The following is a 72,089-nucleotide window of genomic DNA, read 5'->3' on the forward strand; positions in this document are numbered from 1 at the left end:
ACATGCTGGTGTCCTATTCCCACTTCTGTTTAACTTCTATATATCAAAGCTACCTTCACCAACAGAAGGAGTCACTATCGTTTCCTACGCCGATGACTGCACAATAATGGCCACAGGTCCGGCCCACAGATCGATGAGCTTTGCAACAGAATAAACAGCTACCTCCCTGATATCTCCAGTTTTTTCGCCTCGCGAAACCTGGCATTATCGACTAAATCCTCCGCAACCTTATTTACAACATGGACGTCCCAAATGTCGACCATTTTGAACATCCACGTCCCCTATATGGTCGCCAAGCCTAAAAACTACTCACTGGAAGAAGCTAAAGGCCTGCCAAAATACTGCTCTCAGAACCCAACGGGCTGTCTTCTTATGTTCCCAGAACACCATCTACATAATGAGGCGAGAATACTCCCCATCAGGGAGAGAAATGAGATGCTAACCAAACAGTTCCTGTTAAATACCCAGAAACCTGGGCATCCCAACAGACATCTGATTGATGAACCAACACCGCCTAGGGGCTTAGAGCTATTTCCGTAAGCATCTTGAGGAAATACGGCACCTGAGGACTCAGCCGTATGAAGCAAAGAACACAAGCAGGTCCTCAGTGAACTCCACAAACAGGAGTCGGACCTTTATGCCAGGAATTGCCCGGTGAATCCAGTACTCAAAGAACAGTACCCAAAACTTGCGGAAGAGGAACGCATACTCCCCAGGGAAACGCGAGTCACTCTAGCTCAACTTTGATCTGGACACTGTAACAAAGTAAACTCTTACCTAACCAGAATCAACCACGACATACAAAATGTATGCCCGCTTGCAATGTGTCCCCACATGACCAACGCCTCTAACACCCCTTTCATTATGGTCCACCCCCGTTGAAACAGCAAGTTTCCTTGGACTCCCGTTAGAGGATATTGATGACAATTTGTGATCGGTCGCATCTATTAGGTGGGGCGAAGCACTGCTACAACAACAACAACAGGACAACATCGTACTGTGAAGAGGGGGATTCAAGGGGTTGTGTAGCGCAATATATAGCTTCTCCAACCCAATTGTCAACCTCACCTTCGAGCGGCGAATCCCGTTTCACTAACAGACGAGGCTCTGGCGACCCCAAGCTCCTCATGGAACTTGGGTGTGGGGAGGGAGGGATGGCCTGAAGGTTTAATGTGGCCATATAAATCGTTCCCGAGATGGTCGGGCCAGCACCTTAATGGTGCTGTGTTACCGGAGCGTATCGGATATGTATCCGACAAAGGACCGTCACATCGATAACACTCCCCTAAGCCTTCGGGGAGTAACCTAATCGCTACAACAACAACAAGAGGTGGAAATGCAAATATCCCGACTTAAAATCAATGAGGCACAGAAGAAAATTTGACCACTAAACTTTTCAAACAAGGAGGCGAAACGATGGATCATTTTTACGAAACTTTTAAATATTAAGAAGCATTTGCCATTGAGAAATGTAGTAGAACCTGGTGCCGCTTACCTTATTACACTTCACTTCAAACGCTTCTGAGGTTTTATACGGGCGATTTGTCATTGTCTGCTATAATATTATTTATTACAATATGGTTCAGAGGAGGCAACTATGAGTGAATCAAAAGATCAAGAATACCAGAAAAAAAGTTTTCCGGAACATTATTGGTATTTACGTTATGCCAGCTGAATGTATCAAAGAAAATTAAAAAGTATACCGCTTTCCTATAGCCACCACCCTTTGATAGCGGATGAAGGAAAGGAGATGCCCTTACTTAGCTGGGAACTTTAAGAGGATAATGATTTTATATTCATTGGTGTTTCCAAATGCTTTCAGTTACCACTCAAAAGAAAAATCTGATGAAATAATAAAAAGTGTGACCCGAAAAGTCACCCACATTTACCTGCGTAAGTTCCTATACACAGACGAACTTGTAGTTTTTCAACTACTTTCGCAATTCCTTTGAGGAATGGAATGGGAAATTCGAAAGTACTTTTTCAATTCCTTGTAATGTAATTGGAAAATTTTCAATTACATTTGCAATTCCTTTCGAAAATACTGGGGCAGAAATTACATTTGAGAAAAGAATTTTTTTTTTTTCAATTACAAACAAAAAATTTTTTGTACTCGAGTCTCAAAAAAACGAAATTACTTTTGGTATTTTTTTTTTTTTGAGGAATTGAACGGTAATCTATTCCTTTGCTGTGGGGAAAAGGAATTGATTACTTTTTCCAATTACTGAGGAATGTAATGGGTAATGTAATGGAATTGAATTTACCCAGCTCTGAATACGAGGAATGGGAGAAGGGAAAAAACTCGCACGGAATTTTTGTTTAGAATTGGGCTGAATATGAAAAATTTAAACATTATTTTTTGTCTCTAGTTAAAATTTTAAGAGGTTTGAGCGAATATATATTTTAAATTGGATAGCTTGGTTTATTAATCACATTTATAATTATTGTACATACATTTGACTATCGGCCCAAAAGTAGATATAATAGAGACCCTTTATTTTAGGCTTCGTGTAAATATGGAGTTTTTGGTTCCATTACCTTATTTTATATATTTTATAGACTTGTATACCTACATTGACTCCTTATACACCTCTATATTAGTATTATATCTAATAAATTTTGTTCGGTCACGCTCTACTGTCTATTGAGTGCACTTTCGACAAAATCTGGGAATAAATTCGAAACTTAAGGTGGTAAATACGAAATTTTGAATTTTAAATGCGACGACATTGATGTTATAGCGATAACCACACTTCTCGAAGGATTTTGGGAGATTTATCGATGTTGATGGTTCTTTGCCGGATATAGATCCGGTAAGTTCCAGTAACAAGCACCATTAAGGTACAAGCCCATCATCTTGGGGACGATTTAAAATGACTACATTGAACCTTCTAGGCCATTCCGCCCCAGCCCCTAGTTCCATGAGGAACTTGGGGTCGCCATTGCCTCGGATGCTAAAGAAACGTGGTTCGCCACTGGTAGGTGAGGTTGACAATTGGGTTGGAGAAGCTATAAATTGCGCTGGCAACCCATTCAAAGCTTCCGCAACTCACCTACGCGAGGCCAATCCTGTTATAAATATGAATATTTAGCAGGCAACAACAACAACAGCAACAACAAAAGCAGAGTAATAAAGATATTTGACAAAAGAAATTAACGATCTCAAATAGATGTATTGTTGTTGTTGTAGCGATAAGGACACTCCCCGAAGGCCTTGGGGAGTGTTATCGATGTTGATGATCCTTTGCCGGATGCAGATCCGGTACGTTCCGGTACCAGGCCCGACCGTCTCGGGAACGATTTGTTATGGCCACATGCGACCTTCTAGGCCATCCCACCCCCTAGATCCATGAGGAGTTCGGGGTCGCAGAGCCTCGGATGTTAATGAAACAGGACTCGCCACGGATAGGTGAGGTTGACAATTGGGTTTGGAGAAGCACGGTAATTCTTTACTTTAGCTCACAACTGCTAAAACTCGTCCAAAAATATTGCGAGAGGTGTCAAAGACGCATTATGAACACAGGACCACGAATCCGAAAGCGGAAATTAAATAATTAGTTTCTGTCAAAAGATATTTCCAAAACCGAAAAATGGCCCTGGGGAGTTCCGAAACCGGGGGTGGGGTGGGATCCAAAGTAATTTTGCGGAGAACACTTTTCCTGGGTCCAACACCGGTTTGGAGACCAAAACTATATCTGCGCAAAACACTTTTACCCAGCTTTTCTTGTGGGTTCAACAAAATCATCAAAGTAACAACAACCACATGAAAATTTCGTATTTTGTGATCCTGGGCCCAAAGCACGTCTTTTGACACCCCTCCCAATAATTTTGCACGAGTTTTAGCAGTTGTGAGCTAAAGTAAAGAATTACCCTAAGATTTAATCAAGTTATATATTTGAAACCCTGGAAAAACTGAAAATTTTACACGAGTACGACACTCTTATGATTTGCCCAAGTGAATCTGATTCTCAGGCTCGAAATAGTATTTTTTTTTTCTTTAATATACTTTTGCATTATTTTTTTTTACCATGTACTGTTAATTTTACTTACCAACAAAGGGTTGTAACTCATAGTCAACGCCACAAGATTTACCCGTATCGCCAGGCGCGGGTTGTAGTGACACAGAAGCTGGACAATAAGGAGGAACTTCAAAATAAAATGGATACGCATTGGGTCCTAATTTTTTAACAAGCCGCTCTTGTAATCTCGTTAATGGCCGTTCAGTTTGTTGTGGCGGATATATTTGCGCCAAATACAAGTCTTTACGAAATGTCAGACCAAGCACGTCCAAATCCTCACGCCCATATCTGAAAGCGGCAAGTACTTGTCCAAACACCTTGCGATCTTTTACAAATTCGGGATCGATGAAAACTACCCCGTCGATAGGATCAACATGTGAAATGTGGTGGACGAAATCACGATGGGACTTTTTGGGTTTAAAGTTCTTTTAAACTTAATTCCTATTTTGGCATATAAATGCTAATCATGCGTTGATTATGTGTATATACTCGAATCCTTAGAAATATTGCAATTACCACCTTAACCTTCGTAATATTAAATATTTTTGGTTAATCTCTACACCAACCATAAATGATTTCGATTATTTAAATATGTTATATGTAAATGCACTTGGGCAACATTTTGTTTTTACTTATTATTTATCCTTTTCATACAAATTTAACATTTTCTGAACTTTTAAAGAACTAGAAACAACGACGACCAACCCAAAATATTCAGCAAAAAATTTAAACGAAGGAAATGTCCCACGGAATGTGCCCAGCAAAAATCTACCCGTAAATTTACCGTTAAAATGACTAATTTTTATGACGTATTTCAGGGAACATAGCATGTACTAACAATTGTGGAACAATGTGGAATATTTTATTGTTGGTCGCCATTTTCAGTCACTAGATTTTTGCTGGGTTAGGGATACGACTACAGCGATACGACAAACGGCACCAATGACTCTGCTTTTAGTGATTGCTTTTGTGAGGCTGGAGAGCTTACAGAATGGCAAATTGTCTCAAAAGTGGTTTTCGCCCAGTGCGCGGACTTTTAAAAAGAGGATGTTGGTAGACGAAAAATTAAAATAGTAGTAGAAGTCGGTAGATTTTTTTTTTTTTCAAGAAAACAATAGCTACAGTTTATATTTGTACAAAACAATTCATAATTTATTGTAAAACAAATAAAGAATATTTCACGGAAATAACACTTTTAAAAAAACATGTAACCAAAACAAAAAAATACATGTAAAATTGCCTCTATAATATTTGCTTTTTTCTTGTATTTCCAGCTTGAAATACTGACGGAAATTTACCGAAACGTCTAATTACAACAACAATTTTCCCCTTGTCCCAAAAATACTGCTACAAAGTAACCGACTTCGGCATATCGTTTACTTCAAATTTTTTTTATTTTCGTTAAAAATTATTCACAAAAAACTGATGAAAGTAGTGCAGGAAAATATGTGTGCTCATTTACTACATTTATTTCATAAACAAATTTATTTTGTTTGAATTTTTGCACACATTTTTCAAAATTCGTTAGTTTGGTTACCCTGCAAAAATCGTGTGACCAAAAACGCACACAGCCACACTAATTTTTGACAGGGGTGACGATTTGGCATGAAAAATTCTCCAAATGAAATAGCATGCTGACAAATTTAGCTTTGCCACAATGTATCGTGCACGTCTCCAACAAATGGAATCAACAACACAATACGCTTCGTTGCCTGGAAATCGAGCACAAATGGAAAAAAGTAACCAACTCCAAGAAACCACCAACGGACATGCCTGTAGAAAAGTGGTTAACGAAATCTTACAGCGTAAAGAACAACGTAAAGCTCAGCGACAAGAAACAGCAAAAAGAAATATTGCAGCGGCTCAAGAACGTATGCGTATTATTTCTTTATTGGCCGACAATGGTAAAGGTATCGATACATTTGGCGTAAACGACAATGATTGGGATGTGTATAAATCAATAAATAAGGACAACGAAAGCGGCAGTAAAAGTGATAATCATAAGGTACTTGAATGTGAAAACATTTTACGTCAATATGATCCATCTTTTAAGCTGGAAAGCTCGACTCAAGGCTGAGATATGGCCGAAAACTATCAAGTGAGTACATCAAAGATTTATTTTTTTGTAATTTGCTTTGAAGTGCTCCTTACTTTATGCTCAGTAAAGGGTATCACCAAAAACACGTTCAAAATGTGGCAACCGGGTGAGAATACTTAAAACTATTATTATTAATACAAAATAATTATTTGCAGCATCTACTGGACCAGGTGGGGAAATGACACCACATCCAGTTATACCAAGGTATATACCACAACAGCAACAACAACAGCAACTGGGTTATGCAATGCCACAATACCAGCAGCAACAACCTCCCCAGCCTGGCTATCTGCCAATGCCACAACATCCGGGCTATCCTCTACAGCAACCAGGTGCACCACGTGGTTACATGGGTCAAATGATGCCACCAACACAACCAGGACAGGCGCCGATGCCCAGTCAACCACCCAAGCCGGGTTAACCCCCAATACCCGGACACGTCCGGACGTCCTGTCTATCCACCACAACCTCAACAGCCAGGTTATCAACACAACCTGGACAGGCGCCGATGCCCAATCAACCACCCAAGCCGGGTTAACCCCCAATACCCGGACACGTCCGGACGTCCTGGTTATAATGTATGCTAATACAACTAATATATTTAAAAATTTGCTGATGATTATTTTGATGTTATTTTCTTTAGCAACCACCTGCACCTGTTACTGGTAAATATCAACAGCCGCAACAGTATGATCAAGCCCAAGGCCGTTTAGATCCCGATCAGATGCCAAATCCGAACAGGGTTTATTACCACCATTGGTGACCACAAAATATGTGGTAGATCAGGGTAACTCCTCGCCACGTTACGTTAGGTATCGCTATTCGAAATTAATGTTTTGTTTGGCAATTACATTGATCTTTCTTCTTTGCAGGTCCTCTTTGTATTGCATACCTGCAACAGCTGATTTATTAAAAACAACAGCTTTGTCCATTACACTTACCGTCTAACGAATGGCACGAACGGTTGAGGGTGAATATGAGCCACCCATTATAAATTTTGGTGAATTGGGGCCAATTAGATGTAATCGTTGCCAGGCTCATATGCAATTTGTAGATGCTGGCCGTCATTACCAATGTCTTATGTGTAAAGTAAAAACAGATGGTAAAAAAATCTTTCACTTTTACTTGTTTTCACTGATCTACATTTTTTCTCAACAGTGCCAACTGTACATTTGCAACATTTGGGCTACACCAGACGGCGTGTCGATAAATATGAATGTCCTGAACGTTTATTGAGTAAATATGAGTTTTTGCGTAAAAAATGTGTGGGTACCGATAGCTCTCAAGGTAAAGGGCGAATTAATCGTGACTTTTAACCATAAAGCCATAACCAGATAAAACAGCTGATCGAACCTACCTTATGGAAATCAATGTAATCGATTAATGGTGCCATACCATAACGCTAACTCGATTACATTGATTTCCATAAGGTAGGTGTGATCAGCTCTTTTATCTGGTTGTGGCATTATGATTATAAGTCACCATTAATTCGCCCTTAAACCTCAACTCATATTCAACATCAATGCCTCGCAATCAATTGTGGACGCTGTACGCACTACGTTGGGTCTACGCAGTATGGACAAGCATATTGTTGATTCCAGTGGTAAGGCCACAATTTAAAATGATGGTGCAGCCATTATGAAACTATTGGATATTGTGCATCCAGCCGTAAAACTCTAATCGACATCGCCAAATCTCAAGATGCTGAGGTCAGTTTTTTGTTATAATAGAATGTGTAGAATACAAATGTTTCTCTTATCAGGTCGGCGATGGCACCACTTCAGTAGTACTTGAAGCTGGTGAAACCTTAAAACAAGTTAAACCATATGTTGAGTAAGGCGTGCATGCACGTATCATCATTAAAGCTATACGTAAAGCATTATAATTATGCGTGACCAAAATATGACATGGCTGTACATGTCGAAGCGCCAATAAAAGGAACAACAACGTGCTTTATTGGAAAACTTGCTGCCACAGCAATGTCCTCCAAACTTATTCAACAACAAAACGATTTATTTTCTAAAATTGTTGTGGACGCTGTACTTTCCTTTGATGGACCCAACGTCATACAAAAGATGTAAAATCGCATTATTAAATATAGTTTTGGAATTCAAGGCTGAGCGTGATAATTCTGAAAAGTACGTGTTGATAATGTTCAAGAGTATCAGAAAATTGTTGATGCTGAATGGCGTATTCTGTACAATGAACTAGCTAAGTAAGGCGTCAATGTTGTGTTATCTAAACTACCAATTGGTGATGTTGGTACACACTATTTTGCAGATTGTGATATGTTCTGTGCTGTTCGTGTACCAGAAGAAAATTTGAAACGTACAATGAAAGCTTGTGGTGGTGCTGTTATGACTACAGCTAATGATATGAATTCAAGTGTTTTGGGTCAATGTGATTACTTTGAAGATCGTCAAGTTGGTGGTGAACGTTTCAACGTTTTCCAAGGTTTTATATTAATTCAAGTGTTTTGGGTCAATGTGATTACTTTGAAGATCGTCAAGTTGGTGGTGAACGTTTCAACGTTTTCCAAGGTTTTATATTTATATTGACATTGATTTTATTTTCATAGTTTATAATTATTTAAAGGTTGCGTTAATGCTAGAACATGTACATTAATTTTACGTGGCGGTGCCGAACAATTTTTGGAAGAAACTGAGCTCCGTTGCATGATTCTATAATGATTGTGCGGCGTACAATTAAACATGATTCTGTTGTTGCTGGTAAGTCAAAATACAAATTGAAAAAAATGTCTAATCTTAGGGCCTCATTCTCTATTACAAAACGAACTTTCGTTGCGGATCAGAGACGAATCGCTAGTGTATTTGCACTATGTTAAACGATGGCAATTTATCACTTGACAATTACTTTTGCCTTCCTGTTAGTTAGAAACGTAAAGACCGAACAAAAATGATAGAGAATACCATTGCTAGACGAAATCGTTTGAGGCGAATCGTTCTGAGCTATCGTTCGCAATACAGAATGAAGCCTTTAATTTGTTAAGTAATATAGTGAAAAGATTGTGTCCAACTCCCGAAGAAAAAAACTATAAAATTTGTGTCAGTGAAATGATAATTATTGCTTTTGGTTGTTAGTTTTGAGGCATCGTCTTCGAGTGCCTTCTGATCGTATATGCCGGTTCTTTTGCATCCTTTTACATGCATAAAGTGCCGTTGAAGCCTTCCTCACCCTCTCCTCCACGTTGAGTTTCCATGACAGCTTACTGTCTAGGATTATTCCTAATTATTTTGTGCACGGTTTCTCCCGTAGGGTCGCCCCTTCTAACTTAGGTAGTTTGCACCTCTTTGTAAACAAGACCATATGCAACGTCATCTGCGTAAACCGTAAGTTTTGCTGGTCCCTCGTAGAATCCCCTGAGCAGTTGGTTAATGACCAGCGTCGACAGCAGAGGTGATAGCACCCCTCCCTGCGGAGTGCCTCTGTCCACTAATTTCGTGGCCGCGTACAATCCCCATTGCGATGTAATCTTACTGCAGTTTAACATGCAGTCGATCCATCTGGGTAAGGCTGGATGTACTTTAACGTATTTAAGACCATCCATAATCGCCCATTTAGAAACACTCTTGAAAGCCCCGGCAATGTTTAAGAAGACTTCTAGAGCATATTCCTTATATTCCAGGGCTTTTTCTATGCTTATTACCATCATATGCAATGCCGTGTCTACTGACTTGCCTTTGGTGTACGCCTGTTGTGTTATGGAGAGCAAAGAATTTGAGCAGAAATGATGTTAAGCTATTGGGTCTATAATCTTTGGGATACACGTGACCGATCTTCCCCGCCTTTGGTAGGAAAGCTACACGAGCAATTATGCAAGAGTGCGGTACATAATTCAGCCTTATGCACCCGTCGAATCACTCATCTTCTCAGGAAAAGCCGGCGTGCACCTCCGATAAAGTTGGAGTCTTAGCGTTATCTCCCTTTGGCTTATCTCCTACTTCCGTAGTTGGAATTGGAACTTCCCTCTGACTCGCAACCTTCGAGGTAGTTGCTACCTCGCTATTGGGGCCCATCTGTCTTACAGGTTTGGGCCTACTTGTCTTGTCTATGTGACTGCTTTGCCTCGCGGCTTGTCGCCTTCCGCCGAACGTTGCCTCTTCATTCTACGGTTCGACGCTTCTTCCTCGTACCGTTTGCAGAACCGATGGTTTCTAGCAGCATACCTTTTGAACTGCCTTCGACCTACTTCTACCGCCTCATGGGCCCATGACAAGCGCTCGCTCTCCTTTTCTGTTGGGTCGACCACTGCTCCCAGGAGTTGGACCATTCTTAGTGCTGCACGGTACTGCGAGAGAGCTCTTTTACTTCCCCTGCTCCGTACCCTTCTCCACTCTTCTACTCATTTGTGTGCTTTTCCAGCACGGAGTTCTCTCGCTCGCCGAGTCCGACGCATCGCTTAATGCGTATTCGTCGTCCTTGGCTTGCGACTCAGTCCTCTTATCATCCTCCTTATTACAATTTGGTAAAGAGTCGTTCAACTTGGTCGTACGACCAGTATTATATACGGGGAAAGAACCGTCAGCCACAGCAGCGCCTCTTACTGTGGTAAGACCATCAATACTTCCCGAGGTGGTCTGGTATCGGGAAGGCTCCGTTCGAATACAGCCGAATTTATCCCCTGGCTGCAAATTGTATAATAGGCACGGTCCGCATAACACCCTGGATTAGGGGGTTGGCAGTTCTTGGTCACCGGCATCCCGCCGCCCTCCTAAGAGGCAAAACGGTGTAGATGCCAGTCCTAAATAGCTCCGCCTCATAATCAGGCGCTATGAAGATCGGCTAAGCCCTCACACCAACGACGAGGTGCCTACCCTAGTGAGGGAGAGATTGGGGAGATAGCTGTTTATTTTATTACAAAGCTCATCGATGTAGGAAGCAATTGCATAGGTGTAGAAGCAATAGTGACTCCTTCTGGTGGTAAAGGTAGCTATTAATATGTAGAAGTTAAACAGAAATTTGATGAATATGAGTTTTTTTAAGTTATTGCAAAAAAAGCGTTGAGGATTTTTAATATCTTACGAGGTACCTTTATACTTGTTTCTAAGAATGAAGAATGAGACCTGTTCAAACTTCGCTATACTTTAACATACAATAATTTACCCTATTTTAAAACAACTATCATTTTTTGATTTTATTAAATTTTATAAAATGTTTCTTCCTCTACAGTTCCATTTCCGTATTGGATAGTAAATATGGCTTTCGCATTTTCTCCATCAATAACTGTGACAAGGTGGAAGAAATCTATGCGCGTAAATCGCAACATATTATCTTGGTCGAGCGTTTCTTCAATAGCTCTCTAGTGGTGATGGTGACAGCAGAGAAACCCAACTGTTTACAAATGTTACACTTCAAAAAGAATCAAAATATCTGCGTCTACGGCTCAAATACCCACAGTATATGAATGAATCGAACGCACCCAATTGTCTGCCTAACGGATAGTATACATATCCATCAACGAACTGGGTCTGAATACTGAAACAGTACACATACTCAAAATCGATGAGAAGGCTGTGATGATGGTATAGGGTGAGTTGTTGAGTAACATACGAAAACCACTTTAACCCATCTATATATTTGCATTACAGCTAAAGCTTTACAAACAGCAAAAGTTGCTGGCGCCAAGCAATTGGAAAAGGCAGTGAAGCATTCATCACACTGTGCGGATGGTGCAAAGTTAGAAACTGCTGGTGTAACTGCTGCCACCGACACAACGGTCATCTCTACTTCGCCGGGTAACGGCTCGTCCGACTATCTATCGAACACAGTATAATCATATCTTTTGCCAACATAGGTTAACGATGTGCTTACGCAGGACTGTGCCTTCGCTACTATATGATGAATGTCAATTCCCACGAATGGCTATTGCAGCGCGCGATTGACCAACAAGACGACGACGCAGTATGGATAAAGAACGTTTGACTGCCGCAGCGAGAGCGTAAACAATTTTTGTTTGAACATGAAAAAGGATTATGTATTTTTTTACTGGTTTAGTGTAGGCTGTTTTGGCGACGTTTGAAGTGTGAAATTTATTAAAATTTTAATTTGATAGTAACTTTAAAATAAATAACGATTAAGTTTTGTAAGCATTTAATTATTATGAATATAATATAATGTAATATAGTAATATTTTTCTATGTACAGTGCAGGCCACTTAGACGACGCTGCAACAATATAGCTCAAAGCAATTAATATATTTTTTATGTTATTATTAAAGTACTTATTTCTTTTTTATATCAACCAATTAAGCGAGTTTATGTTATTATTAAAGTACTTACTTCTTTTTTATATGAACTGTATTAATTTAAGTTGCAATTTCATGTACATATATAATAAGGGATGTCGTGATACGATTGCTGTCGGAATTAGATTTGAACCCAATCAATACTCCTGCTAAGGGTTGTAGAATTATTGCTTGAATGATTAGATTTAGAACAATAATAAGTCTGATTCAATTACTAGTCGTACATTTTTAAGTTCATCAATTACGACAGCAATCGGATTCCACGACACCTTTGAATATTCTTGATCTGAAAAAAGAGTAAACCTAATCTGAATTTCCACTGAGCTTTAAGTTGTAGATTATTCAAATAATTGGAGTTTTTTGTAAAGCTTAAAATTATTTTCTGCTCGCTTAGAAAAGATTTCAATTGGAAAACAAAAACCAATTAAGCGAGTTTATTATTAAAGTACTTACTTCTTTTTTACATGAACTGTATTAATTTAAGTTGCAATTTCATGTACATATATAATAATATTGAAAATAATAAATATTGAAAATAAAATTTTTTTGGTTGATATCAAAGAGGATAAATATAATAAGAGCCGTCACTCGTTATTTTTTAGGCATTTACTCGATGTAAACTGTGAGGTAGTCGCTACTTTTATTTTATGAGGGACATTTTTGAATTGCTTTCCATTTATCCATGCGGTGTTGTCACTTTATGCAAACGTCTTTTTTGGAAATAGAATTAAATAATTAATTAAATAAAGTCGGAAAAATAAACACAAATACCCCATTAAAATATATAGAAAACATTTATAAACATCTCGCCCAAAAAAAAAGTAGCGACTACCTCATAGTTTACATCGAGTAAATGCCTAAAAAATAACGAGTGATGGCTCTTATTATACCCTGCAAAAATCGTGTGACCAAAAACGCACACAACCACACGAATTTTTGACAGAGGTGACGATTTGGAATGAAAAATTGTGCAAATGAAATAGCATGCTGACAAATTTTGCTTTCCCACAATGTATCGTGCTCTCTCGCACCTAGTATTTTCATAGGGATAGCAAAATACGTCATTTTTGCGTGCAAAAAAATCCGCCATTTCTAATTCAGCCGAGACAGCAAGACAAATCGATTTTTTGGTTAATTTTTTCAACCTGTATTTACTACATTTTGCAGAAATTAATATACGCATTCTTTAATATTTTTTGGTCTACTAAAGTGTGTTTTGCAAAAAAAACTCATATCAATGTGTGCATCTTTATAAAGAAAAAGTGAAATATGTAATTGCATAGTATAAATAATCGTGAGCAATTCTAATGCAGAATAGTAAATTTTGATTTCCACATACATACAAGAAAAAAATTCTTGTTACAGTGCTTATATGGATCTACTTACAAAATACATACCATTAAGATTTATTATCCAAAATTGAAAAAAATTATTAGAAAATTCGGTGTAAAAAACGGCGGTAATAGTCTAGTTGAGGGGTCGACTGCTAATACGCTACCAAAAATATCGAGAGAGGTGTCAAACGACGCGTCTTGACATCAGTATTAATAATCCGAAGGCGGAAAATAAAAATATTAACTCGTTCAGAAGATATTAACGAAAAACCGAAAAAAGACGCGCGGGTACCTCCGAAACAGGGGGTGGGATCCATAGTATTTTTGGGCAGAACACCTTTCTTATAAAAATAACCCTGGGCTACGCCATGCCAAGTCCGGGTGTGTGCCAGGTTGTATGTCAGATTGTTGTATATGTAATTTTAGCTCCACTAATACACAATGGTAGTACCAAGGTGGCCAGAACCATGTGTAGCAGCTTGTAATTTGGTATTAATTATTATAATTGTTCGTATTTTCAATTAGGGTTGGTTTTTATTTGGCACCACGCCATGTTATATTCAATTTGATTTAATGTTTTACTCCAAGTACGATAAATTTTAAGTTTTTCAACTATTTTTAATAATTTTTTGTCATTTCCATTCCCTCACTATCCGCCATTTTGTTCTCAACCGCATGAATAGCGTCCTTTTTCTTTTCCGCCATCGGATTATTGTTCTCGAGATTAATACGCGTCTTTTGACACCTCTCTCGATATTTTTGGTAGCGTATTAGCAGTCGACCCCTCAACTAGACTATTACCTAAAATAGCCTCTCTTGTTGAGATACCCATCCATGGTCTCTATTAATTATTGTGACGGAGGTGTGTTTGCAGCAGCAAAGTGAACCCAAACAGTGTAGGTAGTGGTGGTTGTTGTTCGTGGTCCGCATCAACTGGACCAGGTGGGGCAATGACGCCACATCCAGTTATACCAAGGTATATACCACAACAGCAACCAGGTAATCCAATGCCACGATAGCAGCAGCAACAACCTCCCCAGGCTGGCTATCATCGTTGATTTATAAAAAAACAGTGTCATGCATCTTTAATACTTAAATATATTCGTCTGTTGAAACAGTTTCCACGATTCACTGTTCAACGAAAGCAGCAGCTCAGCGTATGCCACCACAATGAACAGCTGATAACAAAAACGTGGATGCACAGCAGTTTAAGGCCAAAATGGAAGTGGGGAAATAGCTGAAAATAAGGTAAATATATGTTTCGCGTTATCAACAAAATCGCCCTAAATGTTATGAATTAACAGATCGCTACGAACGACAAAGCACCCGAACGTGTGATCAAAGAAAGCACTACAGAAATTATTGCCGGCGGGGCCGTATTCTACAATTCAGTACAAGAATTTAATCGTGATTTAAGTATTTCAGTACTTAGTGTATACTCAAAGCGGTTGATAAGAGAGCGGGAAGCGGCGGCGCATAAAAATGCACAAAATACAAACGAAAGCAATGCTAATGACAAGAAACCATACACGGCTGGTGTAAAATATGACGATGGACTGCGAATATTGGAAGCGCTTGCTGCAGCAGGTTTACGTAGCATACGTTATGCAAAAGAAGTAGCAGGCGTGCGTGAAATTGTTGCAAATGATCTATCTAAGGTGGCAGTAGATTCCATTAGCGTAAATATGCGACACAATGGAGTGGAACATTTAATTGTGCCAAGCGAAGGGTATGCAATGTAGGTTTGATATACGAATCAATAGCTAGTGATTTAACTGTAATAATAATAAAATTCGCAATAGGACTCTCATGTACCTTTGAACTTCATATGAGAAGCGTTTCGATGTTATAGACCTAGATCCTTATGGTTGTCCGAATCGCTTTCTGGATGGCGCTATGCAATCACTGACGAGTGGGGGTTTATTACTTGTAACTGCGACTGATATGGCTGTGCTGGCTGGCAATACGCCTGAAACCTGCTATGCCAAATGTAGTTCTGTGCCTTTGCGTATGAAATTCTGCCATGAGATGAGATTGCGTATACTATTGCATTGCATTGAAACGCACGCTAATCGTTATGGAAAATATATTGAGCCACTTTTGAGCATTTCTGCCGATGTTGTGCATAGTAGTCAAGCGAAGTGTAAATATAGCATGAGGTTGGTATACAGCATTTTGGCCTTTTACCACAATCCAATTACGTACCATATCTTTATATTATGAACACAGCAAACAATCAATGATATTTCAATGCACTGGTTGTGATACCTATACGCTACAGCCTATGGGTATTGTTAAAAGCAAGATCTCAGATAAAGGCAATGCGGAAGTAAAATGCGGTATATATGCGGTAATATATACCTATAATTAAAAATTAATACAAACAATATTTAACAATAACTTTGCTAGAAGCACGCGCAGCTCCTCGTGTAGCGAATATGGATCAACACGAAAGTAACGTTGCTGTTAGCGGAAATGCAATGAACAAAATATTTGAAATGGAGGATGATGTAAATAAATCTAACAATGCAAACACTATAAAGAGGATTCCTTATAATTTTTCAACGAAGGCATCTTGTGACGAAACTATATTCGAATGCCAACAGCAACGTACGTCTGATGAAAGTTGTATGGCTTTGGAAAAAATGTGTGATAAAACAACATCCGATCCTGACAGCACACTATTTAAGTACATACATAGCGAGAACAAGGATATGGTTATAGAAGATGCTAAAAAGCGCAGCGCCGATGGAAACTATTTTAAAACCCCTTGTAAACAAGGTAAGTGAATATACAACATATTGAAAGTTGATAAGATTGTGTGGTTTAAATTTAATAATATAATTTTAGAACTACAAGAAATAGATGAAGAAGCACAATCATTGCAACGTCTATTGCATGACTTATGCGTACAGGAGCAGCATCAATTGGATAATGAAACTCCTTTAAAAAGTATTGATGTAACACTCCTAGAAGATATTGAAGCGCCATCTAAAATGTGGGACTCCACAATAGTGGGCGATACCACTTTACAAACTTCACCTTTGAAAATGGTGAGACTTCTCAGACCATCTACTATACTAGAGGAAAATTGCGAAGATCAGTCTAATAGTTCTTTGGGTGGTGATGATGTATCATCACACATAAGCTTTCAAAGCGCTCAAAAAGGCAGTGAAACTTCAGCGACAACAAGCTGTTATGAAACAGCACATGACCCCACAGGCGCAAGTGCACCCAGGAAAGTTTCACATTATACCCAAAGCGAGTCCTCCGAAGAATCGCATGAACTGTAAAAAAGTATAACATTGATAAACCTAGATAACACACTAGAGCCGCCAGCAAATGAGCATGCAACTGTCACTGAACTTATCACCAATGATAATAAAAATATGCATGGCAGTGAAAAACTCTTTTCCATCGCGTCCTTTGATGATTATTTAGGAGTAATTGAGTTGTCGGATGATGAGTCAGACGAAACGGGCGGAAATTTAAACAAAAGTGTCTTTATTAAAGAGGAGAAAGAACAACAACAGAAGGAAATTGCAATAGAGCCAATAGCACGAAATGCGGAAAGCATGTTCAGTAATTACCATAACAAAAATCGTAGTTTGTTCAATGAGAGTACCGAAAAATCATTGCACGTCAATGATACCATGGAAGAAGTTGAGTACATGCTGAAATGCAGTATATGCAAGCCGCTGAACCTACAACAAAACTGGGTAATCTGTCGCCAACCGTAAATGAAACCCAAATGGTGGTGAAACCATTACAGGAACGTATTCGCCGAAAAAGCAAAAAGCAACTGTGGCTCGCCAGCTAAAAAGTTTATCAATGGAAAACCTACAGCTGTTGTAACAGGCACTAAAGGTATGCAGGCAAGAGTTTTTATTTTTATAATCATTTGTTGGAATAATCCTAAAGACCTTATGAAGTCATACCATATCTCATTAAAGATGTTGATGTTGTAGCGATAAAGACACTCGAAGGTGTTAGGGAGTGTTAACGATGTAGATGGTCCTTTTTCGGATATAGATGCGTACACTCCGGTAACAAGCACTATTATCCCCAGTGCATTAGGGGGCTTAGAATATAGACGCGGCAGGTCTGCCGGTTGGAGGAGGCGACTAAAATACCAAATTCAAGGGGTTGCCAGCACAATATATAGATACTACAACCCAATTGTCAACTTCCCCTAAGCATGGTGCATCCTGCTTCTTTAACAACTGGAGCTCTGGCGGCCTCATAGCTTTTGGGGTGAGAGGGCGGAATGGTCTTGAAGGTTTCATGCTGCTATAACATGTTTGCTTGTTCTTTTAGCTCATCTTGATTGGATTGCCATTTGGAAGCGATAGTTTTGAGCACAGTAGAGAATGAGGGCATACCCCAACTGCAAGTAATTAAAATAAAATCAACTTTAGCACTGGTTGTTGTTGTTGTTGTTGTTGTTGTTGTAACAGTGCTTCGCCACATCCAATAGGTCTGACTAATCACAAATTGTCATCAATATCCTCTAACGGGAGTCCAAGGAAACTTGCTGTTTCAACAGGGGTGGACCATAAGGAAAGGGGTGTTAGAGGCGTTGGTTCCACATTACAATTAAAGAGATGGTGGATAGTGACTCCTGGTGGTAAAGGTAGCTATTGATATGTAGAAGTTAAGCAGAAGTTTGAATATGAGTTTTTTTTTAAGTTATTGCAAAAAAAACGTTGAGGATTTTTAATATCTTATCAGGTACCTTCGTACATGTTTCTAAGAATGAAGATTAAAACCTATTCAAACTTCGCTTTACTTTAACATACAATAATTTACCCCATTTTGACACAACTATCATTTTTTGATTTTATTAAATTTTATAAAATGTTTCTTCCTCTACAGTTCAATTTACTTATTAGATGATAAAGATGGCTTCGCATTATCTCCATCAGTAACTGCGACAAGATGGCCACAGCGTGACTCGGATCGTCTCTTCAATAGCTCTCTAGTGGTGATGGTGACAGCAGAGAAACCCAACTGTTTATAAATGTTACACTTCAAAAAAAACAAAATATTTGCCATTGCGCCTACGGCTCAAATACCTACAGTATATGAATGAATCGAACGCACCTAATTGTCTGCCTAGCGGATAGTATACATAATTAAATCGAAAATATTGCACCAAACGAACTAGGTCTGAATACTGAAACAGTACACATATTCAAAATCGATGAGAACGCTGTGATGATGGTAAAGGGTGAGTTGTTGAATACCATACGAAAACCACTTTAACCCATCTATATATTTGCATTACAGCTAAAACTTTCCAAACAGCAAAAATTGCTGGCGCCAAGCAATTGTAAAAGGCAGTGAAGCATTCATCACACTGTACATATGGTGCAAAGTTAGAAACTGCTGTTGTAACTGCTGCCACCGACACAACGGTCATCTCTACATCGCCGAGTAGCGGCTCGTCCGACTATCTATCGAAGACAGTATAATCATATCTTTTGCCAACAGAGGTTAGCGATGTGCTTGCACAGGAAAAGATTTCAATTGAACCCAATTAAGAGAGTTTATTTATTATTAAAGTACTTATTTCCTTTATATCAACAGTATTAATTTAAGTTGCAATTTAATGTACATATATAATAAGGGATGTGATACGATTGCTGTCGGAATTAGATTTGAAACCAATCAATACTCCTGCTATGGGTTGCAGAATTATTGCGTGAATGATTAGATTTAGAACAATAATAAGTCTAACTCAATTACTAGTCATACATTTTTAAGTTCATCAATTACGACAGCAATCGGATTCCACGACACCTTTGAATATTCTTGATCTGAAAAAAGAGTAAACCTAATCTGAATTTCTACTAAGCTTTAAGTTGTAGATTATTCAAATAATTGGAGTTTTTTTTAAAGCTTAAAATTATTTTCTGTTCGCTTGGAAAAGATATCAATTGGAAAACAAAAACCAATTAAGAGAGTTTATTTATTATTAAAATACTTACTTTTCTTTATATCAACTGTATTAATTTAAGTTACAATTTCATGTACATATATAATAAGGTATGTCGTGATACGATTGCTGTTTGAATTAGATTGGAAACGAATCAATACTCCTGTTAAGGGTTGCAGAATTATTGCTTGAATGATTAGATTTAGAACAATAAAAGTCTGACTCAATTACTAGTCCTACATTTTTAAATTCATATTTTACTTTACTTTATTACTTTCAAATTCAATTACGACAGCAAACGGATTTCACGACACCTTTGAATATTCTTCACCTGAAAAAAAGAGTAAATTTAATCTGAATTTCTAATTAGCTTTAAGTTGTAGATTCAAATTGATTCAAATAATTGGAGTTTTTTCTAAAGCTTAAAATTATTTTCTGTTCGCTTGGAAAAGATTTCAATTGGAAAACGAAAACCAATTAAGCGAGTTTATTTGTTATTAAAATACTTACTTTTCTTTATATGAACTGTATTAATTTAAGTTACAATTTCATGTTCATATATAATAAGGTATGTCGTGATACGATTGCTGTCGGAATTAGACTTGAAACCAATCAATACTCCTGCTAAGGGTTGCAGAATTATTGCTTGAATGATTAGATTTAGAACAATAATAAGTCTGACTCAATTAATAGCCGTACATTTTTAAGTTCTTCAATTACGACAGCAATCGGATTCCACGAATATTCTTGATCTGAATTTCTACTAAGCTTTAAGTTGTAGATTATTCAAGTAATTGGAGTTTTTTGTAAAGCTTAATATTATTTTTTTGCTCGCTTAGAAGAGATTTCAACTGGAAAACAAAAACCAATTAAGAGAGTTTATTTATTATTAAAATACTTACTTTTCTTTATATCAAGTGTATTAATTTAAGTTACAATTTCATGTACATATATAATAAGGTATGTCGTGATACGATTGCTGTTGGAATTAGATTTGAAACCAATCAATACTCCTGCTAAGGGTTGCAGAATTATTGCTTGAATGATTAGAATTAGAACAATAATAAGTCTGACTCAATTACTAGTCCTACATTTTTAAATTCATATTTTACTTTACTTTATTACTTTCAAATTCAATTACGACAGCAATCGGATTTCACGACACCTTTGAATATTCTTGATCTGAAAAAAAGAGTAAATCTAATCTGAATTTATAATTAGCTTTAAGTTGTAGATTTAAATTGATTCAAATAATAGGAGTTTTTTCTAAAGCTTAATATTATTTTTTTGCTCGCTTAGAAGAGATTTCAATTGGAAAATAAAAACCAATTAAGCGAGTTTATTTATTATTAAAGTTCTTCTCTTTTATATGAACTGTATTAATATAAGTCCCAATTTCGTGTACATATATAATAATATTGAAAATAATAAATATTGAAAATTAAATTTTTTTGGTTCATATTTTATTCATATGGCTGCTCCAAGTAAAGTAAATCTGCAGGTAAAATTCACGTTATATGGCGGTTATATAAATGGTAAAATCGCAGTAAAATTGATTGTCAAATGACTCGAAAATGTAGAGTGAAATGACGGAGAATTGACCGCGATTTGACGAGCATTGTGACGTGTGTGAGCAGCACAATACTATGCTCACATCCTATAGGTGGGAGCGGAATGCACGATCACATTAGGAACGAAACGGAAAATTTGGTCACATAATCCGCCCATGCAAATGTGACTATGAATATAACCGCTGGGAAAAGTCACAATGACCGTAAAATGACTAGTCACATGACGTGGAGCGTTTTTGCGGGGAATTTATCCTCTTTGTTGGTATTTTATCCCGGTGGCTGCTCCAAAGAGGATAAATATAATAAAAGCCGTCACTCGTTATTTTTTAGGCATTTACTCGATGTAAACTATGAGGTAGTCGCTACTTTTTTTTTTGCGAGATGTTTATAAATGTCGTCTATACATTTTAATGGGATATTTGTGTTTATTTTTCCGGCTGTATTTAATTAATTATTTAATTCTCTTTCCAAAAAAGACGTTTCCATAAAGTGACAACACCGCATGGATAAATGGAAAGAAATTAAAAAATGTCCCTCATAAAACAAAAGTAGCGATTACCTCACAGTTTACATCGAGTAAATGCCTAAAAAATAACGAGTGACGGCTCTTATTATATTTATTCTCTTTGACCAAAGAGGATAAATATAATAAGAGCCGTCACTCGTTATTTTTTAGGCATTTAATCGATGTAAACTATGAGGTAGTCGCTACTTTTTTTTGGCGAGATATTTATAAATGTCTTCTATACAATTTAATGGGGTATTTGTGTTTATTTTTCCGGCTGTATTTAATTAATTATTTAATTCTCTTTCCAAAAAAGACGTTTGCATAAAGTGACAACACCGCATGGATAAATGGAAAGCAATTCAAAAATGTCCCTCATAAAACAAAAGTAGCGACTACCTCACAGTTTACATCGAGTAAATGCCTAAAAAATAACGAATGGCGGCTCTTATTATATTTATTTTCTTTGGTAGAAGTGGTAGAAAATGAAAATGGGTCAAAAAGTTGGTAGATCTATCCAGCAAAAATGTACCCGTAAATTGACCAGTAAAATGACTAATCAGCCCTATTCTGCATTTCGACTTGGATTGGAATTTTTTCGATTTGGCAATTTTGGTATTCTGTGTTCCAATCTCTTTCGATTCAACTTCGAATCGTTCGATGTTTTGTATTCTGCATTTCGATCGTAGTTCCGTTTTTCTAAGTTGCAAATTAGTTGGCGGAAAAATATTTTCTTTTTATTTTTTTTATTAATTTATAACAGAATTTTAACAAAAATGTAAGTAAAACTTGTTAAGAAACGTAGAAGGCTTGATGATGATTGTTTTTTTTATATGTTTCCAGGTCAAAAACAACATGTCGATGTCGAAGTCCTTGGACGTATTTGCCCCGCAAAAGTATCTAACACATACTTGAAAGCATCCTTGTTAAGTCGAGAGTTTTTTTTTGAACCTAAATAAGAAAATAAGTCTTTAAACTTTACCACTTTTAAGTTCAGTTTCATACAATTCGTCACTCATCTCAAATGGATTACACAAATGTCGCAATATTTGCCTTTCCATTATCGTCTGGCTATTTTCGTATGCGTTGCTTTCCAACTCCACAAATATGCCGCGGCTATTGATTCCATTATAATAGACAGCTATAATTTGTGTCTGTTCTTTGGGTCCAGTTATATGCCAAAGCAAGCTGCCGGCGTAGAGGAAGGTGAAGCGAAAACGTAAACAATCCTTGCGGAATGAATAAATAAACCTTTATAAAGTATTTTAGGCCAGTGCAATGAAATTAGCATCCTTAAAAATCAGAAAATGTCAACTATATTCGTGCAGGAATCCGTTTTAACAAAACTTGGTGGCCACGGCAGGGAATTGGCCAAAAGAACGACAAAAACACACTTCACTCAAAAAAATATAACACTGCGGCAATATATTCTATTGCTTTTTTTTTTTGTACAAAATGGCGTGGATAATAAAATATAAACGTTTTTCAGTGTTTTTTACAAATTTGCTTTAATTTATTTTGTTCCAATGTTCACACATTCCGTACCAACAGATGATTTCGAAAAATCATTTGCTCTTCCTCTTCTCTTTACGATTCCGTCGTAATGCAGAATACCATACTTCGATTAAAGCGGAGCGGAGAACGGGAACGTAATCGAAATACAGAATAGGGGTGAATATCTGTGTTGATGGAACACATAAATCGTTAAGTAGCATTTGTACAGGGCGTTGGGCCGTTTTGTGACCAGTAGCCCGTTTCTATAACCTTGCGTTATAACAACGAACGATTTGCTATCGCAATGCTCGTATCACTTTCGATATGAAAAGTGTTTCTGTAACGCACTCAATTCACCTTGCGATATAATAGTGGGGAGTTTTTATCAAATCGATGGAACAATCGAAATGGAACATAGGATCTGTCATCAATAGCTAAAAATGTAATAACAAACACAAATTATTTTTTCGTTGTTGTATTCCATGAATTAATTCAAGAAAAAAGTTCAATATTCATTATATAAATCGTCAACTCTTATTTAAGTTGGTATTTTAAGGAATTGACAATCATTCCTTGAATATAATAATAAAGGAAAAGTATTGTGCTACGGGTATTTACTTTGGAAGATTCAATTCCCAAAACCAAAAAAAAACAAATCAGTCCACCGAGAAGCTATAAGTAAGTAAATGTGTACATATATGCATAGAAAGAGTTAATTCGGGCCAAGTTACTTTACAAATTGCCTTGTGCTCTTTAAGTTTTACTAATATGTATGCACTTTTTTCGCAGGAAAAATGTTTGCGGCTGCACTATTTGCTTTGGCAACTGACCAACGAAACATGTTGCGCATACACAGACGACATTTACGGGATGCAACGGACCCCTTTCAGTTACCTGAAGTACGCTTCGAAGAGCTCTTTCGCTTCAAAAAAGAAGCAGCTATCGTGTTGCTCGACGAAATCAGCCCGTACATGAAGAACGGGCAAAGAACGACGTTTGTGCCAAAGGCACTTAGGATGCTGTCAGCACTACATTATTTTGCAACTGGCTCGTTTCTTCGAGATGTTGGGCAGGATTTTGTTTGCTCCTTGAGCAAGACGATGGTCAGTAGATCGATTAAGGAGGTTGCGCACGTTATAGAAACAGAATTGATGTGCAACTACATCAAATTTCCTACTACGGTCGACGAGCAAGATGCCGTAAAACAAATGTAAGTACTTTAAGAGCAAGCGGGCAAGCTTTTCAGTGCTGGTTTAAACTCCAGTCAAAGTTGATCATAGTTTAACCTTGCCACTTTGGCTACAGTTATTATTAAAGCTGACCCACTCAGCATTTAGGTGATAAAATTTTGAATCAAAAATCAAATCAAATCAAAAATTTTTAATAATTTTTCATTCAGCTTTCTGAATCTTTTCTGACAATCTTTGTTGACTGAATAATGAATTTTATACTTGTTAAAATTTCACTTTTGATTGAAGATCTTATTTTTTCGCATACACACATTTTTTCAATCATGAAGTTCAGAAAAAATATATTAAAATTTTATCTTCAAGAGAAGAAAGAATGTATATACTGCTCCTAACAAAAGATTTCCCGAACCATTTCTCCACCTTCGGCTTCCCAGAAAATATAAATCCAACCATTACACAATACAAAAGGATGTGAACTATTTGAACCCCAGGTAAGTGAAACTCTCTTGACATATGTACCTGGATATGGCTTCAACATCCCGTACCATATCGTATTTTAAGATGTTGACGATCATATCTGATGCTGGATGTTGTAGTCGCAGATGTATATTGGTCTAGTTTGTTTGCGAATTACCTTTGGTTCAAATAGCTCACTTCGGCATGCTTTCTTCCCTTAATGAAATAAGATTAGCATGTAGTATCTTATTTTGTATGAGATATGAAAAATAAATGCATGATAATCGCATTCAAAAATGATTCAAAAATGATTCAAAAATCTCAACCAAAATGCCTGAAATATGTTCACGAATATGATCAGAAAATGATTATGAAAAACATTCAAATATTACTCTAAAACAATTAAAGCCCAATTTTACAATGATATCAGATATGCACAAAAAGCGTTTCAAAATACAAATGAAACATAAATGATTATTCAAGAATAATCACATTTGATTTTTGAATCATTTTTGAATGCGATTATCATGCATTTATTTTTCATATCTCATACAAAATAAGATACTACATGCTAATCTTATTTCATTAAGGGAAGAAAGCATGCCGAAGTGAGCTATTTGAACCAAAGGTAATTCGCAAACAAACTAGACCAATATACATCTGCGACTACAACATCCAGCATCAGATATGATCGTCAACATCTTAAAATACGATATGGTACGGGATGTTGAAGCCATATCCAGGTACATATGTCAAGAGAGTTTCACTTACCTGGGGTTCAAATAGTTCACAACCTTTTGTATTGTGTAATGGTTGGATTTATATTTTCTGGGAAACCGAAGGTGGAGAAATGGTTCGGGAAATCTTTGGTCACAAGCAGCATTTACATTATTTCTTGTCTTGAAGAATATGTATAATTATATAAATAATACAATTTTTATATATTTTTTCTGAGCTTAATTATTGAAAAAATAAGATTTTCATTGAAAAGTAAAATTTTAACAAGTATAAAATTCATTATTCAGTCAACAAATATATTCATAAAAGATTCAAAAATCTGAATTAAAAATGATTATACATTTTTGATCACCTAAAGTAAATACATTTGATACAAATAAAATTCCAAAATGTGATTGAAAAACTATATTCAGTTATTGATCATCAAAGGTAAGCATATTTGATTATTCCTTTTGCTGTTTTTTATGAAATATAAAAATTTAATCATCAAAGGACTTCAAAAATGATTCCAAAAAGTGATCGAGAAATTATTTTCAATTTTTGATCATCAAAAGTATTCATATTTGATTATTTCTTTTGTTCAATTGTATGACAAATCATTATTTAGTCGGAAAGAATAATCAAATTGTATTGATATGTAGGTAAATTCAAAATTTAATCATCGAAATGCTGAGTGGGATGGTACATTTTTCTCCCGACGATACGTTAATTTTCGAACAGAAAATCCTTTTAAATTTGGACGTTTTTGATCATCTTGGGGCATGATATTTGAATATTTTTTGATCAAAATTTTCAAAAAATGCAAGCTGGGGAGTGTATATATGAAATATACTTATACCAGTTAATTTCGTTTTCAGATTTTACTCTGCTACCGGCTTTCCCGGATGCATTGGCGCTATTGACTGCACACATGTAAAAATTAAGAAGCCGGCAGCCGACATTGAAAACTGTTATATAAATAGAAAAGGATTATTTTCAAAAAACGTGCAGTTAATATGCGATTACAACCTACGTATACTCGCCGGCAACGCACGTTTTGGTGGAAGTACCCACGATGCTTTTATATGGGAAAATAGTCTTTGTAAAGATTTCTTGGAAAGGCAATACAGCCTAGGTGCAAATACGAGTTGGCTTATTGGTGATTCCGGATATCCGCTGCAGCCATGGCTTATAACACCGTTTCGCGCTCCGACAAAAACTGGCCAAACCAATTTTAATTTTGCGCATATAAGAGCTCGAAACTGCGTAGAGAGACTAAACGGCGTTCTAAAAAAAGTGTTTGCGTGTTTGTCCCATGAGCGCGGAGTGTTGGTGAAGCCTGATTTTGCAGGCGCAATCATAAACGCGTGTCTAACTTTGCACAATTTTCGACTGCAACATAGGCAAAGTATGCCAGACACAGCAAATGCGAATGGAAATCCATCAGAAGTAGATTTTCTTGAGGAAGACCGCCCAAACGACAGCTTACTACAACAAGGTCGGACAGTTCGGGAGAGGATAGTTAGGCATTATTTCAATTAATCTTATACATTATTATATCTATATATATAAAAGAAAGTGGTGTTAGTTACACTATTTATAACTCAAGAACGGATGAACCGATTTGGCTGAAAATTGGTGGAGAGGTAGCTTAGAACCAGGAGACGGACTTAGGATACTTTTTATCCTGTGTGGCTAGGGTCTTGAGATCAAAACATGGAATTGGTGTCAGCGAAACTGACGTCACAACAGTAATTACGTCACGTGAGCTGCTGCCCAAATTTAAACAGTTATTGGATAAGTGTCCTAAGTTTCCTTCCATTAGCACATGTTTTCATGCTACTCGCCAAGAGTGTTTGCTTAATAACTGGAGTGCCTATTGACTATTCCACGCCATTGACTTTTAATTGATACCAGCAGTAAGATAATGCGAAGGTGATGCGGCTGTATTAAAACCTACGTGCATGACTTCCGTACCGGTTAGTATAGATTTTTACAATATATATTTTTTTGCTTGAGTACAATGATTTGGCTTTCTACTATTTTTTTTCTTTTAGCTAATTCTGGATCAAACACCGTTAATTGATAAGTAAATTATAACAAACTCCGTTAATTGATAAGTAAATTATAAACGGCATTTAAAACAAATATACATTTTATTTATATTTCAATTCACTTATAAAGATTGGTTTTCCAGAATGTTGTTAAACTTATGGGTGGACGTGTGCACTTCATTATGTGCGGTGGATGGCAAAATGTGGTTTAAGACTGGTGATATTGGTGAAATGCATCCAGATGATGTACTTAAAATCATTGGTGAGTGTGCGTATTCAATATTTTACATTCTGTTAATTATTCCGCTAAAAATTGTGTCATAGATTTATATGAATTAAATAATGGGGTCGACTAAGTCCATAATTATCTCCAGATAGCCAACGTTAATGCAAGGGGATTTGCAGTTGTTGTTGTAGCAGTGATTTCCAGTAGTATTTGGCAGTTCTGCCATATATATGATTTCTTCCTTGCATATCGCGTCTGCCACATCAAAGCCTATCAAAGTTCAAGCCTCACCTACGCTTGATGTACACTATACAAAATATGTACATACATACCAAATAAAGAATGTGGGTATCTACATTGCAGATAATACTCAGGTATTGAACACGACGTGTTTGCATCTGTACTTTTCAAGATATGCTGTTTTTAATCAAGTCAGAATATAGAGCTTTGATATGATATTTTTATTTAATATTCGATAAAAAGGTCAAACTTTGATTCCTTATACGTGCAACTGTAGATACTGCTAACACTTAACGAAAATTTGTTACAAATCTAATCAGAAGCCGTATTAACAACTTTATATGGCGTTTTTTTTTTTTTTCTTTAAAGAAAGTATGGTTGGAAAAGTGTATTGAATGCTTCGTGCACTATGGTTAACACAGTATTTCACACCTTTGCATATAAGACTACTTCTGGCTAAAGCGTACTTAATACCTACGCTACTCTAGGGTTGTGAGATTTACTCAAATTGTGACTTGTCAACTTTTATCTACCTCGGTATCTTTCTGCATATCCAAATAACATTAATTTACTTTCATTCCCTTCCAGACCGTAAAAAGGATTTGGTTAAACTGAAGGCGGGCGAATACGTTTCTCTGAGGAAATTTAGTCCGAATTGAAAACGTGTCCTCTTGTGGAGAATATCTGCTTTTACGGCGGTCTAAACAATTTACAGTGGCGTTGCTAGTTCCAAATCAGAAACATCTGGAAGAACTAGCGGAACGAAATGGTTTCCAGGGTAAATCGTTTGAGTAATTATGCGCGCCAACAGCTATGGAGAAGGCAGTTATTAAGGAAATTGACGAACATGCTAAAAAGTGTAAGTGCAAAAAATAAAATAAAAAAACAACTTCCAAAAGAATTATGTTTATCGAATTTCCGTGTTAAAGACCGGGTTGTTATTTATGGGAGAAAAATATTAACAGATTAGCGGTTTCATAAATTTAGATTTGTCAATCCTTTTTACGGATGTATTTAAATACGACGCATACAAATTTAAGAGGTCACCTGAATTGCCTAAATAACTTAGCACATCTGACATACATACGTGGGCTGTTGGATTGTACTTTTTATTTTAATTTTATATGATAACCAACAACAAAGCATAAACGAGGGTGTTTAAATCATAAAATATGCGAAGAAAAGGCGACCTTATAAATTGCCTACTTTATTTTATAAAAATAACAAACCCGGTCTGGAACACAATTGATTTGCAAATAGCTAGCACATCAGTAAAGATACGATTTTACATCATGCTCTTTAACATTTACCATCCAGGCAAATTACAAAAGTTTGAAGTACCCGCAGCTATTACGCTCTGCAAAGAAGTTTGGTCGCCGGATATAGGTCTCGTTACGGCCGCTTTCAAATTGAGACGCAAGGAAATTCAAGATAAATATCAGCATGACATCAATCGCATGTACGCTTCAATAAAATCAATATATTGATTTGATGTTGCGGGAGAAGTAAATTAAAGCGTACATTTTTCCGCTGAGCATGCAGAGTTTTTCGAAAAGGAAATTAATTTCAATATTTTCCAAATTGTAGAAAAGAGGATACTGGCCATTGATTGGCTACGAATAATTGTACAATTAGACTAGCAAGAACGCAATTAGTGACCAAGGTGAAAAAGGCAAACAAGTTGCATTAAATTATAAAAAATAGACAAAAAATGAGATATAGATGATATTTTTTTTTTTGTAAATTATAATTATTAAATATAATGGAAGTTGTAATGTGTTCTTAGGTGCGTTATTACGTTTATATTTGAATTGTGTAATGAGTTAGAGAAAAAAGAAAACGTTATCTATTTGAATGCTGATTTATTTAATTATAATTAATATGTATGTACTACCATATGAACTACTTCGCGACTATTCAATATTCAATATTTCTTTATTTAATTAATTTCATAAATAAAAATAAACAAATATAAATTCATTTCATAAGTAGTTTTGTATGAAATAGTTACTTTTTATGTATGTACAGCTACTTAAAAAAAAAATATCAAAATTAAAACACAAATATATGTAAATTCTATATATTTTACGTTGTTTGGTCAATTTCTAAATTTTTTTATATAATTTTATGTCAAAAAGCATCGTAATTGATTTGAAACTCTTTATTCAAAATTCGAGAAACTTTTTAAAAGTCATCACAAGTTTTAAAATTGTTTTCTTAGAATTCGTAGAAACTTTCTGAATATGCATTTTTGTACCCCCATCCATCAATTCTAGCTAAACAAGATTCAACTTTAATCTTCCTAAAATATCCGCTTATTTTTGACAATTTTCTTTGTGAAAGGTATTTGTATTTTTTTCTATATAAACTTATTTCTCTTGTTTGGGAGAATATTCTTAATACCCTTCAGAAAAAAAAAGTTTAAAAAAATAAGCGAATATTTTAGGAAGATTAAAGTTGAATCTTGTTTAGCTAGAATTGATGGAGGGTGGTACAAAAATGCATATTCAGAAAGTTTTTAAGAATTCTAAGAAAACAATTTTAAAACTTGTGATGACTTTTAAAAAGTTTCTCGAATTTTGAATAAAGAGTTTCAAATCAATTACGATGCTTTTTGACATAAAATTATATAAAAAAAATTTAGAAATTGACCAAACAACGTAAAATATATAGAATTTACATATATTTGTGTTTTAATTTTGCTCCTATATTTTTGACCACGGCTACGTATTTTTTGTCGGTCGCTTGAGATATGTTAGCATAATAGTAAGAGTAGTAATTCAGTCATTAAGTGATTGTGGTTTTAACGCCATGTCTATTGATTTGAGCGTTTCATGCATGTCTTTCAGCGTATTTAAAATTTCGTTAGTTAATTTTTGTTGCCCATTATTGAACTGTCTTTGTCTTTCATCCTGGTCTTCCATAAACTTTTTTATTTCGGCGTAAGCACTTCCGAAAGTATTATGACCACGTAGGGTCGATTGAGAAGTGGCTGGGTCGAGTACGGTAGCGTTTGGGTTTGGAGTCGCCCTTGAAGTCACTTTTGGAGTTTCTTTTGTTAGATCCAAAAATTCTATACCTTCTTCTTTTATTTCATTTTTCTGCAAATAAAAACATAAAATCATATATGTAATACTCCTATATTGATAATAGAAAACGCTCGCAATGTGTTTTGAATTCGAAATCAAAACAAGACAGCCTATAAAATTATTGTGATTTTAACAGCATAAGTGTGACAAGAAAAAATTGAAATTTAGGTACATTCGATTATTGAATACAAAAAAAAAACGTTTAAACAGCAATATATCGGCACTCTGATGTTTGGGAATGTACCTAGCCTTTTGTAGCAATGTAGGCGTATTACATATATGCATAAAATGTTAGTATATATAAATAAACAGCAATAAAAATTTGTATTCACGACACAATCCAAAAAAAAAAACCAATCTCCTTGCCGAACTTATTTTGAACATTTGGGTTGCGAAGTTTTTCCCGAGAATATTTATGTACATTTACCTCAGTAAATCCTGCTTCCCTTGTTCTGCCATCTCCGTCTATTGAATCTGATGGTAGAAACTCCAAAACTTCCACATCAACTCCCTCGAGTGGAATAGGTCCCTCGCTTGCGGGGAGATTGCCGGTTCTATTTCGGAATTTTTTATTTTTTGCCTCCTGCTTTTTCACGGCACACTTCCAATCGGACCAACTCTATAAATAAAATAATACAATACAGATATATATTACGTTTAGTTCCATAGTAAATACGCACTTTTTTCCACTGTTCGGCTGTCTTGAAAGCTCCCCCCACCGCATTTAGCTCAAGAGCAACGGCTTCCCATACACTGCGGCTCAGGTTAGCACTATTGGGACCGCCAAAAATTTCCCATTGCCATTTTTTATTGGCCTTCATCAATTCCACTAGTTTCACCTTCTGGTTTTTTCCGATTTTTCCACTTCTGGTTTTTTTCTATAAAATAAAAAATTAATTAGAAAACAAAAAATTCAGTTCAGTTTCAAACTAACGAACTTCACTCATTTTCTTTTTATATTTGATACTATCACGACCTTCGGAGCTAGTGATATGAATATCGCAAGAAATATCGAAAATGCATACTCACCACTCGTACAGAAACACTACCTTGCGATAACCATGAATTAGGGTTGCATTTTGCGATATATTTCATATCGCAAGGATACAGAAACGGGCTACAGGGGCCCTATTCGCTAACTGTGAGTTTTAAAGTGTACACAAGAAATTGTGTAAACTTTGAAATTCTGATTCTGTAAAATAAAACTGTGAACAAAAAAATTCACTGATAAAAATTTCGTGAGTTTTCTTGGCAGCCCGTGTACACTATTGTGACATTCAAAACTCATACGCACTGTTGCAGAATGACCTTTTTTTCATGGCGTTTGATGAATATTTTCTCACTGACATAAGACTTTTAATTTCAGCGCTCATTCAGCAAAACAATGTACACAATAATTTAGAGAATCGCATGAAAATTTAAAGTGTAAATTGTGTGTGCAAATGAGTTTTCAATGAGTGTACATTTTTCAGTTTTTCACAGTTAGGGCATTGACCCCCAGTAGCCCGTTTCTGTATCTTTGCGATAAGAATTATATCGCAAAATGCAACCCTAATTCATGGTTATCGCTAGGTAGTATTTCTGTATGAGTGGTGAGTATGTATTTTCGATATTTCTTGCGATATTCATATCACCAGCTCCGAAGGTCGTGATTGCATCAAATTATAAAAAGAAAATGAGTGAAGTTCGTTTGTAAAAACCAGAAGTGGAAAAATTGAAAAAAAAAACCAGAAACCAGGTGAAATTGGTGGAATTGATGAAGGCAAATAAAAAAGTGGCAATGGGGACTTTTAGCGGTCCCAATAGTGCTAACCTGAGCCGTAGTGTATGGGAAGCCGTTGCTCTTGAGCTAAATGCGGTGGGGGGAGCTTTCAAGACAGCCGGACAGTGGAAAAAAGTGTGTATATACTATGGAACTAAACGTAATATATATTTGTATTGTACTATTTTATTTATAGAGTTGGTACGATTGGAAGTGTCCGTGAAAAAGCAGGAGGCAAAAAATAAAAAATTCAGAAATAGAACCGGCAATCTTCCGGCAAGCGGGGGACCTATTCCACTCGAGGGAGTTGATGTGGAAGTTTTGGAGTTCCTACGTTCAGATTCAATAGACGGAGATGGAAGAACAAAGGAAGCGGGATTTACTGAGGTAAATGTACATAAATATTCTCGGGAAAAACTTCGCAGCTCAAATGTTCAAAATAAGTTCGGCAAGGAGATTGGTTTTTTTGGATTGTGTCATGAATACAAATTTTTATTCCTGTTTGTTTATATATGCCAACATTTTATGTTTTTATTTGCAAACAAGTGAAATAAAAGAAGAAGGTATAGAATTTTTGGATCTTACCAAAGAAACTCCAAAAGTGACTTCAAGGGCTACCGTACTCGACCCAGCCACATCTCAATCGACCCCACGTGGTCATAGTACTTTTGGCGGTGCTTACGCCGAAATAAAAAAGTATATGGAAGACCAGGATGAAAGGCAAAGACAGTTCAATAATGGGCAACAACAATTAACTAACGAAATTTTAAATACGCTGAAAGACATGCATTAAACGCTCAAGTCAATAGACATGGCGTTAAAACCACAATCACTTAACGATTGAATTACTGCTATTACTATTATACTAACATATCTCAAGCGACCGACAAAAAATACGTGGCCGTGGTCAAAAATATAGTAGCAAAATTAAAACACAAATATATGTAAATTCTATCTATTTTACGTTGTTTAGTCAATTTCTAAATTTTTTTTACATAATTTTATGTCAAAAAGCATAGTAATTGATTTGAAACTCTTTATTCAAAATTCGAGAAACTTTTTAAAATTCATCACAAGTTTTAAAATTGTTTTCTTAGAATTCTTAGAAACTTTCTGATCTTCCTAAAATATTCGCTTATTTTTGAAAATTTGTTTTCTGAAGGGTAAGTGAATATGCTTAAATTCTCCCAAACAAGAGAAATAAGTTTATAAAGAAGAAAATACTAAACACCTTTCACAAAGAAAATTGTCAAAAATAAGCGGATATTTTAGGAAGATTAAAGTTGAATCTTGTTTAGCTAGAATTGATGGATGGGGGTACAAATGCATATTAAGCATATTCTCCCAAACAAGAGAAATATGTTTATAAAGAAGAAAATACTAAACACCTTTCACAAAGAAAATTGTCAAAAATAAGCGGATATTTTAGGAAGATTAAAGTTGAATCTTGTTTAGCTAGAATTGATGGATGGGGGTACAAAAATGCATATTCAGAAAGTTTCTAAGAATTCTAAGAAAACAATTTTAAAACTTGTGATGACTTTTAAAAAGTTTCTCGAATTTTGAATAAAGAGTTTCAAATCAATTACTATGCTTTTTGACATAAAATTATGTAAAAAAAATTTAGAAATTGATTAAGAAACGTAAAATAGATAGAATTTACATATATTTGTGTTTTAATTTTACAATTTTTTTTAAGTAGCTGTACATACATAAAAAGTAACTATTTCATAAAAAACTACTTATGAAATGAACTTATATTTGTTTATTTTTATTTATGAAATTAATTAAATAAAGAAATATTGAATATTGAATAGCCGCGAAGTAGTTCATATGGTAGTACATACATATTAATTATAATTAAATAAATCAGCATTCAAATAGATAACGTTTTCTTTTTTCTCTTACTCATTGCACAATACAAATATAAGCGTAATAACGCACCTAAAAACACATTACAACTTCCATTTTATTTAATAATTAAAATTTACAAAAAAAAATATCATCTATATCTCATTTTTTGTCTATTGTTTATAATTTAATGCAACTTGTTTGCCTTTTTCACCTTAGTCACTAATTTCGTTCTTGCTAGTCTAAATTGTACAATTATACGTAGCCAATCAATGGCCAGTATCCTCTTTTCTACAATTTGGAAAATATTGAAATTAATTTCCTTTTCGAAAAACTCTGCATGCTCAGCGGAAAAATGTACGCTTTTAATTTACTTCTCCCGCAACATCAAATCAATACATTGATTTTATTGAAGCGTACATGCGATTGATGTCATGCTGATATTTATCTTGAATTTTCTTGCGTCTCAATTTGAAAGCGGCCGTAACGAGACCCATATTCGGTGGCCAAACTTCTTTGCAGAGGGTAATAGCTGCGGGTACTTCAAACTTTTGGTATTTGCCTGGATGGTAAATGTTAAAGAGCATGATGTAAAAGTCGTATCTTTACTGATGTGCTAGCTATTTGCAAACCAATTGTGTTCCAGACCGGGTTTGTTATTTTTATAAAATAAATTAGGCAATTTATAAGGTCGCCTATTCTTCGCATGTTTTATGATTTTAAAAACCCTCATTTATTCTTTGTTGTTGGTTCTCATATAAAATTAAAATGAAAAGTACAATCCAACAGCCCACGTTTGTATGTCAGATGTGCTAAGTTATTTAGGCAATTCAGGTGACCTCTTAAATTTGTATGCGTCGTATTTAAATACATTCGTAAAAAGGATTGACAAATCTAAATTTATGAAACCGCTAATCTGTTAATATTTTTCTCCCATAAATAACAACTCGGTCTTTAACACTGAAATTCGATAAACGTAATTCTTTTGGAAGTTGTTTTTTATATTATTTTTTGCACTTACACTTTTAGCATGTTCGTCAATTTCCTTAATAACTGCCTTCTCCATAGCTGTTGACGCGAATAATTACTCAAATGATTTACCCTGGAAACCATTTCGTTCTGCTAGGTCTTCCAAATGTTTCTGATTTGGAACTAGCAACGCCACTGTAAATTGTTTAGACCGCCGTAAAAGCAGATGTTCTCCACAAGAGGACACGTTTTCAATTCGGACTAAATTTCCCCAGAGAAACGTATTCGCCGGCCTGCAGTTTAACCAGATCCTTTTTACGGTCTGGAAGGGAATGAAAGTAAATTAATGTTATTTTGATATGGAGAAAGATACAGAGGTAGATAAAAGTCGACAAGCCAACGAATCCTATTTATTTCGCAGGCCAGGATAAAGCCACCCCAAGTTCCTTTCGGATAGAGGGTAGAAGGTTTAATGTGGTTTCCCCGAGATGGTCGGGCAAATACCTTAATGGTGGTATTTTACGAAATGTAGCGGATCAATATGCTGTCCACATCGACAACAGCAAAACGTCCCAAAATCTTCAAGGAGTCTCCTTATCGCAGCATGAAGAACGGTGGTAAACATCAGAGGATGTATCCTGCCGTCCTTATAAAGAATGTGGGTATTAAATTTTTTTTCGAAAATGAGATATTTATATATGCGCACTCGTCTTTAAAATGCTAATTTATTTGTGCAAAAACATTTTTAAAATTGCATAATGTTGTTGTATACAAAATTTAGTTTGTTCTTGCACACATAATCACAATTTGAGTAAATCTCACAACCATAAAGTAGCGTAGATATTAAGTACGCTTTAGCCAGAAGTAGTCTTATATGCAAAGGCATGAAATACTGTGTTAACCATAGTGCACGAAGCATTCAATACACTTTTCCAACCGTACTTTCCTTTTAAAGAAAAAAAACGACATATAAAGTTGTAGATACGGTTTCTGATTAGGTTTTGTAACAAATTTTCGTTAAGTGTTAGCAGTATCTACAGTTCCACGTGTAAGGAATCAAAGTTTGACCTTTAACGAATATTAAATAAAAATATCATATCAAAAGCTGTATATTCTGACTTGATTGAAAACAGCATATCTTGAAAAGTACAGATGCAAACACGTCGTGTTCAATACCTGAGTATCATCTGCAATACAGATACCCACATGCTTTATTTGGTATGTATGTACATATTTTGTATAGTGTACATCAAGCGTAGGAGAGGCTTGAACTTTGCTAGGCTTTGATGTGGCAGACGCGATATGCAAGGAAGAAATCATATATATGGCAGGAGAACTGCCAAATACTACTGGAAATCACTGCTACAACAACAACTGCAAATCCCCCTACAATAACGTTGGCTTTCTGGAGATAATTATGGACTCAGTCGACCCCATTATTTAATTCTTATAAATCTGACACAGTTTTTCTCGGAATAATTAACAGAATGCAAAATATTGAATACGCACACTCACCAATTATTTTAAGTGCATCATCTGGATGCATTTCACCAATATCACCAGTCTTAAACCACATTTTTCCATCCACCGCACATAATAAAGTGCACACGTCCACCCATAAGTTTAACAACATTCTGGAAAACCATTCTTTATAGAGTGAATTGAAATATAAATAAAATGTATATTTGTTTTAAATGCCGTTTATAATTTACTTATCAACTAACGGTGTTTGTTATAATTTACTTATCAATTAACGGTGTTTGATCCAGAATTAGCTAAAAGTAAAAAAATAGTATAAAGCCAAATCATTGTACTCAGCAAAAAAATATATATTGTAAAAATCTATACTAACCGGTAAGGAAGTCATGCATAGGTTTTATTACAACCGCATCACCTTCGCATTATCTTACTGTTGGTATCAACTAAAGTCAAGTGCCTTGAATAGCCAATAGGCACTCCAGTTATTAAGCAAACACTCTCGGCAAGTAGCATGAAAACATGAGCTAATGGAAGGAAACTTAGGACACTTATCCAATAACTGTTTAAATTTGGGCAGCAGCTCACGTGACGTAATTACTGTTGTGACGTCAGTTTCGCTGATACCAAGTCCACGTTTTGATCTCAAGACCCTAGCCTCAACGTGATAAAAAGTGTAGTAAGTCCGTCTCCTGGTTTTAAGCTACTTCTCCACCAATTTTCAGCAAATCGGTTCATCCGTTCTTGAGTTATAAATAGTGTATCTAACACCACTTTCATATATATATATGGATATAATAGTGTATAAGATTAATTGAAATATTGCCTAACTATCCTCTCCCGAACCGTCCGACCTTGTTGTAGTAGAGCTGTGGTTTGGGCGGTCTTCTTCAAGAAAATCTACTTCTGATGGATTTTCATTCGCATTTGCCGTGTCTGGCATACTTTGCCTATGTTGCAGTCGAAAATTGTGCAAAGTTAGACACGCGTTTATGATTGCGTCTGCAAACTCAGGCTCCACCAACACTCCGCGCTCATTGGACAAACACGCAAACACTTTTTTTAGAATGCCGGTTAGTCTCTCTACGCAGTTGCGAGCTCTTATATGCGCAAAATTAAAATTGGTTTGGCCAGTTGTTGTCGGAGCGCCAAACGGTGTTATAAGCCATGGCTGCAGCGGATATCTGGAATCACCAATAAGCCAACTCGTATTTGCCCCTAGGCTGTATTGCCTTTTCAAGAAACTTTAGAAAGGCTATTTTCCCATATAAAAGCATCGTGGGTACTTCCACCAAAACGTGCGTTGCAGGCGAGTATACGTAGGTTGTAATCGCATATTAACTGCACGTTTTTTGAAAATAATCCTTTTCTATTTATATAACAGTTTTCAATGTCGGCTGCCGGCTTCTTAATTTTTGCATGTGTGCAGTAAATAGCGCCAATACATCCGGGAAAGCCGGTAGCAGAGTGAAATCTGAAATAGAAATTAACTGATATAATTGTTTTTGTTTGTGTGCAGCGTGCCTAAAGCGTACTGATGATGAAGGCTTAGCACCCTTCGAAATGGATCTATCTGCGCAGCTATGGCAGGTTGTCTGAAAAATTTTCTACTTACTATTCCAAAAACAAAATACAATTTTTCAAATTTAGAAAAATTAAAAAATAACAAAAAAAAATTATTGTTCTGGCCTTGAGCTCGAATCGAACCTTGAATCATTAATTGGTATAAGTATTTGATTTGGAACTAGCAACGCCACTGTAAATTGTTTAGACCGCCGTAAAAGCAGATCTTCTCTACAAGAGGACACGTTTTCAATTCGGACTAAATTTCCCCAGAGAAACGTATTCGCCGGCCTGCAGTTTAACCAAATCCTTTTTACGGTCTGGAAGGGAATGAAAGGAAATTAATGTTATTTTGATATGGAGAAAGATACAGAGGTAGATAAAATTCGACAAGCCAACGAATCCTATTTATTTCGCAGGCCAGGATAAATCCACCCCAAGTTCCTTTCGGACAGAGGGTAGAAGATTTAATGTGGTTTCCCCGAGATGTTCGGGCAAATACCTTAATGGTGGTATTTTACGAAATGTAGCGGATCAATATGCTGTCCACATCGACAACAGCAAAAATTCCCAAAATCTTCAAGGAGTCTCTTTATCGCAGCATGAAGAACGGTGGTAAACATCAGGGGATGTATCCTGCCGTCCTTATAAAGAATGTGGGTATTAAATTTTTTTTTTTTCGAAAATGAGATATTTACATAGGTGCACTCGTCTTGAAACCGCTAATTTATTTGTGCAAAAACATTTTTAAAATTGCATAATGTTGTTGTATACAAAATTTAGTTTGTTCTTGCACACATAGGGCCGATTTCACCAACTCGACTAAGGCTAAAACTTAGTTGCAACTTAAGTTAGCCCAGATTTGCGGCTTAGTTTTTTTTCGGTTTCACCAACTTAGTTACTAAAACCATTTGACATATAACAACCCTATCAGCTGTTTTATACATAGTAGTATTTTTGGCTACGTTTTAATTACACGCCACCCACTGAATTTGAAGTATTGTCAGTTACGGTGTCAGTTGGTTTTGGTAATTTTTTAATTTCTTTAAAAATAAAATTGCAATATGTCGCGGAAATGCACTTTTAATGCATCTGAAACCAACAGATTATTGGAAATTTGTGGTAAATATGCGGGAATAATCGAAGGAAAGAAAACCGATTGCATCAGCGTGAAAGATAAAGACGATGCTTGGGAGAAAATTGCGCAGGAGTTCAACGCAAGTAACGAAATTTATCGTGAAAGCAAAGAACTAAAAAAAAAATATAAAAATATTAAATTTGCTGCAAAAAACAAGGCAGCTGAAGAGCGTAGGGCGGTTTATGGAACTGGCGGCGGTCCTGCTACACCGCAGACTTTGTCAGGTGTGGAGGAGAGGATGTTGTCCATGTTAAATGGCAAAGAGATGGAGGGTATTCCGAATACTGCCGATTCAGATGCCCTTAATGAAGATATTTATGGTAAATTGCCTAAAATTTTTATGTAGTTGTTTGAGTACTGATTTAGACTTTTCCAGCGGATAAAAACGAGGAACTTCCACAGCCGAATATAGAAACGCCTGTACCCGGTCCTGCCACCCTGCGGAAGAAGACGAGCACACCACTGTGGACACCTCAAAAACAGTGTGACAAAAATGCCAAAGTCACGTCCTGGGAGCATTTGGCTTCAATTAAAAGTAAATGGACAGAAGCCAAATTGCAGGCAGAGGTTTCTTTGGCGAAGAAGGAAGAAGAGAGGGTGGAGCTTCAAATGAAGTTTATGCGTGAGAGGCATGAGCTCGATATTCTCCAATGCAGGGAGCGGCAAGCGGTTGAAATGGAGATATTAAATTTTAAATTAGAAAAAGTTAAATTAGAACTTAAAAAATTAAATAACGGCTAAAATTCGCGCCATCACGTTAATTATACTTGCTTTTTTATTTTAAATTGGTGAATTGAGTTTAGTTAAGTTGCAGATGCTCAATGTAGGAAAAGCTCACTTGGAAATCATGAAAGGTTCGTTGTGATATCATTAAAGACCACAGTTAAAACTTATTAAAGTTCGAAACTTTAAAGCATAAAATGAGATAGAGTAGTTTAACTATTTTACCTTTATATTAAAAGTCCAACGACATGGACAACTACTGGAGACGACCCGTCATAACTTAACAAAATAATTAACTTCAAATATCAAATCAATTTAAAAAATCATTTTTTTGATAATTTAATGATAATTTTTAGATAATTTAATGATGTAAAAACAAAAATCAATTAGCAATAACATAAAGAGATCTCATAGATATAATTAAAGATACTATTTCTTAACTGCTATATGTACGTTTACGATCCAATTCAATACGTAATAGCCATGGTGAAATGCGTGTTGGGTCAAAATCGGGCATTTCATAGTAAACATTCACGAATTCTTGATCGTCTGAAATCGCAGTTCGCTGTGGATCGGGATCATAGTAAATGGCCGTGTTAGTTGTTACTTTACGCAATGTGGTGTGTTTAAACGGGACAGCACATTCTTTGCTTTCTCAGCATATCGTGCAGCACCGCCTGTGAGAAAAACAGTTAGTGAGGGAGCCTTTGGTTTTTTGGAAATATTAATGATTTCCTTTAGACGAGGTACACCCAATGTTACGTTCTTCGATGATACACCAGCAAAATGGAAAGTGTTGAGTGTCATCTACAATACAAATAAAAAATAAGTAAGACAGATATTTACCAACACACCATAATTACGCACCTGTGTAGCAGGTTCACCCAAACTCTGTGCAGCCAAAGCGCCCACCATTTCACCAGGATTCGCTTGTGCTTGCAGAAAACGTGTTTCAATCTCTCCAATCAACCATTCAAACGCTTCAGTCGATAAACGAAACTCTTCTGCTACATATTTCGTGCAGAGTGTCGAACGTACCAAACATTGAAACAATAGCGTAGCATTCTCATTAGCCTGTTTCGACAAACGATCATTACCGACCACAATAACACAACGTTGTAATAAATCACGCACGCCATTAATAACGCGCAAAGGCGACAGATCGGTTGGCATGCGTTTGTTAATATGAAAAATTTTCTGTACATTCCAAATCATGCGTTGCAAATTACAAGGTAATACGACCTACTCAATTAAAAAGTTATAACATAAGTTTTTGCTTAATTAAAAAGTAAACAATGTGCTTTACCTTCGAATCACCATTGGGGAAAATTTCACGCAGCGCTTCGCGATCGCGACACAATTGATCCCATTCAATTTCCAATTCGGGTAATGCATTACCGCTTTCGCTCAACTCTTTTATAACATCATCTGTAAATACTTTACGCATATAACGTTCATTCGACCAATCAAATTTGAATCTTTTTTCGAATGCTTTATTCGAAAGCTTAACGGTAGGTAGATTTTGAAATTCTACTGTTTCACCAGCCAAACCATCTTCGCCATAACGCAACTGAATCAGTTGACCTACAGAGTTACGTACTGTGCCATCATAGTTAACCATAACAGACTCCATAGCCTTAATTAAACGACGTTGGATGTAACCAGTTTCTGCAGTTTTTACAGCAGTATCGATAAGACCTTCACCCACGACCACCCATATATTGTATACGATTGACTTGATTTTCGAAAGTTTGACGCAAATTATTACCTGTAAGTGAAAAATAAGTTTAAGAGATAAAAAGAAAATGTATTGCACGTGAGATAACGCACCAGGTGTTGTTATAGCCGAGCAAAATATGTATCAATTATTGTTCTTCTGGTATGGTCATTTCGAGATCGCCCTTCATTTGAGCGATTTGGCGGGACTGTTAAAACATTAATTACAGCATCGTTAACTTCAGGTGAAAGTTGTGGTGCGGATTTATCATTAAAGCGAATGCAAACATTATGCAATACTGCTGTTCCTACAACGATGTAAGGAACTCTAGTGACTTTCATTCGAATTCCCATTGATAGCACAGGAAATCTACGTTTCCACACACCATATGAGCGCTCGACGCAATTACGTGTTCTGATATGCGACTCATTATACAAATTTTCTGCTCTATTTGTACAATTTGAAAGAGGTGTCAACACGACGCTCGAGTTTTCATAGCCACTATCAGCAACAATTAGGCCATTCTGGAACTCCCTATTTTCAAGCCGATAGGAAATGCGCGAATTCCGAAAAATTCTTGAATCATGCACAGATCCTGGCCATCGAGCTACAATATCCAATATATTCATTTTGCTGTCGCATATTGTCTGCACATTAAAAGAAAAAAACCCTTTTCTATTTCGAAAGACTTCACCATCATCACCACCTGTATATAAATTAATGTTGTTGTTGTAGCAGTGCTTCGCCCCATCCAATAGGTGCGACCGATCACAAATTGTCATCAATGTCCTCTAACGGGAGTCCAAGGAAACTTGCTGTTTCAACAGGGGTGGACCCTAATGAGAGGGTTGTTAAAGGCGTTGGTTCCAAGAGGGAAGCAGAAGACGGGAGCGGGTGCTGATGCTCGGCATTGCATGAGTGGAAGCGGCCGTATGAGCTGGTGACGCCGTGGGGCGTCGCTTGTTGAGCAGCAGAGCTGCTGGAAGGTAGTGAGGGCGCTGAGGCGTAGACTACGGGGCGCCCTTAGGATTCGATACCTTCCCGGAGCAGGAGAGTATGGCCCCGTCCCGATGCAGGTAACAATCTATATGAGGGGTCGACTGCTAATACGCGTCCAAAAATATCGAAAGAGGTGTCAAACGACGCGTCTTGACATCAGTATTAATAGTTCGAAGGCGGAAAATAAAAATTTTAACTCGGTCAAAAAATATTAACGAAAAACCGAAAAATGACCCGCTGTTCCCTCCGAAACCGGGGGTGAGGTCCATCGTATTTTTGCGCAGAACACCTATGCATTGGCGGCCTACGGCCGCGCTTATAAAAAATTACCCTGGGTGGGTCCAACACCGGTTTGGAGACCAAAACTATATCCGCGCCAAACACTTATGTTCACAAATTTTTTTTGTGGGTACGACAACATTACAACAACCACATGAAAATCCGAGTGTATTTCTGCCATGAAAAGCTCTCAGTGAAAACTCATCTGCCTCGCAGATGCCGTTCGGGGTCGGCATAAAACAAGTAGGTCCCGTCCCGCCAATTTTTAGGAAAAACTAAAAAGGAGCACGATGCAAAAGATGACCCCTCTGCAACTAAAAACGTGAGTCTTCTATAAGATACAGTTTCACTTTTTGTTGTGAAAAACAGAAAAAAATCATTTCAGTTGAAATAATTATTAATTATTAACTTTTCTCTTAAGCTATTATTTATGATAACTTCACACAAAAAAATTTAGTGCAGTGTTAACACTTTTCAGAGCAAAATCAAAACTAAAAAACAAGTAAGAAGGTCTCAGTTCGGGTGAAACCAAACATTACATACCCAGCTGTGCAATTGAAAAGCTGAAGTAGGAGTGGCTTTCAGGCACTTTTGTTCATTTGCAAAGCAAATATAATATCTTTAACGGCTTTTGATTTACGGCTTTTTAAACTTCCAAATTTTCTTCTTCTAAATGTGGGTTTTGCCATGCCCATATACCAATCTTTTTGAGAATTTATGTTTTGCGTCATAAAACAAATCCACCTAGCAAATTTCACTACCTTGTTATTGAATTATCTCATTTTTTCCATTTTTATCAATTTTCACCACTTCAACCACTTGCGTGGTTATTGTCCGAGGTTATCGTCCGCGCAAAACACTTATGTTCACAATTTTTTTTGTGGGTACGACAACATTACAACAACCACATGAAAATCGCCAACTTCAACTGTAAATATCTGCGAACTGAGATAACATTTTTATTTTCCGCCTTCGGATTATTATTTTCGAGATTAATACGCATCTTTTGATACCTCTCTCGATATTTTTGGTAGCGTATTAGCAGTCGACCCCTCAACTAGATTTTTACTCCGCTGCAAGGATCTGCTGGGAGGATGACAATTTGTGGGAGGGACGCAACAGATTAAATGGGATTACACTGAAATGACAGCCGGACAGAACCGGCTGCCTTGGGAAGCGTTTATAAATTAATACTGAGATATTGACGCATATTCACCTGGGGAATTGATTTTAACATGGGTGCAGTCCATTGCCCCAATTACACGCGGAAAATTTGCCTTTTCTTTAAAAGCAGCCTGTGTTTCCAAGCGCTCCTGTTCCGTTTCAGGAAATTTTACAAAATCTGGTCGCAAGGATGCTAGATGGTAGGAAACTAGCGTAATTGCACGTGAGGCACTTGCTTTTGAAACTCCGGAAAGGTCTGCCACAATTTGCTGAAAAGATCCTGAAGCATAGAACCGGAGTGCGATGAAAAACATTTGATGTGGCTGCATTGCGTTGTTGCTGTAAACGAAGAAGTAATTTAGGGCAACATTTATAAAATATGATGTAAACTTACCGTGCTCCAAGATAAATTTTGTCTTTTATTAAAGAAAAAACAAACCAAGCAGCATCTTTGCACATACGAAATCGTTCGCGAAAGTCAACATCGTCATAATGTAGAAAAAAGTCAGGACGCTCTTTAATTTTTCTTTTTCGTCGCAGCACTATTACCTGCAGAGCTTCAAAGTCGCAATCGCTTTCGCCAGAATCTCGAAGATCCATTAAATTTTTTATAAATTTTCCACCGATAATAAAATAAAATAAGCCACTTCAAAGAAATTGCAGATGTAAACAATAGCGGGGTTGCTATATTTGCATAATGAAATAAGTATAAATAGTGCCATTTAATTCGACTCAAAATTTGTACTACAGCAACACTGTTGAAAGTCGAGAATAAGCCAGCTGACAGGTAGGCTAATTTGCGACTTAGTTAAGCATTGGTGGTGAAACAGAAAAATTCAAAAATATGACTTAACTAAGTTAAGTCGAGTTGGTGAAACCGGGCCATAGTCACAATTTGAGTAAGTCTCACAACCATAGAATAGCGTAGGTATTAAGTACGCTTTAGCCAGAAGTAGTCTTATATGCAAAGGCGTGAAATACTGTGTTAACCATAGTGCACGAAGCATTCAATACACTTTTCCAACCGTACTTTCCTTTTAAAGAAAAAAAAACGACATATAAAGTTGTAGATACGGCTTCTGATTAGGTTTTGTAACAAATTTTCGTTAAGTGTTAGCAGTATCGACAGTTCCACGTATAAGGAATCAAAGTTTGACCTTTAACGAATATTAAATAAAAATATCATATCAAAAGCTGTATATTCTGACTTGATTGAAAACAGCATATCTTGAAAAGTATAGATGCAAACACGTCGTATTCAATACCTGAGTATCATCTGCAATGTAGATACCCACATTCTTTATTTGGTATGTATGTACATATTTTGTATAGTGTACATCAAGCGTAGGAGAGGCTTGAACTTTGATAGGCTTTGATGTGGCAGACGCGATATGCAAGGAAGAAATCATATATATGGCAGGAGAACTGCCAAATACTACTGGAAATCACTGCTACAACAACAACTGCAAATCCCCCTGCATTAACGTTTGCTATCTGGAGATAATTATGGACTTAGTCGACCCCATTATTTAATTCAAATAAATCTGATACAATTTTTGTCGGAATAATTAACAGAATGCAAAATATTGAATACGCACACCCACCAATGATTTTAAGTACATCATCTGGATGCATTTCACTAATATCACCAGTCCTAAACCACATTTTGCCATCCACCGCACATAATCAAGTGCACACGTCCACCCATAAGTTTAACAACATTCTGGAAAACCATTCTTTATAGAGTGAATTGAAATATAAATAAAATGTATATTTGTTTTAAATGCCGTTTATAATTTACTTATCAATTAACGGTGTTTGATCCAGAATTAGCTAAAATTAAAAAAATAGTATAAAGCCAAATCATTGTACTCAGCAAAAAAATATATATTGTAAAAATCTATACTAACCGGTAAGGAAGTCATGCAAGTAGGTTTTAATACAACCGCATCACCTTCACATTATCTTACTGTTGGTATCAATTAAAGTCAATGGCGTTGAATAGCCAATAGGCACTCCAGTTATTAAGCAAACACTCTCGGCGGGTAGCATGAAAACATGTGCTAATGGAAGGAAACTTAGAACACTTATCCAATAACTGTTTAAATTTGGGCAGCAGCTCACGTGATGTAATTACTGTTGTGACGTCAGTTTCGCTGATACCAAGTCCACGTTTTGATCTCAAGACCCTAGCCACAACGGGATAAAAAGTATCCTATGTCCGTCTCCTGGTTCTAAGCTTCTCGAACCGTCCGACCTTGTTGTGGTAAGCTGTCGTTTGGGCAGTCTTCCTCAAGAAAATCTACTTCTGATGGATTTCCATTTGCATTTGCTGTGTCTGGCATAATTTGCCTATGTTGCAGTCGAAAATTGTGCAAAGTTAGACACGCGTTTATGATTGCGCCTGCCAACTCAGGCTTCACCAACACTCCGCGCTCATGGGACAAACACGCAAACACTTTTTTAGAACGCCTTTTAGTCTCTCTACGCAGTTTCGAGCTCTTATATGCGCAAAATTAAAATTGTTTTGGCCAGTTGTTGTCGGAGCGCGAAACGGTGTTATAAGCCATAGCTGCAGCGGATATCCGGAATCACCAATAAGCCAACTCGTATTTGCACATAGGCTGTATTGCCTTTCCAAGAAATCTTTACAAAGGCTATTTTCCCATATAAAAGTATCGTGGGTACTTCCACCAAAACGTGCGTTGCCGGCGAGTATACGTCGGTTGTAATCGCATATTAACTGCACGTTTTTTGAAAATAATCCTTTTCTATTTATATAACAGTTTTCAATGTCTGCTGCCGGCTTCTTAATTTTTACTTGTGTGCAGTTAATAGCGCCAATGCATTCGGGAAAGCCGGTAGCAGAGTAAAATCTGAAATAGAAATTAACTGGTATAATTATATGTGATTATTCTTGAATAATCATTTATGATTTATATGTATTTCGAAACGCTTTTTGTGCATATCTGATATCATTGTAAAATTCAGCTTTAATTGTTTTAGAGTAATATTTGAATGCTTTTCACAGTCATTTTCTGATTATATTCGTGAACATATTTCAGGCATTTGGGTTGAGATTTTTGAATCATTTTTGAATGCGATTATCAGGCATTTATTTTTCATATGTCATACAAAATAAGATACTACATGCTAAGGGGAAGAAAGCATGCCAAAGTGAGCTATTTGAACCAAAGGTAATTCGCAAACAAACTAGACCAATATATATCTGCGACTACAACATCCAGCATCAGATATGATCGTCAATATCTTAAAATACGATATGGTACGGGATGTTGAAGCCATATCCAGGTATATATGCCAAGAGAGTTTCACTTACCTGGGGTTCAAATAGTTCACCACCTTTGTATTGTGTAATGGTTGGATTTATATTTTCTGGGAAGCCGAAGGTGGAGAAATGGTTGGGGAAATCTTTTGTTAGGAGCAGTATATACATACATTATTTCTTCTCTTGAAGAATACAATTTTAATATATTTTTTCTGAACTTCATGATTGAAAAAATGTGTATATGCGAAAAAATAAGATCTTCAATCAAAAATAAAATTTTAACAAGTATAAAATTCATTATTCAGTCAATTCAAAATTTTATCACCTAAATGCAGAGTGGGTCAGCTTTAATAATAATAAGTGTAGCCAAATTGATAAGGTTAAACTATGATCAACTTTGACTGGAGTTTAAACCAGCACTGAAAAGCTTGCCCGCTGTCTCTTAGAGTACTTACATTTGTTTTACGGTATCTTGCTCATCGACCGTAGTAGGAAATTTGATGTAGCTGCACATCAATTCTATTTCTATAATGTGCGCAACCTCCTTAATCGATCTACTGACCATCGTTTTGCTCAAGGAGCAAACAAAATCCTGCCCAACATCTCAAAGAAACGAGCCAGTTGCAAAATAATGTAGTGCGAAAGAGCTCTTCGAAGCGTACTTCAGGCAACTGAAAGGGGTCCGTTGCATCCCGTAAATGGCATCTATGTATGCGCAACATGTTTCGTTGGTCAGTTGCCAGAGCAAATAGTGCAGCCGGAAACATTTTTTCCTATGGAAAAAGTACATACATATTAGTAAAACTTAAAGAGCACAAGGCGAATTTGTAAAGTAACTTGGCCCGAATTCTTTCTATGCATATATGTCCATATTTACTTACTTATAGCTCCTCGGTGGACTGAGTCTTCGAATGTTGATCATAAAAAAACAATTTGTTTTTTTTTTGGTTTTGGGAATTGAATCTTCCAAAGTAAGTACCCGTAGCACACTATTTTTCCTTTATTATTATAGTCAAGGGATGATTGTAAATTCCTTAAAATACCAATTTAAACAAAATGAATATTGAACTTCTTCTCTTGTGATTGAATCATGGAGTACAACAACGAAAAAAGAATTTGTGTTTTTTATTACATTTTTAGCTATTAATGACAGATCCTATGTTCCATTTCGATTGTTCCATCGATATGATAAAAACTCCCCACTATTATATCGCAAGGGGAATTGAGTGCGTTACAGAAACCCTTTTCATATCGAAAGTGATACGAGCCTTGCGAAAGCAAATCGTTCGTTATTATAACTCAAACCCTGCAAAACGCTGTCGTCATTCCACGTCATTTGACTAGCATTTTACGGTCATAAGTTATATCTATAGTCACATTTGCATGGGCGTGGGTAAGTTTTGTGACCAAATTTTTGTAGGGAAGTTACAGAAACGGGCTACAGTCCATTCCGTCGTACCTATTTATGTGATTGTCCATACTTCTCACACATATGCGGTATTAGGTTATCGAAATGTAAACAAACTATAGTGCTGTAATGTTCTTACATTCACGTTATGGCAGTCATTTTTTAAGTTATATACCTGTAACTTTACGAGGACTTTTTCGTTAAAATGACCGCCTTTTCCTTAGTATTATGACCGTTTTTTTACTTGTATTATACTGCTATATAAATAAAACATTTCTTTAATTCAAATCCATTAACATTTCTTTTATTCAAGATTTTTATAATATATTAGATTATTTATAATAGTTGTAAATTATTAACTATAAGTCTTAAGGAAGGAATAATTTTTCAGTCTTGTTGGTGAGCCATAAATACAAATTTTATTGTATGCGATTGTATGCATACAAAGTTAAGGGAAACTTAAATAAATTAATGATATAGAAAACAAAAGAGAAGAACTAACAGAACTATTCGTTGCAGTAAACCATCAAATCGTGAGTAGGCAATTCACAATTGGAGTAAGTTGACTTGTAATTCGCGAATTTTAATACTATAGCTTTTTTATTTTAGTTCAGAAAACTTCAGTTGAAGTTCGAAAGTTACAATTGAAGTTCAAAAATTTCAATTCAAGTTCACAAAATTTAAATTCAAGCTCAGAATTTCTATTTGTAGTTCAGAAAATTTAAATTGAAGTTCAGAATTTCTGTTTGTAGTTCAGAAAATTATAATTGAACTTACTGCAGTTGAAATTCCTGAGCTTCAATTATAGTTTACTGAACTTAAATAAAATTTTTTTTCCTTTACATTTTAGAACAGTGTACAAAAATATGTAATTTTACATATCGCAACCTAAACCAAAATGTATTGCAACTCATAATCAGAGAAGCTTTGTGTTGAATGTTGATTTATATCACAAAAATAACAAAATTCTTAACAAAACCAGGCTGAACGATAACGTTAAATACCAAAAAAACATAAGTTATTTTACGATGCTTTCAAGGATCGATTTACACTTAAATACCGATTTAATTTTTTTTTAAGTTTTCACATTTTTTAGTTTAAAATGCGATATATACATTCAGTGGAATAATTTAAATTGAGGGTACTTCATGCAATTTTCTTTCTTCGTGATTTTGCAATAATAAACGTATGTAGGTACTCATAGTAATTTTTTGTTTTGAATTATGTGATTACAATATTTATAAGGACCATTTAGCTGATGGTATTGGTACTGTCAGTTAAATTCATCAGCAAAATATTTTTTTGTTATACATCTCTTTTATAAATTTTGGTTAAAAATTATTGACAAATTCGTTGCAATTAAATTGCTTTAAAAATCTTTGCAATCTTTACGAGATTGTTGAATATTATCTTAATTAGAGCATAAAAAACTTAGAATAGTAACGTAGGAAAAAACTTAGAATTATTAGATTCTTAGATACTTTTTAACCAAGATTATTTCAGTGTGTGTTGTTCATTTGTTGTACAAATTCATTGCATATTAATTTTCAGATTAACAATACTCAAAGGTATCGTGGCATCATCTTGTTGGTCAATCGCGCGCCGCACTATCCACGAAGCGAAGGCACAGTCCTGCGCAAACACATCGCCAACCTGTGTTGGCAAAAGATATGCTGAACTGTAGAGGAAGAAACATTTTTAAATTTTAATAAAATCAAAAATGATAGTTGTGCTAAAAAGCGGTAAAGTATTGTATGTTAGGTTAGGTTAGGTTGGGTGGTAGCTTCCCTGATAGGGGAAGCTGACTTGGACAACATGACGGTCCGTTGTGATACCACATATAATAAACTAAACTAACGGTGACGTAGATATAACTACTTAGAGAATCGTTGGGTAGCAACGATAAAGATCCGAATGATCCCGATCTCAACCTTGGATAACTCCTCGGGAGATCCAAGTGAGTCACGGCCGAAATACTTTCGCCTAGTTCTGGCAAAAGCTGGGCAGTCAAGCATAAAGTGATTTGGTGATTCCACCTCATCATCCTCCATACAGCTGCAGCAGGATGGAATTTCCAATATATTGAGACATACCGCATGGATACCCATGGGACAGTGCCCTATCAAAACCCCAATGACCATTTATAGGTGAACCCAATTATTTCAGCAGACCTCCTGCCATCCACTTTCGGCCAGAAAGATCTTGATCCCTGCAAGACGTAGTGTCCGCCCAACGTTTGCTGAGCTGACTCGAGGCCCAGCTATGGAAGAGCAATCCACGGGTGGCTGGCGGAATCCCGAAATCCCTACAGCCATCTTCATCCGATTCAGTTGTACCGATTCGGGCTAAGAGATCCGCTTGACAGTTACCCGGAATATCACTATGTCCCGGGACCCAGATAATCTTAATTGTAAAATAATTCGATGCAATCGCAAGTGAGGTCAGGCATTCCCAGACCACCCCCGATCGCACTGTAGTTGAGCTCAAGGCCTTTATAGCCGCTTGGCTATCAGAGTAGATGTTAAATTCCCTAACCTTAGTAGCGCTGGATAGCATTTCATCCACCGCATCCTTAATCGCAGCAACTTCCGCTTAGAATACACTGCAGTGATCAGCCAACTTAAACTTGCGGCTTACATTTAGCTCTTGACAAAAGACACCCCCGCCAAACTTTCCGTCCAACTTCGACCCATCCGTGAACAAGTTAACCGGTCCCATGCCCCAGATAATTCCTCTTCTCCACTCCTCCCTCGGGGGAATGACTGGGGTGGAAGTTGTATAGGGAGCGGCCACCGGCATGCAATAGTCCGTCCTGTCCGGGATAAAGTCGAAACTAGTAAGAAGGCTAGAGTGTCCGAAATCAGAAAGAATATAACCCATATCACGAAGCCTGACCAACGACCGGGCCGCGGCTGCCTTTCCCGCAATATCTACTGGATGTATATTCAGCATGACATTCAGTGCCAAGGTAGGTGTTGTTCTCATAGCGCCACTGATACCAATAAGCGCCGTCCGTTGCATTGACACTAACATTTTGGATGTGCTCGCCGTGTCCAGTGCTTTCCACCAGACCAGCACCCCATAGAGCAGAATCGGTTTGACCACCATCTCATAAAGCCAGTGTACTACTCCTGGCGAGAGCCCCCATCTCTTTCCGATAGCCCCCCTGCAGCAGTACAAGGCAACCGCGGCCTTCCTGGCCCTACCTTCCACATTGGGCCTCCAGGACAGCTTCTTATCCAGAATAATTCCGAAATATTGAACCCTGTCAGTAAGTACCAACGGGACCCCTCCAATCGAAGGAGTTCTGAAGTCGGGTATCTTATATCTCCTTGTAAAAAGAACCAATTCTGTTTTTCCCCGGTTAACCGCCAATCCACATGATTCAGCCCACCTAGCCACAGTATACACACAGGTAGCCCTGCAGAACATAGCGCAGGGTGCCCAGAAATTTGCCCCTGACTAGGATAGCGAGGTCATCTGCATAGGTAACTACCCGACAACCATTGGCTTCCAGCTCCACAAGAAGCTCGTTGACTACCACAACCCAGAGCAGAGGAGATAGGACAACCCCCCAGGGGCACGACACAGGAGTATTGTATGTTAAAGTATAGCAAAGTCTCATCGGGATTGTCCTGGTGAAAACTGAGTTTGAGTAGGTCTCATTCTTCATTCTCAGAAACATTTACAAAGGTACCTCGTAAGATATTAAAAATCCTCAACGCTTTCTGCAATAACTTCAAAAAAAAACTCACATTCAAACCGGTGTCATATCCCTACTTCTGTTTAAATTGTACATATCAATAGCAATCTTCACCACCAGAAGGAGTCACTATTGTTTCCTACACCATATGGTCGCCAAGCCTAAGGATTACCCACTGGAAGAAGTTACAGGCCTGCCAAAATACTGCTCTCATAACCGACACGGGTTGTCTCCTTAGGTCCCCAGAACACCATCTACATAATGAGGCGAGAATACTCCCAATTAGTGAAAGAAATGAAATGCTAACCGAACAGTTTCTGTTGAATACCCAGGAACCTGGGCATCCCAACAGACATCTGATTGATGAGCCAACACCGCCCAGGGTCTTAAGGAGTCACCCCCGTAAGCACTATGAGGAAATACGGCACCTGAGAACACAGCCGTATGAAGCCAAAAAACATAAGCAGGTCCTTGGTGAACTCCATAAACAGGCGTCGGACCTCTATGTCAGGAATCGCCCGGTGAATTCAGTACTCAAAGAACAATACCCTAAAATTGCAGAACAGGAACGCACGCTCCCTAGGGAAACGCGAGTCACTCTAGTCCAACTTCGATCTGGATACTGTAACAGGTTAAACTCTTACCTATCCAGAATCAACCCCGACATACAAAGTGTCCCTGCTTGCAATGTGTCCCCACATGACAACAACCATCTCATCAATTGTAATGTGGAACCAACTCCTCTAACACCCCTCTCTTTATGGTCCACCCCAATTTGTGATTGGTCAGACCTACTGGATGGGGCGAAGCACTGCTACAACAACAACATCAGAAGGCACTCGAAGACGATGCCTCAAAACTAACAACCAAAAGCAATAATTATCATTTTACTGACACAAATTTTATAGTTTTTTCTTCCGTAGTTGGACACAATCTTTTCATAATATTACTTAACAATTTAAGATTAGACATTTTTTTCAAGTTGTATTTTGACTTACCAGCAACAATAGAATCATGTTTAATTGTACGCTGCACAATCATTGTACCATCATGCAACAAAGCTCAGTTTCTTCCAAAAATTGTTCGGCACTGCCACGTAAAATCAATGTACATGTTCTAGCATTAACGCAACCTTTAAATAATTATAAACTATAAAAATAAAATTAATGTTAAACCCACTATCAAACCTTGGGAAATGTTGAAATGCTTACCACGAACTTGACGTTCTTCAAAGTAATCACATTGACCCAAAACAGTTGAATTAATATCATTATCGGGACGACGCCTCGAGCACTGGCTGGTGTGGGAGCTATGACGCCGAACGAGGTTCCCCCATCTTCTCGCTCAGGTACTGGTTTCCCTGCCTGCGATGGTCTCTTGGGCATTTAGGAGTAAGTACTCCCTTATAGCCACATTTAAAACAAAATGAATTCCTAATGGGTTCCTAGCAGAATATATATGAATGCCCATTGCCTGACAATTCCAGCATTGGATTCCTAAATAGTCCGGTTTCCGGTTACGTCGATACTCCAACGCCTCTATCTGCGGATCAGCTTCACAGTCTTCGTCCTCCATCCTCATGTCCGGGTTTATCGTGCGGGCTTCGTTCACGTGCCGTCCGGGGTAAGTGGCTCCAAATAGCTTGCTTTCTTACAGCACTAGTTCACCTCTGCGCGCTACATCGCGTAGATCATGAAGGGTTCTCACTTCCGCTTTAAAAACATCAGCTTAAGGCTACTGTTGACGTTCCTTTTTATGATGTCAATCAGTAAGACCTCTGACATTGGTTCTCTTAAGCGCGCGTTAAAGGAGATTATGTCCGTGTGGAACACGTCATAGCACTCACTCAGCTCCTGCTTACGCAAGGAGATCTCCATCATGATCTCGTTGTCACTTTTTAGAGTACCGAACTCTCTCTTTAGGGAATAGCACAAAACGGCATATGTCGCGTTTGGGTTTTATTTCGTGAACAGCCAGTACCACTCTTCGTCCCACCCAGAAAAGAATAAGTGGAAACTAGCCATTATTTGGTCGTCAGTGCATTGCGTACGATCACACAGGGTGTTTAGCTTAAATAGGAAGTCCGCAACGCTCCCAGTAAAGTCGAACGATATTTTCCACTCCTGGGGTTTCACTACTATGCTGCTCGGAGCAGAAATCAGTGGAGTTACAACTGCTGGAAGTGGGTTACGTTCCATTCTATTCGCGTTCCTGTTCAAATTTATAGACTGCTGCGGAGACTCGAGAGCTGCGTTGAGTTGGTCCAAGTTGTTTCGAATTGTCCCCATCTCCCTACGCATTTCTTCCTGCGAGGTCCGGAAAAGCTGGTGTAACACTTCCACCCACGAGTCTCAACGAGCAGCTTCGGTATGGATCCCTGGGGTATTCGCCCTATCGCTGCAGCTTCTCTAAAATTTCCAGTTCCATGATTTAGTGATACAGCACCAGCTCCATCCAGTGCGTAGGTCGACACATTGGTCATTAGCCCCGAGATATCATGCGCGTTTAATAGGGGCGCGTTCAGATTACTGGTGCTTCCCGGTCTATCCAATTTTTCGCGGTGGTCGTTTAGGTCCGAGCCTGCATTCGTCCCCGCGGGATCTCCATACTCTCCATGGCGCATGCATCACCAGGGGCGCTTAGTCTTCGAAAAAGCCCCCTATTATTTCCACCCCAGTGCTGGTTCCCTCTAAAGTTTCCCGCACTCCCGAACGGAGTATTCCGGCCCGGTTGCCCAAATGACTGGTCACGCGACATTAAAATAAAAAAAAAAATGTTATTTGTTAAATCGTAGTTTTGGTATCTCAAAAAAAAAACTTCTGCTTAAGCAAAACGTAAGGCAGTTAGGGGTTAAGGAAAAAAAGGTCAGAATTCACCCCCTTCACCCTATATTCTAGACGATGGTTTGTTTTAAAAAAATGTATAAATATATGGGGTATTCCATCGCATTTCGACCAATTTTGAACCCGACCCCTTTAGAATTGGCTGAAAGTTTTTCTTCTTTTTCTAGCTTACGAAAGACGTTTTTCAGAATTTTTTCAAATTTTTTCATTCAACTCAAAATAAGTTATGAATTTTTAAAAAAACACCGTTTTTGTTTTCAAAATGCTATAACTTTTTCAAAAATTGACCGTTTGGGATCTTTTTTTTTTTAAATTTTTTTTAAATGTACTTTTCGGAAAAAATACAAAAAAATGTTTAAAGTTTTTTTTTGTAATTTTTAAGTTTTCCGAGATTTTTCGAATTTCGCCATTTTTTTTTTTTCATAGATAACTTCAATCAATTCTGCAATCATCCCCACTAATCCCGGAGTGGGCCGATTTTTTTTTTTTTTTATTTAATTGAAAAAAAGAACTTTAAAAATTTTTTTGTATTTTTTCCGAAAAGTACATTTAAAAAGAAATTTAAAAAAAAAGATCCCAAACGGTCAATTTTTGAAAAAGTTATAGCATTTTGAAACCAAAAACGGTGTTTTTTTTTTAAATTCATAACTTTTTTTGAGTTGGACACCGTTTTTGTTTTCAAAATGCTATAACTTTTTCAAAAATTGACCGTTTGGGATCTTTTTTTTTAAATTTTTTATTTTTTTTAAATGTACTTTTCGGAAAAAATACAAAAAAATTTTTAAAGTACATTTAAAAACAAATTTAAAAAAAAAAAGATCCCAAACGGTAAATTTTTGAAAAAGTTATAGCATCTTGAAAACAAAAACGGTGTTTTTTTTAAATTCGTAACTTATTTTGAGTTGGACACCGTTTTTGTGCCGTCCGTTGCACTGACACTAACATTTTGGAGGTGCTCGCCCTTAGGTCCCCAGAACACCATCTACATAATGAGGCGAGAATACTCCCAATAAGTGAAAGAAATGAAATGCTAACCGAACAGTTTCTGTTGAATACCCAGGAACCTCAGCATCCCAACAGACATCTGATTGATGAGCCAACACTGCCCAGGGTCTTAAGGAGTCACCCCCGTAAGCACTATGAGGAAATACGGCAGCTGAGAACACAGCCGTATGAAGCCAAAAAACATAAGCAGGTCCTTGGTGAACTCCATAAACAGGCGTCGGACCTCTATGTCAGGAATTGCCCGGTGAATTCATTACTCAAAGAACAATACCCTAAAATTGCAGAACAGGAACGCACGCTCCCTAGGGAAACGCGAGTCACTCTAGTCCAACTTCGATCTGGATACTGTAACAGGTTAAACTCTTACCTATCTAGAATCAACCCCGACATACAAAATGTCCCTGCTTGCAATGTGTCCCCACATGACAACAACCATCTCATCAATTGTTATGTGGAACCAACTCCTCTAACACCCCTCTCTTTATGGTCCACCCCTGTTGAAACAGCAAGTTTCCTCGGACTCCCGTTGGAGGACATTGATGACAATTTGTGATTGGTCAGACCTATTGGATGGGGCGAAGCACTGCTACAACAACAACATCAGAAGGCACTCGAAGACGATGCCTCAAAACTAACAACCAAAAGCAAAAATTATCATTTACTGACACAAATTTTATAGTTTTTTCTTCCGTAGTTGGACACAATCTTTTCATAATATTACTTAACAATTTAAGATTAGACATTTTTTCAAGTTGTATTTTGACTTACCAGCAACAATAGAATCATGTTTAATTGTACGCTGCACAATCATTGTACCATCATGTAACAAAGCTCAGTTTCTTCCAAAAATTGTTCGGCACTGCCACGTAAAATCAATGTACATGTTCTAGCATTAACGCAACCTTTAAATAATTATAAACTATAAAAATAAAGTAATGTTAAACCCACTATCAAACCTTGGAAAATGTTGAAATGTTCACCACGAACTTGACGTTCTTCAAAGTAATAACATTGACCCAAAACAGTTGAATTAATATCATTATCGGGACGACGCCTCGAGCACTCGCTGGTGTGGGAGCTATGAAGCCGAACGAGGTTCCCCCATCTTCTCGCTCAGGTACTGGTTTCCCTGCCTGCGATGGTCTCTTGGGCATTTAGGAGTAAGTACTCCCTTATAGCCACATTTAAAACAAAATGAATTCCTAATGGGTTCCTCGCAGTATATATATGAATGCCCCATTGCCTGACAATTCCAGCATTGGATTCCTGAATAGTCCGGTTTCCGGTTACGGCGATACTCCAACGCCTCTATCTGCGGATCAGCTTCACAGTCTTCGTCTTCCATCCTCATGTCCGGGTTTATCGTGCGGGCTTCGTTCACGTGCCGTCCGGGGTAAGTGGGTCCAAATAGCTTGCTTTCTTACAGCACTAGTTCACCTCTGCGCGCTACATTGCGTAGATCATGAAGGGTTCTCACTTCCGCTTTAAAAACATCAGGTTAAGGCTACTGTTGACGTTCCTTTTTATGATGTCAATCAGTAAGACCTCTGACATTGGTTCTCTTAAGCGCGCGTTCAAGGAGACTATGTCCGTGTGGAACACGTCATAGCACTCACTCAGCTCCTGCTTACGCAAGGAGATCTCCATCATGATCTCGTGGTCATTTTTTATAGTACCGAACTCTCTCTTTAGGGAATAGCACAAAGCGGCATATGTCGCGTTTGGGTTTTATTTCGTGAACAGCCAGTACCACTCTTCGTCCCGCCCAGAAAGGAATAGGTGGAAACTAGCCATTATTTGGTCGTCAGTGCATTGCGTACGATCACACAGGGTGTTTAGCTTAAATAGGAAGTCCGCAACGCTCCCAGTACCGTCGAACGATATTTTCCACTCCTGTGGTTTCACTACTATGCTGCTCGGAGCAGAGTTCAGTGGAGTTACAACTGCTGGAAGTGGGTTACGTTTCATTCTATTCGCGTTCCTGTTCAAATTTATAGATTGCTGCGCAGACTCGAGAGCTGCGTTGAGTTGGTCCAAGTTGTTTCGAATTGTCCCCATCTCCCTACGCATTTCTTCCTGCGAGGTCCGGAAAAGCTGATGTAACACTTCCACCCACGAGTCTCCACGAGCAGCTTCGGTATGGATCCCTGGGGTGTTCGCCCTGTCGCTTGCAGCTTCTCTAAAATTTCCAGTTCCATGATTTAGTGGTAAAACACCAGCTTCATCCAGTACGTAGGTCGACACATTGGTCATTAGCCCCGAGATATCATGCGCGTTTAATAGGGGCGCGTTCAGATTACTGGTGCTTCCCGGTCTATCCAATTTTTCGCGATGGTCGTTTAGGTCCGAGCATGCATTCGTCCCCGCGGGATCTCCATACTGCCTACCTACTGGCGTATGCATCACCAGGGACGCTTAGTCTTCGAAAAAGCCCCCTATTATTTTCACCCCGGTGCTGGTTCCCTCTAAAGTTTCCCGCACTCCCGAACGGAGTATTCCGGCCCGGTTGCCTAAATGACTGGCCACGCGACATTAAACTAAAAAAAAAATGTTATTTGTTAAATCGTAGTTTTGGTATCTCAAAAAAAAAACTTCTGCTTAAGCAAAACGTAAGGCAGTTAGGGGTTAAGGAAAAAAGGTCAGAATTCACCCCCTTCACCCTATATTCTAGACGATGGTTTGTTTTAAAAAAATGTATAAATATATGGGGTATTCCATCCCATTTCGACCAATTTTGAACCCGACCCCTTTAGAGTTGGCTGAAAGTTTTTCTTCTGTTTCTAGCTTACGAAAGACGTTTTTCAGAATTTTTTCAAATTTTTTCATCCAACTCAAAATAAGTTATGACTTTTCAAAAAAACACCGTTTTTGTTTTCAAAATGCTATAACTTTTTCAAAAATTGACCGTTTGGGTTCTTTTTTTTTAAATTTGTTTTTAAATGTAGTTTTCGGAAAAAATACAAAAAAAATGTTTAAAGTTTTTTTTTGTAATTTTTAAGTTTTCCGAGATTTTTCGAATTTCGCCATTTTTTTTTTTCATAGATAACTTCAATCAATTCTGCAATCATCCCCACTAATCCCGGAGTGGGCCGATTTTTTTTTTTTTTATTTAATTGAAAAAAAAAAACACTTTAAAAATTTGTTTGTATTTTTTCCGAAAAGTACATTTAAAAACAAATTTAAAAAAAAAGATCCCAAACGGTCAATTTTTGAAAAATTTATAGCATTTTGAAAACAAAAACGGTGTTTTTTTAAAAATTCATAACTTTTTTTGAGTTGGACACCGTTTTTGTTTTCAAAATGCTATAGCTTTTTCAAAAATTGACCGTTTGGGATCTTTTTTTTCTTAAATTTGTTTTTAAATGTATTTTTCGGAAAAAATACAAAAAATTTTTTAAAGTGCATTTAAAAACAAATTTAAAAAAAAAAAGTTCCCAAACGGTAAATTTTTGAAAAAGTTATAGCATTTTGAAAACAAAACGGTGTTTTTTTTAAATTCGTAACTTATTTTGAGTTGGAAACCGTTTTTGTTTTCAAAATGCTATAACTTTTTCAAAAATTGACCGTTTGGGATCTTTTTTTTTTTAATTTGTTTTTAAATGTACTTTTCGGAAAAACTACAAAAAATTTTTTAAAGTTTTTTTTTTCAATTAAATAAAAAAAAATCGGCCCACTCCGGGATTAGTGGGGATGATATCAGAATTGATTGAAGGTTTTTATGAGAAAAAAAAAATATTGCGAAATTCGAAAAATCTCGAAAAACTGAAAAATTACAAAAAAAAAACTAAAAATTTTTTTGTGTGAAAAGTACATTTAAAAACAAATTAAAAAAAAAAGATCCCAAAGGGCCAATTTTTGAAAAAGTTATAGCATTTTGAAATCAAAAACGGTGTTTTTTTTTAAAATTCATAACTTTTTTTGAGTTGGATGAAAAAATTCTGAAAAACGTCTTTCGTAAGCTAGAAAAAGAAGAAAAACTTTCAGCCAATTCTAAAGGGGTCGGGTTCAAAATTGGTCGAAATGGGATGAAATACCCTATATATAGAAACAATTTGCGCGAGGGGAAAAAAAATTCGCGAGAATAAATACAATAATATTTGTTCGATAATCGTATCGAAAAAAAATTCGAAAACTGTAAAAACAGTGATTAGTTAAATATATATCTTATATAATCAATGGGAATGCTGACATCCCATCATTAGAAGGCAGTAGGGCTACAGGAAAAAAAGTCAACACAAGTCCATTCATACTTGTCCCTAGTGCTCCCAACGGCAATGCGAGGGGGTCTTGAGGCCCCTTCCGAGACTGGTTGGGGCCACTAGGGTCAGCTCCAGGCACACACAGGTTGGCCCCAACACGCCCAGCCGCAACGCAGGGGCGGTCTCCAGGGGCTCACCCCTTGGACTGGTTGGGGGTGTTGAGGCCTCCCGTCCATCCGAACCGATTCCGAGCCTCTCCCCAGGCTTGTGGGACAGGAATGGCTGCCACTTTGAATCCCAGATCAACCCGTCACAATCCAGGTGGTATTCTGAGTTACCACCTGAGACGTGGGATGAGCCGGGGTCCTCATAATACACACACACACACTCTCATACCAGACAACACAAATTCGGCAAAAGAAAAAACGAAAACTAAAAAAAATTTTAAAATTTAAACATTAAAAAAAATAGATACCCAATTAGCGGACGTATATATTTCCCAAGCCGACTGCGGACAACTTCCGGGAAAACAAAAACCCCAAATCTACAAAAAAAAATCTAACTGCGTTAAGCACTGTCTCACCGGGTGAATACCAAGATCCGGACGACTTGACGTGCAGTCACATGGCTCCTTCAGCCACTACCCCCGATGACCACTCCGGACAACCTGATCCGTCCAACCATCCCACCGCAACGCAGGTTGCTGCTCCTGCGGCTGCACACCTCGAACTGTTGGGACGGTCAACTTCACAAGTCGACCCGAAATGGCACTCGCGACCAGCGCCTCAAGAACCACGTTGGGCGCCATCTGTTATGGCGCCCTCAGCAACTGTCAACGATGATCACTCCGGACAACTTGATCCGTCCAACCATCCCACCGCAACGCAGGTGGCTGCTCCTGCGGCTGCTCACCTCGGACTGGTGGGATGGTCAACTTCACAAGTTGATCAGGAATGACCAGAGCGACAGCGCCTCAGGCCCCACGTTGGGCGCCATCTGTTATGGATTTCGCATCTTTAAGGGAGCAGTAAGGAAGGCAGTCGGCATGATCTAGTGGTGTTCTATGGCTAGTCATGTCGGCTGGGCGGGGTTCTTGCCAACCTTACCGTCCTGCGCCTAAACAGAAAAAAATTCCTATCATGCCTTTAAAATGGTCAAACAGCGCAGAACTAATTCAAAACGCTGGAAATTCAAAATAAAACGACATCCGGTCGAACCAGATGCTACGGACAGGCCACTAAAACATTCAAATTCAAAATTAAAAAAAAATAAACGCAAAAAAAGAAACAAAATTAACCGAACCGGAAATGACCGGTTACTAAACGCTGATAATCAAAAAAAAAAAAATGCTGAAAATAGAAATAAAAGAAAAGGGCCGAATACATCTCGGCGAACGAAAATCATACTCTACAAGCCACTTATCGTACCCGTCCTGCTATATGGGGCAGAAGCATGGACCATGACAACAGCAGATGAAGCGGCTTTGGGAGTGTTCGAGAGAAAAGTTCTTCGAAATATTTATGAACCTCTGCGCGTTGGCGATGGCGAGTACCGAAGAAGATTTAATGATGAGCTGTACGAGCTATACGCAGATATCAACATAGTCCAACGAATTGAAACGCAGCGGCTGCGCTGGCTAGGCCATGTTATGCGAATGAAAGATGATGCTCCGGCCAAGAAAGTGTTTCTATCGGAACCCGCCTATGGAAGCAGAGGTGGAGGGCGGCCCCCACTCCGGTGGAAGGACCAGGTGGAAAACGATTTAAACTCCCTTGATGTGACCAATTGGCGCCGGTTGGCGGAACGAAGGAGCGACTGGCGCGCCTTGTTGGACGGTCATAACCGTTTAGACGGTTAAGCGCCAATTAAGTAAGTAATTAAGTGTATATTGACGCTTACTTTAAGTTAAGTGCGAAAAATACTGGAAAAAAAAAATAATTATGACCAACCAGCAGTCCTGTAAGAGGGTTCTGTTTATTTTTTTTTTTTTAATGTAACTTAAAGTGGACTTGCCGCGGAAAACAGATTAGTATATGTATACGCTTGTATATGAGAGGGAATGGCTGCATCTAAACCGATTCTTAGATTTGTTAGACTTGCAATCATTCTTTATTTAATGTAGGTACGAAATTAAGAAGTAAAAAAAATTTACTACATACACTATATGGTAATGCTATTAAAATAAAGGATATAGCAAAAAAAAGATTTTGTCTTGACAACACTTCTGCAAACCAGTAGAGCTAGTTTTCTATCAAATTCTTCCTACTACTTTATGTTCTATTACTATCGAAGGCTAGGGATTGGAAATCCTGTAGTTATTCACCTCCGTTTATTCGTACTTTTATAATTGGCCTTAGGTTGTTATTCGTTTTCTTTTTTTTCCTTATTTATTCATCGGTTTTTTATTTATTTAATGTATTTATTTAATTTTAATTTACCTTGATTCTAGTTTACTTTAAGTTAATTTGGATTAACCTTAATTTTAGTATTTATTTAGTTTTTTTTTTGTATGTTAAGTATATAAGGTTGTACTTTCGCTAAAACAACCAAAAAAATGAAAAATTTTTACTGAATTTAACTGATCGGTAACAAAAATCTTGAAAAATTGTATGTTTTTATGAGTATGTATATATCTACCACGCCTAACGCTATTTAATTCATAAATGTTCAGTAATGCAGGTAAGGACCTACTAGAAAATCTTAGGATCATATAGGCAATTATATAAGCTATTACATTGTATCAATTTATGTACGCGCTTGTAATAACCTACGCTCTATTTACTTTTAATTAAATATTCCTTCAACTATCATGTATACAATATATTCTTATTAAATTCCAGTGTGTAATTTTTTGTTAATTACCTCTCCTGCTTAAGTCTAATGGCTCACTTCATTAATACGTGTACAAATTATAGCTGCGATATGTATAAATGTATCGTTCGTACAATTGTGTATGTATGTATTATGTAGCTTATCTAAATGTTTCTTATTTTGGTCTTCATTTATTTAATATTTGAACCGATAGCTAGGTTGGCATGAATGCAGCATAAAATTCGGATAATTAAATTTTCATCCCTCTTAGGCTTTCACTATGCATGTAGCTGCAATTATATGTATATATGTATAGTCAAACTGACAATTCGGATACAATTTAAATCGTTCTTAATATGTATTTTAAGTACATTATGCATAATTTTACTATTAGAGAAAAAATGGAAGAGATTCATATGGAATCAGCTTTCTTAAAAAGAACTCGCTCTTAACGCTACGCAGCATAAGCACGACAACAATAAACCGTCACACCCAGCTTACGTGATTCTGCTCGACTTTAACAAACTTTTATTGAAATATGTACTAATTTGTCGTTACGCGTTAATTCTGCTATTCCCTACCAGTTTACAGCACAAAAAAAACTCAACGAAACGGAGATTATGCTAGGGTTTGGAATTTCTAAATACCTTGGAATCGAACTCTACAGCTCAGGCTCGGAAGTGGATAGTCCTCTTGCATCACATAAGCTGGATGCAAAAATCTTTTGTTGGTTTGCTGGGTTGCGGTCTGCGGTAGGCATTGAACTGTATAGGAATTTAATATTTCGTGCATTGCTATTTAAAATATACGGGTTAAGAAAAGCAAGGCCGGTACATAATCAGTTAGTTCCGTATGAAGTAGCATGACTTCAAAAAGACAAAAAGAAATTTTAGTGAGCTACTAATACATCTGATTACCGAGGTTACAGTTGTTCAATAAAAGTAAAAAAAATTGAATCTCAAATACATCAAATGTTGATGCAACCCGCTTATGCTGCGATTAAGATAATTCAAATTTCCTGATTACAAAAAAAAATACTTATATTAAACTACGAGTTTACAAGGTAGTACTATTATTATTAAGTTGTCCGTAGTACGGAACGAACTCACCCGTTGGTTCAACCTCGTTGTTATTGTGTGTGGTGTTGCAGCAGGCCTATGTTCGGCGGGCCTGCTGTTGCTGTTGTTGTAGCTAGTGTTGCAGCAGGCCTATACTCGGAGGCCTTGCTGTTGTTGTTAAAGTAGGTGGTGTTGCAACAGGCCTATGTTCGGCGGCCCTGCTGTTGTTGTTGTTGTAGCTAGTGTTGCAGCAGGACTATACTCGGCGGCCCTGCTGGTGTTGTTGTTGTAGCTAGTGTTGCAGCAATCCTATACTCGGCGGCCCGGCTGGTGTTGTGGTAGTGGTAAGCCTGGTGGTTGCAGTGCGTTTGATAGGTGCTGCCGATGGAGGTTGCGCGGTCGAAGTGGTTGTTGTGGCCACTGGCGATGGTGGTTGGCGCAGCTGGTTGGCGCTGACAGTGGTGGTTCCGCTCGAGGTGTTCGCGCTATTGGTGGTCGTTATTGGCGCGATTACGTTGGCGCCGTTTATGGTATTAGTTGTTGCGCATTTGTTGGTGCGGCGCGATTGCTGAGGATATCGCGCGGGGCGGGCGTGCGGCGTTGGTGGTGGCGCACATGCATACATACAAGAACGTGCTTTATGGTATTTCTCAATTGTGTTCGCTATGCAAAAGTGCGAACTCAATTATGTGATTCCACCATGCTCGATTATATTTGCCCATATTCACGTAGATAGAAATGTCTAGTGGAACGCGAATTGCGTTTGTTTGTTATACTGGGAAAAGGCTGGCACACTTGTGCGTGGCTTGTAAAAACGTCAAATCGTTTTATGCGGTGGGACTGTGTCTAACATTTAACCCCGAATGGCAGGTATTTAAACGGAACACAATTAAAATTTAGCTTTCCTCAAATTTTATGGCTTAATTTGCTGCTGATCTACAGCTAAAACTTGAAATATTCCTCAGTTTATAATTTTTCCTGCTGCTGCTGCTAACTAGGGCTCCTTTGAACACACGCGCATACACCAAGACTGGAGGCGTAGATATGGGTTATTAAAATATCTTCAATAATTTTCGTATACACAACGCTTTTCACAATTTCAGTTGTTATGTAACCCCCAGTTATCACCCGCACAAAACTTTTCGCAATTTTTTTTCCAATATTGCCTTAACACATTAGACGAGAAATTTAGTTGCAAATTTCAGCAACAGCAATCAAGCCAAAATTTTCACAAGTCTTCTCCAGCCAATTCTCAACGTTCTTTTTTCTTACACGATTTTTTCCACCGTCAACCACTTATTTCGACCCTCATGCTTGCAAGCAAAAAACCTCTCTACCAAAATGGCCGCACACGCCATGGTATTGTAGAAAATTTTTCCATTCCATCCAGGGATGGAAAAACGCAGTTATCTAACTGTGGCGGCGATTATCGATTGGTTCATTGTTATGGTTAGCTCATCCCTACAGAATTATACATGTCGCGTTCCGGCTGTCAAACCTTTGTGTTGAGGTTAGGCGCATGGAACGTAGAGAAAGCGTAAAAATTTGCAACTTTTGTGTGTTGTGGGAACGTTGTACGCTAAATTAAGTAAAATTTTACCACCACGATAGCGCATAATTGCTAATGCATCGGTTGCATTTTGCGTTTGCCATCTCCTTTTGACAATCTCTAGACCAGTACAATGGAACGAATAAAATCAGCTGATGAGATGAGCCTACACCATCGAGCCAGGTGTTATTGAAAATTCGTCAATGTCATGGGCATTTTTGATGATGCCACCCGCACGAAACTAACAAAATTTTGTTTTAACCACCCCAGCTTGACATGAGTGAGGGTGAATCCTACCTTTTTCCCAATCACTAGCCAACTGGTACGTTCCAAGGTTGACTCTCCCAAGTGGACCATAACAAAGTTTTCTAGGGGAACGATGGCATGGTTCGTGTAGCAGAAGTTAAAACGGAAGGTGGTATTTGTAAACGAGCTATAGCGAAATTGTGTGCTCTTCCCGTCAATGACGACATAGTTGGCGGTATATCCTGCCAAGGGGGGAGGATGTTCAGAGCGCTACTGCATAACCAAGTGGCATCACCTACTACACATTTGAGTTTTTTCACATTGCAACCCTTATTGTACTTTATAACAAACTCTCAATAAAGATTTGGCATTCGCAATTATATCGTGTACAAAACAACACCATTCTCCGCTTGTTGTTGATTACCAAAGTATAATCTTATGCGGTGATTTTAACGTTAATCTTCTTGTTCGTGACTCCAATACTTCTAGTTTGTTGAAAAATTTGTCTGTGTTTGGTCTCTCTGTAGTAAATTCATCCATTCCCACAAGGTATTCCAACATAAATAACCCAAGCTTATTGGACTATTTTATTGTCTCTGAACTTTCCTCTGTCTCTGCGTTTGGCCAATTTGCATTTATATCGGACCATGACTTAATATTCTGTACACTTGATATAAATCTTGGACAACGTGAGTCTGAAGTCACGTTCTCATTTAGGGACTTTCGAAACATTGACATGAACTTATTGGCTATGGATGTTAGCTCTGTGAACTGGTCCAATTGTTGGTATTTTAGTAGTGTTAATGATAAGCTTGAGTTCCTAAATGAGAATCTGCTAAGTATTTTTAACAAGCATGTCCCTGAGCGATTTGGTAAGAGAAAATCATCGGTATCGCCCTGGTTCACGCCTAGAGTGTTGGCATCAATCAAGGCGCGTAACAAGGCTTTATCTAAATGGAAAGCAAACCCTTACCAGTCTAACTGGAATTCGTTCAAAGCCGCCAGGAACAGAGCAACTTCCGTTATCAGATGTGAAAAGCGTAATTTTTATGTTGCCAAGCTTGACCCCTCCCTGCCTCCTAATGTTTTATGGCATAACCTTAAACGCCTGCGTCTATGTGGTAGGGACAATGATGAAGCTTACACACTAGATCCTGACCTGCTTAATGAAGCCTTTGTTATCTGCCCTACACCCGGCGTTCACCGTGCGTTTATCACCCCCCCCCCCCCCCCCCCCCCGATAACGTCTGTTATTCCAGTAATATGTTTGAATTTGAAGCTGTATCGGACTTGGACGTCATAAAGTGTATATCAAAAATTAAATCGAATGCTACTGGTGTGGATGGGATTCCCATAAGATTTATAAAAATGGTGTTAACATTCATCATTGGAGCCGTAACTCATATCGTGAATCATTGCATTACTTCGTCTTGCTTCCCTAATCAATGGAAGATTGCATCAGTTCGACCCATTGCAAAGAAGAAGTATGCCGACACTCCTTCTGAGTTCCGTCCTATTAGTATACTACCTGCCCTGTCCAAAGCATTTGAGGCATTAATAGCCGAACAAATCTCAAACCACGTGCAGAGATATCAACTTCCGTCACCTTAAGATCCTCGACGATATCGTAGTCACTTCGATGAAAACTTACTAACGTTGCTGTGTCTGCTTGACTTTTCCAAGGCATTTGACTCAGTTGACCACGATTTGCTCTGCGCTAAGCTGAAGTCTTACTTTGGTTTTAGTTACAATTCATTAGCTTTAATTAAAAGTTATTTAGCCAACCGATACCAACGGGTAATTATGGGGTCCCAAATGTCACGACTTAGTGCAGTAGTCTGCGGTGTGCCTCAGGGGTCAATTCTTGGGCCGTTGCTGTTTAGCTTATTTATCAACGACATTTTTACAGTCTGTAAATTTGTTACTATGCACGCTTATGCAGACGATGTTCAGCTTTACATTTCTAGTCGTATTGATGACGTCGATGATCTCTGTTATAAACATAACGCTGACATCTCAGAAATTTTCCATTGGGCTAATCACAACGGGCTTCGTCTTAACGCAAATAAAACTTACGTCTTACCTATATCAAAGAAAAAGTTGGCTGAGACGGGTATACCACCGATTTGTATTGGTACCGACCAAATTAAACTGACGAGTAAAATTACAAACCTTGGCTTTGTAGTCAACTCCAGTTTGACTTGTGTTGACCACATTAACCAGGCTATAGGAAGGGTGTATGGCGCACTGCGAAATCTGAGGCTATCGGCGATGTTTACTCCTCGTAACATCCGCTATAAATTGGCTATCCAATTAATTTTACCTTATTTGACATCTTCCGAGTTGATATACAATAAGCTAGACTCGCACTCGGCTCATCGGTTAGACGTGGCCTTTAACCATATAATACGCTATGTGTATGGGCTTTCGAAGTTCGACCACATATCCCGTTGGAAATCTAGCCTTCTGGGATGTCAAATATCCGACTATCTCAAAGCCAGGAGCTGCATTTTCCTTTTCCGACACATGCTCACTAAGACGCCCCTATATCTTTATAATAAGCTTTCTTTCACAAGATCCGCTCGTTCAAACGACCTTATAGTACCCATATTTAAATCTGTTGCGTCGACTAGACTATTCTTCGTGAACACTACACGTACCTGGAATTCTATTCCCAATGCTATAAGAAATAGTATAAGTAGGAGAAACCATAAGAATGTTATCTATAACTATTTTTGTGATAATAGTATGCAGACTGGCCGTGTATTTGATCACGATACTAGAAAAAATTACAAATTACAAATTAGGTTTTATGGATATGATATATATATATATATATCTGTTTATATCAATATCATGTAACTGTTTATTTTCTTTTTGTACTACTACTTATAACTATCTTTCCTTTCATGTTGTACTATAAAAGACCTCAAATCTTATTGTACTAATAATTTTGATCATTAAATAAATACATACATACATACATACATTCTAAGGTTTTTTTACTTGTTGTTACTCATTGCTATACATTCGAGCGCAAAAATTCTTGCGCGACGACTACACTTACTAAACCCTAACTGCGCTATACATTTTATTTCATTGCAATTAAGCAAAATTAGGTTCACAACCTTTGATTGATGAAATACATAGACTTAGAAATTTGAAAATGTATTACCTAAAGGTACACTTTACTTTTGTTTGTGCAATTTGAACTAAAGCCAAGTGTCTCCCTTATTAAAATTTTATATAGGAAATCACGGAAACATCCTACAATTTTTGCTTTTTATAACAAATACGACACCCTATTAGCTTGCCGAATTGTTTGTACACCAATAAAACCAAAATTTGGTCCCTTTTTATGAGGTGTGGTCCTTTTTTCGATGTATTTTAGTCCCAAATGAAAACATGGTGTGGCAGCCGTGTTTGAGAAGGCATGTGACAAGGTTGCATTTTCCAGAATTAAATTTATTTTTAATAATGAAATGATAGTATGCAAGCAACTGCCAGAGTAGCACACATGTACATGAATATAATTTTTTTATTTTTATACGAAGGTACGTATCGTGAGTATCTTGCCTAAGTTTAACTTTTTACGAGATCGAACATTTTTAATAAGTAATGACAAATAAAACGTAAACCAACTACGCTTAAGGTAACTTTTGCATCATTTTGGCACTTGCGTTGCGTCTACATCTGACTTTGAACGCACGCGCTTTAATTGCTTCAATCCATAAGCAACGCAACGCCAACGTCAAAGCAACACACTGTTGTGTACGGCTTTATTTGCCGCACTGTAAACTCACCCTCGATCGGATTCTGCACATGTTCTTGGCGGACGCCGCCTCCAGATTGTGGCCATTGTGTGTTGGATAGCGTCAATTGCGGGGCGGTCTCCTACGCCAAACTTGATGCCTCATTAAAATGAAAAAGGAACTACACTTTTAGGTTGAGAATAACTCTTTTATTCTTTTAAAAATTCGCAAGTCAAAAATCACAAGACTTGAGCACGTCTTGCTCGTAAAACTGCCGATGATATATTGAGTGGCGGTGAAACATGAAAAATGCCGATGTCATCATTGCCAGTCATTTTTCATGTTTCACCCCACATATATCTGGTTCACTCTTACATACTACATTACAATATCTCATGACGTATTATGTTTATGTTTTATTCATTCTGTTTTAATATTCACAATTAAATATCATTGTGAACAACAATATCGCAATGTTACCAGATGATTATTAAAAAGTTACTTTGGGGGATTTTATCCTCACATCACCCTTTTTGGGGAAAAGAAGAATTGACAAAGTGATCAATTTTGTCACATTCTTCTTTTGCCATAACATATAAAAATTGTTGCGAACAAACGAATATATATTTATATTAGGGTGTACCTCCGCTTTTTAATTCGTTGGTTCGGAACCATTTTTATGACTGATTATTACAAATCAACTTAGAAGTAAAAATACTCAAATTTTATTTACATTCATGTTTGTTTACTGGTAGGAACCAGAAAGTTATTGACGGGAATATTAATGTCAATTTAAATATGTTTGTTTTGTTTGCATTTTCTTTTGTAAATAGTTACATTTTAATATATATGTTAGATTTGTTAAAGTTTTACATTTTTAGCCTTGCTGTTTTGGAATATGTTGTTTGAATTTACAAAATTTATGCTTTTTTTTGTGTTTTTTTTTTGAAACATTTTTTTTTTTTTTTTTTTTTTTTTGAGCCTTCATTATTAGATTAATTAATTGTTAGATTTAAAAAAAAAATTTTGGATTTATCTTTCACTCAAATTTAGAGTTTAATCAAAGTATTAAAGTAATGTTAATCGACTTTACTTAGGCGGTTTTTATGTACTACTTTTTCTTTGTTTTTAACTTCATCGAAAATAGTTACGTTAGGTTCGTTAATTTGAGTAATGATGAACGGACCTTGATAAATATTTTCGTGCTTATGGTGTGGTTCTTTGTGTACAAGTACTCTATCTCCGATTTTTACAATTAAAGGTCGTGGCGTTTTATCGTACAAATTCTTACTTTGTAATTTATTTTTATTAATTAGATTTTGTGCCATTTTGTGTGCTTTCTGCATCCTAAACTTAACTTCTTTGGCGTAGTTTTCGACATTATAAATT

General features: G+C 37.2%; 2 protein-coding genes, 1 long non-coding RNA gene and 1 pseudogene across 11 annotated transcripts; 1 reads left to right on the top strand and 3 right to left on the bottom strand.

Annotated features, from left to right (window-relative positions):
* Positions 1 to 23,737: 23,737 nt before the first annotated feature.
* Positions 23,738 to 30,063, top strand: LOC137236093 (long-chain-fatty-acid--CoA ligase 4-like). Of its 9 annotated transcripts, none has more exons than XM_067758782.1 (7): positions 23,738 to 23,902; positions 24,014 to 24,434; positions 26,466 to 27,566; positions 27,645 to 27,676; positions 27,785 to 27,909; positions 28,696 to 28,966; positions 29,425 to 30,063. In XM_067758782.1, the coding sequence occupies exons 3-6, from the start codon at positions 27,552 to 27,554 to the stop codon at positions 28,764 to 28,766; spliced, it is 243 nt and encodes an 80-aa protein (XP_067614883.1). In that variant the 5' UTR covers positions 23,738 to 23,902; positions 24,014 to 24,434; positions 26,466 to 27,551; the 3' UTR covers positions 28,767 to 28,966; positions 29,425 to 30,063. The 9 variants fall into 9 exon arrangements, with proteins under 9 accessions (XP_067614883.1, XP_067614884.1, XP_067614879.1 ...); XM_067758783.1 differs by having other exon boundaries at positions 23,751 to 23,902; positions 27,785 to 27,903; positions 29,425 to 30,061; XM_067758778.1 differs by having other exon boundaries at positions 23,757 to 23,902; positions 27,645 to 27,707; positions 27,772 to 27,903.
* An 11,051-nt stretch (positions 30,064 to 41,114) lies between these two features.
* Positions 41,115 to 42,386, bottom strand: LOC137236094 (DNA-directed RNA polymerase II subunit RPB1-like; annotated as a pseudogene).
* LOC137236095 (putative nuclease HARBI1) lies at positions 42,364 to 45,437 on the bottom strand. The gene is made up of 4 exons (XM_067758784.1): positions 45,232 to 45,437; positions 44,890 to 45,176; positions 42,509 to 43,101; positions 42,364 to 42,446 (listed from the first exon to the last, which is right to left on the bottom strand). The coding sequence occupies exons 1-3, from the start codon at positions 45,435 to 45,437 to the stop codon at positions 42,518 to 42,520; spliced, it is 1,077 nt and encodes a 358-aa protein (XP_067614885.1). The 3' UTR covers positions 42,364 to 42,446; positions 42,509 to 42,517.
* Positions 45,438 to 47,390: 1,953 nt separating this feature from the next.
* On the bottom strand, positions 47,391 to 49,247 carry LOC137236091 (uncharacterized). Its single transcript, XR_010948248.1, has 3 exons — positions 49,008 to 49,247; positions 48,582 to 48,899; positions 47,391 to 47,713 (listed from the first exon to the last, which is right to left on the bottom strand). It is a non-coding gene; the product is annotated as an uncharacterized lncRNA (long non-coding RNA).
* Between the last annotated feature and the right edge of the window lie 22,842 nt (positions 49,248 to 72,089).

The sequence above is a fragment of the Eurosta solidaginis genome, unplaced genomic scaffold (assembly GCF_040869045.1).
Source record: "Eurosta solidaginis isolate ZX-2024a unplaced genomic scaffold, ASM4086904v1 ctg00001317.1, whole genome shotgun sequence".
NCBI lineage: Eukaryota > Metazoa > Arthropoda > Insecta > Diptera > Tephritidae > Eurosta > Eurosta solidaginis.

Bases quoted from the DNA above. Each gene is read 5' to 3' on its own strand.
- LOC137236093 (XM_067758777.1), top strand. From the start codon at position 24,019: ATGTTTGCGGCTGCACTATTTGCTTTGGCAACTGACCAACGAAACATG. The intron at 24,435-26,465 runs GTAAGTACTTTA...TTTCGTTTTCAG, and splicing joins CAAGATGCCGTAAAACAAAT to ATTTTACTCTGCTACCGGCT.
- LOC137236095 (XM_067758784.1), bottom strand. From the start codon at position 45,437: ATGGATCTTCGAGATTCTGGCGAAAGCGATTGCGACTTTGAAGCTCTG. The intron at 45,177-45,231 runs GTAAGTTTACAT...CTTCGTTTACAG, and splicing joins AAAATTTATCTTGGAGCACG to CAACAACGCAATGCAGCCAC. The intron at 43,102-44,889 runs GTGAATATGCGT...ATTTATATACAG, and splicing joins TGTTAAAATCAATTCCCCAG to GTGGTGATGATGGTGAAGTC.